The sequence below is a fragment of the Pristiophorus japonicus genome, unplaced genomic scaffold (assembly GCF_044704955.1).
Source record: "Pristiophorus japonicus isolate sPriJap1 unplaced genomic scaffold, sPriJap1.hap1 HAP1_SCAFFOLD_58, whole genome shotgun sequence".
NCBI classification, from domain to species: Eukaryota; Metazoa; Chordata; class Chondrichthyes; family Pristiophoridae; genus Pristiophorus; species Pristiophorus japonicus.
In genome coordinates, this window is record NW_027254488.1 from 4,542,018 (window position 1) to 4,614,106 (window position 72,089).

A 72,089-nucleotide genomic window follows, 5' to 3' on the forward strand; every position below is an offset into this window, starting at 1 on the left:
CATAGCTTAATTCCTGCCTCAATCCATGTCCATTTTTCCTCTCGGGAGCACTCGCCTTGCATTGTTTGAAGGTCTCGTGTCAGAGTCCTGAGTGCTTTCAATCTGCACATCTGTGTTGGTTCTTCTGGAGGAACGCCCTGTGAGGCGGCATCTTTAGCTGCCTGGTCAGCTAGGGCATTTCCCTGTGCTTCTGTGGTATTTTCCTTGGAATGGGCCTTACACTTCAGGATGGACACTTCCTGAGGTAATTGTATGGCCTCCAGTAAGTCTCGGACTTCTTTTCCATTTCGGATAGGTGTACCAGCAGCAGTGATGAATCCTCTTTTCCGCCAGAACATACCAAAGTCGTGAGCGACTCCAAAAGCATAACGCGAAGCTGTGTTGACATTAGCTGTCTGTCCTTCTGCTATTCGACATGCCTCTGACAGGGCCCGTAACTCGGCCTGTTGTGCTGACATTCCTGAGGGTAAACATCCTTTTGCCACTACCTCATATAAGATTGTAACTGCCCATCCTGCTTTTCTGGTACCATTGTCCACAAAGGAGGAACCATCTGTAAACAGGATGAGGTCTGGGTTGTGCAGAGGCTCCTCTGCTGCTAAGGCTGCTTCTTCTGTTTCTTTTAAAATCTCCACGCAGTCATGCTCTTCACATTCTCCCCCCTCTTGCTCCCTCGATTCTGACATCGGGAGCATAGTTGCGGGATTAACCGGGCTGGCTCGGACGATATGGAGATTAGGAGCTTCCAAAACTGCTGTCCAGTGGGTCCATCTTGCTGCTGTCACCTGAGACATTCTATTCATAGACAGCAAATCGTGTACGGTGTGGGGACACTTGACAATCAGCTTTTGGTCGAGGACTCGACCCGCAGTGGTCATTACCGCTCGACATGTAGCTTCCATAGCCCTTAGGCAACTTCCCCATCCGAGGGCTACCGCATCCAGTTTTGCCGAATAATAGCCAATAGGTCTTTGCTGATCCCCATGTTTTTGTGTCAGTATAGCTGTCATCTATCCTTCTTTCTCATGGACAAACAGGGTAAATGGCTTACCACTGTCGAGGATTCCAGAGCCGGTGCCGAACACAAAGCCTTTTTCAAACTCAGGAAGGCCTCTTGCTGTTCTTTTGTGATGGTGATGGCTTCTTTAGAGGCACGTTTCCCCTTTAAAATATCATTCAGTGGCTGAACAAGCTGTGTGAAGGAGTCAATCCAATTTCTGTTAAAGTTACACAATCCCAAAAAATACCTTAGTTGCTGAATAGTGGTGGGTTTTTTAGCAGCCCGAATGGCTGCAGTTCTATCCTGGGTAAGTTCTCTCTTTCCTTGTGAAATCTTTTGTCCCAGGTATACAATCTCTTCTTGGGATATTTGTGCTTTGTTGATGCTGGCTTTATGTCCTTTCAGCCGAAGGTGATCCAGCAAAGCTCGTAAATCTTGTTCATGCTGTTCTTCCGTGTTTGAAGCTCGCAGGATATCGTCTGCATATTGGGTGACTGTGGGTGACAGGGGAGGTAATTCTCGCAAATGGCTTTGTAAAGCCATGTGGAATACCGTAGGGCTGTTGTGAAAACCCTGCGGTAACCGGGTCCAAGTATACTGTTATCCTTGGACCGTGAAAGTAAACCACTGTTGAACCTCCGGTGCCAGAGGCGCCGACTAAAATCCGTTGGCCATATCTATAACCGAGAAACATTTATGTTCCGGTTTGAGGGCATTAAAAATGGTGGAGGGATCTGCGACCAAAGGAGCTTTTTGATCAATACACTGGTTAGCTTTCCTATAATCGACAGTCAAACGCCAAGTCTCATTAGATTTCTGTACCGGCCACACGGGGCTATTGGAGGAGCTACGCGTTTTAATAAGCACCCCTTGTTTCTCCAATTGCTGAATAACCGGTAAGATTCCCACGATGGCAGTTGGACTGATGGGATACTGTTTAATGCATGGAGGCTTGGTCCTTGTAAATGACGCAGGCTCCATCTGGAGTAGGCCACAATCGTTCTTATCTTTAGCCCATATCGGGTGTTCCTTCAATTCTTCTTTCTTCAAAGTTCTAATTGACCATGTCACCCGACCATCCTCGAAATGCAACGATGAATCGACTTGGATTAGAACGTCCATTCCCAAAAGGGGTTGATCTACTGGGCCTATCCAGACCGGGATGGTTAGTTCATGTGGACCCAGCCCGATAAGTACCGGTGTTGTCCTTTTAATTTCCATTTTATGGCCCCCAACTCCATAGGTTGTACGTGCCCTACCATCCAACGGCAAAAAGTCTCCATATTGTTGGGATAAGCATGTTAAATCTGCCCCTGTGTCTAAAAGACAGTCCACATCCTTATCGCCCACCCTCACAGTTATATATAGCCCATCTCCCCTTTGTTGTATTAGTGCGAGGAGGGGGGCCAGGGTGGGCTTTAATCATTTTTTGCTATCCCAAGTAACTCCTTCTGTTGTTGTATTGTCAGTCGCTTAAATGCTTCTATGAGGTCGTTATCTTGTGACAAGCCTGGCTTGTTGGCTGAATTGTATCCCTGGCTGCGTCCTCTTCCCCAGCCACGACCTTTCTGTTTGGCCCTGCAGGTCTTGGCCCAGTGACCTTCTTTCCCACAATAATGACATTTTCCAGGTAATTATCCTACTAACTGTTTATCGGAATCCTGGGATTTCCATCCCATAGCCTGTACAGCTCGGACTTTAGCTCCCATATCCCCATCTAATTGGTTACATCGATTCACCAATGCTACAAAGGTAGTTCCTCTACCTTCCCAGTCTGGTAACACCACCTTAAGCATTTTTGACAGTTCTGGCTTTAGACCTGCCACGAAAGCTGCTTTCAGGGGTCCAAAAGGGTTCATCCATTTCCTCATCCGTATTATTCATACCCAAATGTTCTAGCCACGTGCATCTAAACCGCTCGTCATACTCCAGGACATCCTCTGTTCCTTTCTGTTGGCAGGCTGCAATTTTTCCCCAGTCTGTCTTAGCTGGACTGAAGGCTTGCAGCCAGTGTTTAATCGCCTCCCATCCTGCGTCTAATTCTTGCTCATTCTGCCCCAAAGCTTCTTCTCCCTTGTCGTGCAATTTTCTTCCCTGTGTTTTTGGCACCATTACGGTCAAAATTTGCACTCCGTCCCAGGGATGAAGTTGATATATATTTCTTAAGTGGTCCAATTGGTCCCACGTTTGTACTCCCCCTTTATTTGGATTGGGCAATTCCTTGGACCATTTATCAATTTTCTCTGGGTCTGCCGGATCATGAACTAAGTATTCTTCGTACACCCTTTTCTTTGTTTTTTTGGTTCCGCTCTCATCCGCAGTCTCTTCTGATTTGACTACAACTCGTCTTTTTTTAAACGGGGCAAAGTGCACCCCTAATTCTTCATCCTCCGACCCTGTATCGTCGAAGGATTCAGAATTCGTATCTATTCCTCCACCGTGTCTTCGGGTTTGCGCTTTTAATTTATCCAAACATGGGTACCCTGGGAATTGATCAATACATTTTCCTTTTCCTATTACTGTCTCTTGACCTAATGATTTTTTCCATTCTTTAATTTCACCTTTAAGATCTTTAACTTCCACTTCCAGCTTTTCAAGTTCAAGCTTTTTCTGTCGCAGCTGTGCACAAACTGCTTGCAATTGATCCTTTGTACTGGTCAGTTCTCGATCATGTTGGGAACGCATTATAATTTCGTTCCGCTTTCGAATCTGGCCCATAACCGCTAGGGACCATCTCGTTCACTCTTTATTTTTCGTACGGGTTGTTTTTCCCCAGACGCTTTTAATCTCGTCCAAGGACCATTGTCCTTTGGAGGTTCCGTACTTTTGTGCGATCTAAATACAGGTTTTAGATAAGTTGAATTGTTGCTCTATGTATTCTTTCAATTGTTCGAGGATTTCATCTATCGAAACCTCAGGTGGTGCCTGCCTACCTTTAACAGTTGTAGGCAATTCTTTGCTCTTATCTCCTGTTGCCATCATTTCTTTACTGGGGTCTCGAGTCGTAGGCTTTCCAGCCGATCAATAGGTCGGTGATTAATTAACTAACACACCGCCGAAGTTTGGACGTCTATGGGACCTCGAGCCGACTACCAACCGGAGGGTTCGCAAACCGGATGCTTTCGGAATTGCGTAGAAGGAGAGGCGAAGTTAGACTTTTGACCGAGGACTTTTAAAAAGAGGTGTCCTTACCATCAATATTTAAGTCCGATGTCCAAAATTCAATTTCTTTAATCAGCAATCATGTTCGTGATGCCAAAATTGTTAGATCTCTTAATTTCCAATGAAATACGAATTCCGATTGTAGTTTTAACTTCTTCATTTTGGCAGACAGCAGTAACAAGTTCTTGGCTTTAAGCCAGGTCTTTGTTCTTCTGGGACCACATGGTCAAAATGGCTGTACTTATACCTGTATCAATTTACAGAAAAGAACTCGCCTTCTTTGAAATTATTGGCTCAATTAATAGTCTTTTAACCTTTTAATTGGCTCGCTACCCAAGGTCCTAAAATGTCAAGTTGATGGATGACTTAATGCAACATGCTGAACTGTACGTAGTCATTGGAGTCTGTGTTTTCTCAACTTGTCTAAATGCAGCCTGTTTGAATTCTCTATCAGGAGCATATCAATTTTAAGATTCTATAGAATTTTGGCTGCAAACTGCAAAAAAGAGTTACCAAATACAGGAGGTGGGGCCAAATTCATGCATTAAGGAACCCAGGCTATGCACCCATCGAAGAGATAATCGAATTACCCAATCAAGCACAATGGAAATCATGGTCAAGAAACTGGACAATCCTAAAACAATGCAAAACCAGTGGTCGCACATTCTCAGATCCTAATCGAGTTACTGCTGACAAAGGAGACATTTGAAAATCAATGGACAGAACAGTGTAAACAGAGCCAAAGAGATTTGATGGGAGATAACAGAGCCTTTTTTTGGGATATATCTATCCCCCAGTTTTACAAGGCAAGACCAGCAAGGAGCAGCACGCAGACTAGCAGAACACAGAAACTAGCAGAAGACAGGAGAGAAGCAGAGCACAGACTGGAACAAAGACACAGACACAAGCAACCGGAGTGAAGAAATGGAGTCGTGAAGGAACCTACAAGAACTCATCAAGAACTGACCGAGCACGAGGCCCACGAAACGGAAGGTTGTCAGCAACCAAATTGACAACCACCCTACAATCTACTTCTGAACGACCCAACGGGGGGATAAATTACCAAAAGGGACTAACTAAAACTATTCCGGACCAAAGAAAGTGGGTATTTACCCCATACATCCAAAATGCAACTTACCACATCAACGGACGCCTACTTCAACCGAAGACTACGCAGTCCGAAGTCCTCTCCTCCATCCAGGGTACGGCTCGCCTAGAAGGCCAAGTGCAGCGAACCCTGAAACTGCGATTCACCGGCAACTGTCTAAAGGGATTGTTGAGTATAGCCCCTGAACCCTCAGAGCTATAACTTAGTTAGTTAGTGGAATTGGGAGGGGGGAGACTGGGATAACTTGTGTAAATGTATTTGCATTCTCCTCTTTACTCCATTTAGAGTTTAAGCTGTATTCTTTTACCCACATGCTGTAATTTGACACTTTATTCAATGTGTTGTACCCTTCAGTGTGTATTGGTCTGTGTGTGTTATTAAAGGTGTGCCTTTTACTTCTTTTTAAACACAATAAAGCCATACCTGCTTCCTACCTTGAAACCGATTGTCTGTCCAAGTCTGTCACAGTCCCTTCATAATTCCAGTGTCTAGAACCAAGGGTGTGGGAGCGTTTCGGAACCGCTCATATGAGGTCAGAAAGGAAAGCTGACCCACTGCAAACCACCCCTTACATAATGGCGACCCAGATGGGACACTGGTACAAGGGACGTGATAAGAGAGAGACTGGTTTCAGGAAACGAAGCAAAATGGAAGAGGAGATTTCCTCATCTGTGTTTAAGAGGGTAAATGTGGCAAAGGAGTGGGTACTCTATCTATTGTATGCTGAGCGTCCAGAAGATGCTGCAGCTCAATGGACCGAGAGAAAGGACCATAAAAAGTCAACAGAGAAGGCCATTTGGCTAATTTGCCTTCAGCAACAGATCCGGCTTCTAGATGAGGAGAATGAGAAATTAAAGAGAATATTGAGACAGGCAGAAGAGAGGTTCAGCGCAAGGGCCACAGTCGGGGAAAGGCTGTGGACTGTGGTGGGACAGTTAAAGGAAAGTAGAGAGCTCACTAAAGAAAGGCACAAAATCCAACCGGACCTTTTACAGTGTCAGATTATTGAAGCCAAGTATAGCGAACCGGCGTTGCGGGAAAATAATTCCTGCCTCGCCAAGCAAGTTAAAGAGTACGGGGAGAGGGTGAGAGACATTCAGGTAGCCTATAAGGTAGCCAGTACCAGGGAATTTGAGGCAGGAGACCTTGGTCCCTGCCAGCAGCAGATCCAAACCTTGAACCTTGCTCTATCCCAGGCTAAAGGCATGGTGTGCCTGATAAACCCGGGTTTAGCCCAGGAACACCTGGTTGAGCAAGGAGAAACCCCTCAGTCACTGCCTGCAGCTCCCAGGAATGGCCCGGGGCAGCAGGGGTGTCAGCCAGAGTGCGGAGCAGGCAAGGATTGCGAAATACCAGGGCCAATGCACCCGGTCCGGCAGCAGAAGTTTGGCCCGCCTGATGCTAATGGGGCAGCAGGACCCCGAGAAAACAACTTCGTAGTTCCCCACGACACCCAAAAACTGAGGGCTATGATAGGCCACCTAATTAAGCTCACCCAACAGGGGGATCCCTCGGTACACTTCCTGGAAGTGGAACACACAGAGGATATTAACGGGTGCGATGATTCAGAGCAGGCTCAACTGTTGCTCTTCTCGCTCGACACCAAGCTGTGCCATTCCCTCTCTGCGGACAGCAGAAAGGGGCGAAAAACGTACGCTACGGTTAAGGAGGAGGTTCTAGAGGCCACAGGTATGAACGACGGAAGTCCTTTCTCACGAGTGGAGAAGACAGTGCAGCTCTATGGGGAGACTCCACAGGCTTTCGCCGACAGGTTGTGGCCAGTCTACGAAAGGGCCTGTAGTGCTGTTCTTGACCGGGCCCACCTGACCCCGAACGAGCTGGCTCACTGGCTCCGCAGCCTGGTGGCAAACAGCTTACCTGGAACAAAGGCAAAAGCCCAGGTCTGGTTCGATCCAAGAGATCCCAAAACCACCGAGGAGACAGTGGTCAGACAGTTGACACTGGCTTACCAGAACAGTAGAGGGACAGAGGAACCCTCCTCTAAAGGGAGGGTCCATGAGATTAAACGCAGCCAACGCAAGAGAGAGTGGCATCAGGAAGGTGGTTATCCTCCCCACAAAGGGGGCGAGTGTTTTGGGTGTGGGAAAAGTGGGCACTGGAGGAAGGACTGTAGGAACCCATGGAAAGAGACTAAGGGAAGGACCACTCCAGCCCCAGCCCGTAAGGCCGGGGCAGGAACACCCGACTGATATGAGACACTCGTAGCCGCTCTAAAGACACTCATAAACGGAGAGGGAGCAGTAACTATCACAACTGGTGCAGTAGCCGGTTCGGTAAAACCCTCTGCTCCAACCCACCCAGATGCATGACTAGAGCCAGCGCAGCCTGTGTACCTGTGTTCCCTCAAGTACGAGGCCTGGAAGAGACCGTGCGTTACGAGGAGGTGGAGAAAGTGAAAGGGACCTACCTGCTAGATACTGGTGCTTCCAGCACTCTTGTATATGCAGATAACCCAGCTACCTCACCTCTATCGAACGGGGTCCCGTACAGTCTAGTGGGGTTCACAGGCAATGAGCAAACTGGTTCGTTTTCCATCCCGCTCACCATTCAGTTGGGGACACTCAAAACCAAATGGAAGTGTGTCCTGATGAAATGGGAGCAGAAGGGAAAAGGGATCCTGGGGACTGATTTTATCATTGGCCACCAGATCCTAGTGGATCTCAGGAACCACTGTCTGTGGGGAGCCATAGTGACTGACAGGGAAGGTGAGGTGGCGGTGATCCCAGAAAAAGGGGCCAGGGTAACATTGTGTACCGTGAAGCCAAAGGAGGGTTACGACTTGGAATTACTGGTCAGTCACACCCCAGTGGAGTACCAGGCATATGTACGGGCACATCTTGCAGCATTTGCCACCCACAAACATGACTGTGGCAGGGTAACGGGGATGGAAGTTAGTATAGTAGGGGACCCCATGATCCGATCACAAAAGCAATATAACTTCCCCAGGAAGGCAGAGGCAGACCTGACAACGGCGCTGGGATCACTGATAGAGCAAGGGGTGTTAAGACCGATAGCTCCCCATGTGAACTCTCCACTGTGGCCGGTTAAGAAACCGGACAACTCATGGAGGGCCACCGTGAAATATCGAGTACTAAATAAGAATATCCCTGCCTGTGCACCCACTGTAGCAGCCATAGCGGATCTCATTGGGAGTATTCCAGCATCCGCGACCACTTTCACAGTGCTGGATATTTCAAATGGGTTCTGGTCCATTCCTTTAAAACGGGAGGACCAGTACAAGTTCGCCTTTACCTTTAAGTGCCAACAATACACGTGGAACTGTCTTCCCCAAGGCTTCCACAACAGCCCCAGCATTTTTCACCAATGTATGGCTAACTGTTTAAAGGGCTTTAGCAGACCCCAGCAGTTGGTGCATTATGTGGATGACCTGCTCCTGTTCACCGATCAGGGGGAGGAGCATGGCCCACTGCTGACCGAGCTGCTGGAGCTGCTGAAAGAAGAAGGGTTTAAAGTAAACCCGAATAAGGCACAGATCGGCCAGAAGGAAGTCAAATTCCTGGGGCTGACTGTGCGCGCTGGGGAAAGGGCCATAGACAAGGTTAGAAGGGAGACTGTACAGGAGTTACCAGCCCCCAACACAGTGACAGGGGTAAGGTCCTTTCTAGGGCTCAGCGGGTACTGCAGAGACTTCATTGAGGATTATGCAGCCACCGCAGCCCCTCTGCTCAGGCTCCTACACAAGGGGGTAGAGTGGGACTGGGATGAGGGTTGAGAGGCAGCATTTAATCAGCTCCAGAAGGACTTGCAGACCGTGCCAGCCTTAGGAGCGAGAGATGTAGGAAAGGAGTTTTTCCTGGAGGTGGCAGCCAGCGGGGACAGTTTGAGCTCAGTGCTGCTTCAAGAGCGGCACGGCCAGCTGAGACCGGTGGTTTACTCCTCCAGGATCCTCACAGATGTAGAGAAGGGGTACTCCAACTGTGAGAGACACCTCCAACCCACACATTGGGCAATGAAAATATCCTTGATCTTCACGGGAGGGTCTCCTCTAACACTCCTAACCCACCACACACCTACTCAGATGCTCCTAGATGGGAGGATTAAGGACGGGATGGTGAGCAGTGCCCGCATTGCTCGCTGGACCCTGCTCCTCTCCCAGATGGACCTCAGATTAGAAGGCCCCCGCGAGCCAAGGCTCGCAGCCAACCTAATCAACCCAGGGAATGCCCACAGGTGCTCCATAGAAGGGGTGTGGGAGGTGAACATTGGCCTTCGGGCGGGGTTACACACTACAGGCCGGGACATCTACGTGGACGGGTCCAGCACGGTATCTGCTGGCAAGCGACTCACTGGGTGCGGAGTCTATGACCCAAGGGCAGGTATTGCCCTGGCAATCAAGCTCCCCAGCACCATGCGCGCCCAGCATGCTGAACTGTCCGCCGTAATGTACGTGGTGACCCACCCCGAGGAATTCCCTACCCCGTACACGATTTGCTCGGACAGTATGTTCACCTGCAATTCATGTACTGAGTACCTGGCTATCTGGTCCCGTCGCGGATACATGTCCGCTGACGGAAGACCCCTGGCAATCAAGCCCCTGCTGGAGAAAATCATGACAGCGGTGGGGGAAGAAGGAAAGGTCGACATGCATAAGGTGAAGGCCCATTCAAAAACAGAACCCCGTGCAGAGGGAAACCAACAGGCTGACAAACTGGCCAAAGAAGTTGCCCGCACGGGAACGTTCTGGGACCCCTATGACACCGGCCGCATAGCAGCGGTAAAGAATAAGAACAGGGCAGCAGAGAGTACAGGGATAGCTTTGGCCCCGGACTTAAAAACAGTTCAGGCACAGGGCCCAGTCCTGAAAGCTGTCCTGAACGCGCTAGCTTGAGGAGAGAGAGTAGAAGGTCCGTACGGCACAGCAGCCATTACCGTTAAGGAAGGCCTGCTGGTTAAAGAGGGACAATGAGTCGTGCCACAGCAGCACCAGAGGGAATTCCTAAAACTGGCCCATGAGGGTCCAGGAGCGGGACACCCCGGGCCTGAGACCACCTGGCAACGGGTGGAACAGGCAGGATGGTGGCCGAGACTCAGGGAGGACGTCCGCGAGTTCTGTGCGAACTGCCTGGTGTGTGCTGCGAACAACCCTGACCCCCAGAAAAGGAAGGTGTCCCTAGGACACGTCAGGAGGGTAGAGGGACCATGGCAGTCAATCCAAATTGACTACATCAGGCCCCTATCCACCGCCCAGGGAGGCTACAAATACTGCCTAGTCCTGGTGGACGTGTTCTCAAAATGGGTTGAAGCCTTCCTCTGCCGAACAGCCAGCGCACTGGGGACAGCTAAGATTCTAGTGAGGGAAGTGTTCTCCCGGTGGGGACTCCCACAGTATGTGGAGTCGGACCAGAGGAGCCATTTCACCGGGCAGGTAATGCAGGCAACCCTTAAGGTGCTCGGCATTGAGGGGAAATGGCACATTGCCCACAATTTACAGTCATCTGGTATTGTGGAGCTTTTAAACTACACCATTAAAGAAAGGCTGCGGAAGGAAACGGGAGACTCACCCCAAAAGTGGTAGAGGTCTTACCATTGGTCCGAATGGGGATCCGAGCTCGCCAGTCAAAGAGCACCGGGTATTCCCCATACGAGCTCATGACTGGCCGGATCATGCGGACCCCCATCCATGTCCTAGCCCCGGTGCTCACAGAAGGTCAGCTCAGAGAGGCGAACTGGGACCGGTTTGTCAGGAACCTGTTTGAACACCTCAAACAGATTCACTGGCAGGCTGCTAGTAACATGGGCAGACAGCATCAGAGTAACCGATTGCTGCTAGAACCCAGCAAACACCACGATAGGGGACCAGGTCATGGTGAGGAACTATGCTCGGGTCGGGGTTTTTGAAGCATTATATATGGGGCCATACAGCATTGTGGACAAGGCAAGCCCGATGGTCTATGCCATGAAGCTGCCCCGCCGTACTAAGTGGTTCCACAGCATCCAGTGCAAGCTGTACAACCCAGGTTCAGCCAAGCACAGAGGGCAGCCGGGAGGGGTGAACCGTCCCCAGGACAGGGACCCTCCGTTGGCCGCCCCCGACGGTGGAGGGCCCACAGGGAATGTAACAGGCTCAGAAACCGTGCCTATAGGGACGGTGAATTGCAGTACTGGAGGGGCTATCTCACCCATCGTTTGGGATTCGGACGCACCCCCATTAACCCAAGCCCTGAGAAGGACCCTCCGTAAACCACGGCCTAAAATACCGTGGTCACCGGCAGCTGAACCTCAGCAATTCTACCCTAGGAGAAGGGCAGCCCGACAGGAAAGGCCGAAGGTCAGAAGTACAGAGGCCGCTCAGAGTAGGGACCACCAGCCAGCCGCCTCCAGCGGTGAGGGACTCACAGGAGCAGTAGCATCGAGCTGTCCCAGATACAAGGGTCTCCAGCTCACCGGCTGCGGGGAAACCCTAGCATCCAGGCGGCTATCAGGCCGCACAAGGCATGGGCCTGACAGGGACTAACCAGGCCACCCGGAGACGGGTGGCGGCTGTACATAGTTCTAATTTTTAGTCTAAGGTAGCTGACTGCACCATTTTGCATTTTAATGTTTAGTTTGTCTTGTGTGTCAGCCAGCCTGAGAGCAGTTCTCAAGGGCAGGATCTAGACATTACCGGGTGATGGACAAACCTCAGGAGACCAATTGATGTTGTTTAGTTTTAATCTCTGTTTTTTTCCCTTCTGTAATGTGGTTGTACGTTGCCTATATGCTGGTGAATATAATGTAACTGAAATGAAATGTAACTGTGCTGAAATGCAATTGTAGTGATTGAACCCCCTCCAAGCTGGGAGGGTATAAATGTAAAAAGTTTGTACCTGTGAAGGGAAAAATGTGCATCTATGATGTTGCATAAGTGTAATGCATTTTGGGTATTAGTTTAGCTAATTTACGGGGAAGATTATCTCTTGGGAGTCAGGAAGTTTGCTCAGCTCCAAGAATGATACCATAAGTGATATGGTATCACAGCGGGGAATGTAGAATTTACCAATATCTCGCAAAGATTCCAGGTACATTTCCCCTGTAGAGGAGAAGAATCCCTTTCTGGACTTTTAAAATCAAAGGAAAACTTTGGGACACAAATGAATTTTAAAGGGGCAGACGAGGCCTGCAGGGGATAAAAGGAGGTTCATTCATGGAGACCCCCCTCCCCCCTGCCCCCGGTGTTTGGACTCATAGGAAAGGGAATTTAATTTGGAACTATCTACCAGAAAGTTTGAAATCCTAAAGTGCACATGGAAGAAACTACGAACTTTAATCGAATTTGGAATTTTTAAAAGGTGCAACCCATGAAAATTCTGACAAGTTGTGCACTGTGAGAACAATGACCACTAGGTGGTGAACTTGTGGGAGACACTCCGAACCTGGACCTTCAGGTATAAAAGGGGAAGCTCCACCTACTTCCTTCACTTGAGTGCTAAGGAATAAAGGACAGGCCACAGACTGACCTTCTCTCAAGCATGGGCCTCGTGTGCATTTGTACTGTACAGTAAGGACGTATCACTTATGACTTCAGGAACCCGGTGCAACTTTTGTTAAAATTAACAGGACCGGTTATTTCACAGAAAAAATCTTCTCTAACATAATGTTTTTAGATCATGCACTGGTCGATTATTCTTCGGTGCAAAGTGGATGAACTGACTCTTCCCCACATTGAACCCCAGTAATCACAGTCAAGGGGGGATTTAATAGAGGTTTTCAGAATTATGGGGAAACTGTTTCCATGGGCAGGAGTGTCGGTAACCAGAGGATACAGACATAAGAAAATTGGTAAAAGGGAAAATCCGGGACGGGGGATGTGGGGTGAGGAGATGTATTTTTACCTCCTCCTAATCCTTACATGTTGATGATCTTATGACCTTCCACAGGAGAACAATCTCGGCCCTGAGCATGTGTGAGGAGAAAGCTCCAGAAAATTTCCCACCAGGTGAGCTTTCGCGTGTGAGGCGAACGTGTTAACCGCTGCACTGCGGAAACATCTCCACTTTCAGCACCCGGTCAGACGGAAATATGAAGCGAGCAGGTGAACTGCTGAATCCTACTTTTAAGGAGCTGGTCGTGGTGCCAAGCAAATGGGTTTTGCTCAATGACTATAATGAAGAAGTGGGATTTGAACCCACGCTTCCAGAAAAACTGCAAACTGAACACAGCACCTGAGACCGCTCGGCCATCCTGACTATTTAATGCTGTATGTGGCCATCTGCAGGTTGATTTTGAACTTTTGTGTCCTGTCACATGAAATAAATGAGGGCAGCAGGCGTATCTCTGCCTGACAGCGGGGAAACAGTGAGACAGACCTTGGAGCAAGGGTCTGGTTATTGCTAAACAGCAAATAAAATATTAATTTTGTAATTATCCAAAAGCAATGTGACCCCGACGTGAAATAATCAGGGGTTCAGTTTTGCCAGTATTTTCACAACTTAATGTTGCAATGTGAAACAATGCAGGAAATCAGTGGTGAAGATAAAATCCCACGTTGCTCATTTTCAGATTCAACACAGTGTAGAATTTACCAATATCTCACAAAGATTCCAGGTACCTTTCCACTGCAGAGGAGAAGAATCCCTTTCTGGACTTTTAAAATGGAAGGAAAACTTTGGGACACAAATTAATTTTAAAGGGGCAGACGAGGCCTGCAGGGGATAAAAGGGGTTGCATTCAAGGAGACCCCCCCCCCACACCCCAGTGGACTCATAGGAAAGGGAATTTAATTTGGAACTATCTACCAGAAAGGTTGAAATCCTAAAGTGCACATGGAAGAAACTACGAACTTTAATCGAATTTGGAATTTGGGATTATTAAAAGGTCTGCAAGAAAAGGGGTGGGGTCAATATCAAAAGGGCCAGTTTGGACATTGGAACTAATCAAATTGTCTGGGAACTGTATACCCTCGAAACTTGCCCCTTGAAAACATTAGCATTTAAACAATCAACGATGGAAGAAACATTTATCACTGCACCCGGAGGACCCAAATGTCACATACATATTCCAACAACTTTTCAACAGGCATAGAAATATCTGGCTCAGGCCAGACTAGCACAATGGAGAGCTCACCAACTTCGAAAAGCCTATTAACGCCAGATTAAAACCACTTAATCAAGTTTCAGTTAGCTTGCAGAAAAATCGAAACAAAGTTCTGAGCTAGATTTGATGGAAGATAAAGAAGCCTTTTTTAGTATAATTGAAGTCTGTTCTGGCAGTTAGGTGTGCTTCAAGAGACACTATTAAGTCAGCAGTCTCGTTGCATATGTTCTACACCCGCCTCAAACAGTGGGATCCCGAAACATGGGCGAAAGGAATCTCTAAAACCCAGAAGGACAGCACCACAACAGCAAACAGGCTGTCAAAACAACTGTTGGAAAGTTGCGGGCCATTGCGACCAACCCAACAGTCAACCGGAACCAACCCGACAAAACCGAAGATTTTTCCACTCTTCAAGCTGGTCCTACGCTACCAAGGGGTACAGACTACAGACCGTGGACAACTAAGGCGAACCCCAGGGACAACGAAGGCGAAACCTGGAGTTGGAACTGTCAAAAAGGGGATTGGTGAGCATAGCCCCTGAACCCCCCAGAGCTATAACTTCGTTAGTTGGAGGAATTGGGAGGAGGGAGGCTGGGATAACTTGTGTAAATGTATCTGCATTCTCCTTTTTGCCCCATTTAGAGTTTAAGCTGTATTCTTTTCCCCACAGGCTGTAATTTGACAATTTATTCAATGTGTTGTACCCCTCAGTGTGTACTGGTCTGTGTGTGTTATTAAAGGTGTGCCTTTTACTTCTTTTTAAACACAATAAAGCCATACCTGCTTCCTACCTTGAAACCGATTGTCTGTCTTAGTCTGTCACAGTCCCTTCATAATTCCAGGGTCTAGAACCAAGGGTGTGGGAGCAATTCGGAACCGCTCATATAAGGTCAGAAGGGAAAGCTGACCCCCTGCAAACCATCCCTTACAACAGTATGATTTGAAATAAAGTGAAATAATTTTACAGTGAAAAGATTTGGAAGTGTTACTTGTATTTGTGTCTTTAATTAAACTTTGTGGCATCTGACTCCCGTTCATGCCTCTGCTGAATAAGACAGGAGGGTTTGACGTTGACCAGACTGCACTGCCCCTGATATTTGTGAGCTCATCCTTTATATTCAGTGGTTTCTCGCCCTTTGATGGGCTGCAGTGTGGCGTATATCACGTTGGCCTCACACGCGAAAGGTCCCCGGTGGATCCGTTTTCTCTCACTGAAAGTTATCTATTTATTGAAGTGAAATAAAGAGCATTTAAGGAATAAGGGAACCCTTTTGCCAGGAGAATAAATAGCAAATAAAAACAGAAAATGCTGGAAATTTCAGCTGGCCAGACAGCATCAGCATTTTTACCAGGAGACTAAGCTCGCCTCCGATTGTTCATCCACAGCAAGTTTAAACATAATATAAAATCATGGAATGGTTACAGCACGGAAGTAGTCCGTTCGGCCTGTCGAGCCCGTGCCGACTCTCAGCTAGTCCCACTCCTCCGGCCTTTACCCGCACCATTGAGATATTGTACCTTCAGATACTTATCCAAATCCATTTTGAAAGATAAGATTAATTCTGCCTCCGCCACCCTTTCAGGCAGCGCATTCTGGATCCCAACCACTCGCTGCCAAATGGCCTCCTCCTGTTCCTATGTTCCTGTGTATAAAGTCTGGGAAATAGGAGATCAATTCCGGCCACTCTCACAGCCTTCCTAAATATAGCACCGTCATTCTATTCTCGTAAAACCAGCTCCTGAAGTATCGGCCAGCTGTGTTGCTTAGAGCTCTGGTTATGTTCCGAAGACAACATCTACCACCGTGTGTCTGTAGTGTAGTGGTTATCATCTTCCCCAAACACACCAAAGGTCCCCGGGTGAAATCACTTTGAAAACATTAAAATGGGCCGAATGGCCGACTCCTTTTCCTAATTCTTACGTTCTTATGAACTTATGTCCTTTCACTGGAGAACAATCTCTCCCCTGAAAAAGCTTGAGGAGAAAGTTCCAACATTATATTTCCACCCGGTGAGCTTTCCCGTGTGTGAGGCGAACGTGTTAAACGTTACACTGCGGACACATCTCTACTTGCAGCACCAGGTCAGACGGAAATGTTAAGCGAGCAGCTGAACTGCTGAATCCCAGTTTTAAGGACTTTGTCGTGTGTCAGAACAAATTCTTGGTGAGCCTCCATTTGCCGGCGAAGTTTGAACTTGCGGTTAGAACTTTTGCAAAGAATGACTTGCATTTTTACGTGGCCGTTCAACAACTCAGGATATCCTCAAGTGATTTAAAGTCAATGAAGTACCGATGGAGCCTTGTAATGTGGGGAAAGATCTGCCTCAATCACCCCACACGCATCTCAACTCTTTCAGAAGCAAGAGAGTGTGCAACCTGGGTCAATAACATAAAGTAATGGGCTCATTAACGATTAAAGCCCATTATTAATCCTCTCACACACCTCAATTATGTTTATGCAATGAATAGATGGAAACTTCAATAACTGAACTTTACTGAGTTAAGGAACTTTAATCACTGATGAAGTTTTAACCCCTGTCTGATTTTACACAAACTGTATTTTAGAAGAGTGAGTTGAGATGTTCATCGCTCATGATAAAAGGAACCTCGGGCTACTTTAAAAAAATGTATTCCACAGAAAAATATTCTCCAAAATAATGTTTCTGTCCGTGCTCAAACCGAGGATATTTCACATGTGCAGCGAAGGTGATAACCGTTACACGACGGAAACCTCTGCTTACACCTCGAAAAAAAGCATCCTGCAGCGCTGCCTCACTTCCCAGCAACAGATCAAAGCCGCAAACAAACCCATCGATTATTCCCACTTCCCCACCTCCACAGATACTGTCCGACCTGCTGAGTGTTTCCAGCATTTTCTGTTTTTACTGAATAAACAAACACGGGTATTTGTTCAAAATCAAACTGGAGGTGGCCACACACAGATTGAACAGAGCCAGAGAGACAGACAGGATCGGGATACACCGGGAAATGGGGCGAAACCAACTGGCGCCTGGCTGCAATCACCGACAGGGACATGGGATTTACATAATCCTGGCTAGCTCAGTAGATATTGCATGAGACTCTTAATCTCACTATTGTGGGATTGAGCCCCATGTTGGGCGAATCATTATCGTTAAATTTGATGTCGCTTTCTCGGGAAAACTTTATTAATTAACCAATCAGCTTGTTTTGCACAGTGAAAGTAATGTTAACTGAGGGAAAGTCGATAATTGAATAATTGGTTCTGTGCTTTGCATGTTAACTGTTAAACCATATCGCATTTTACACACTGTACTTCAGGCACCTGATTCAGAATGTTTATTGTAACATGAACGTGCCCCTGGGTAAACAGTGAGACAGGTTTTAGAGCAAGGGTCTGGTTATTGTGAAACAGCAAACACAATATCAATTCCGGAAGAACAACAGCTAAATTAACTGATTTGAACACGCAGCCTCCTGATCGGGAGTTAGACCCGTAACCTTTGCACCACGATGTCCAGATTCTACATGAGTCCCAGCGGATCGGAAGGTAGAAAATGTAACATCGCTAGTCAAGAAAGGAGGGAGAGAGAAAACCGGGAACTACAGGACAGTTAGTCTGACATCAGTCATCGGGAAAATGCTGTAATCCATTGTTAAGGAAGTGGTGTCAGGGCACTTTGAAAATTATAACATGATTCGACAGAGTCAACATGTTTTTATGTAAATGTCATGGTCAGGTACAGAAAATAATCAAATAAGACTAATGTTAAGCTGGCCTTCATATCTAGCAAACTAGATCACCAGCAAGTGATCAGGAAGGCCAATGTAATTTTCGCCTTTATTGCAAAAGTGATGGAGTATAAAAGCAGGGAAATCTTGCTACAGTTATACAGGGTATTGGTGAGGTCACACCTGGAATACTGCGTGCAGTTTTGTTTTCCATATTTACGAAAGGATATACTTGCTCTGGAGGCATTTGAGAGAAGGTTCACTCGGTTGATTCTGGAGATGAGGGGGTTGACTTATGAGGAAAGGTTGTGTAGATTGGGCCTCTACTCATTGGAATTCAGAAGAATAGGTGGTGATCTGATCAAAATGTATAAGATTATGAGGGGGCTTGACAAGGAGGATGCAGAGAGGATGTTTCCACTGGTGGGGGAGACTGGAACTAAGGGGCATAATCTTAGAATAAGGGGCCGCGAACTCACCCAGTTTGTAAAGTTACACCCGGAACAAGTGTCCCGCAAAGGGCAGGAGAAGCCAGAGAGTCTGTAAACTCAGTGTGTAACAGAAAGTAACGGGGTTATTAACGGTCAATACAGTAATTCATCATCATCATAGGCAGTCCCTCGAAATCGAGGAAGACTTGCTTCCACTCTAAAAGTGAGTTCTCAGGTGACTGAACCGTCCAATATGGGAATTACAGTCTCTGTCACAGGTGGGACAGACAGTGGTTGAAGGAAAGGGTGGGTGGGACTGGTTTCCCACACGCTCCTACCGCTGTCTGTGCATGTGTTCTGCAAGCTCTCGACGATGAGACTCGAGGTGCTCAGCGCCCTCCAGATGCTCTTCCTCCACTGAGGGTGGTCTTTATCCAGGGACTCCCAGGTGTTGGTGGGGACGTTGCATTTTATGAAGTGGCTTTGATGGTCCTTGAAACGTTTCCCCTGTTCACCTGGGGCTCGCTTGCCGTGTCGGAGTTCCGAGTAGAGCGCTTGCTTTTGGAGTCTTGTGTCAGGCATGCGAACAATGTGGCCCGTCCAACGGAGCTGGTCGAGTGTGGTCAGTGCTTCGATGCTGGGGATGTTAGCCTGATTGAGGACGCTAACGTTGGTGCGTCTGTCCTCCCAGGGGATTTGCAGGATTTTGCAGAAACATCATTGGTGGTATTTCTCCAGCGACTTGAGGTGTCCACTGTATAAGGTCCATGTCTCTGAGTCATACAGGAGGACAGGTATCACTACAGCCCGTTAGACCATGAGCTTAGTGGCAGATTTGAGGGCCTGATCTTCGAACACTCTCTTCCTCAGGCGGCCGAAGGCTGCACTGGCGCACTGGAGGCAGTGTTGAACCTCGTCACCGATGCCTGCCCTCGCTGATAAAAGGCTCCCGAGGTATGCAATTATTCATCCTCTCACAGACCTCAATTATTTTCATGCGATAAACTGATTGAGAATAGAAAGAGGATTAGTGCTCAGGATCTTAACCACTCGACCACCAAGGGAAAATTTCGATAATTTTGATGACCTCACACTTTCCGACATTGTATTCCATCTGCCAAACCTTAGCCCATTCATTTAACCTATCTAAATCTCTTTGCAGCCTCTCTGTGTCCTCTACACAACCCGCTTTCCCACTAATCTTTGTGTCATCTGCAAATTTTGTTGCACTACACTCTGTCCCCTCTTCCAGGTCATCTATGTATATTGTAAAGAGTTGTGGTCCCAGCACCGAGCCCTGTGGCACACCACTAACCACCGATTTCCAACTCGAATAGGGCCCATTTATCCCATCTCTCTGCTTTCTGTTAGCCAGCCAATTCTCTATCCATGCTAATACATTTGCACTGACTCCGCGTACCTTTATCTTCTGCAGTAACCTTTTGTGTGGTACCTTATCGAATGCCTTTTGGAAATCTAAATACACCACATCCATCGGTACACCTCTATCCAACATGCTCGTTATATACTCAAAGAATTCCAGTAAATTAGTTAAACATGATTTCCCCTTCATGAATCCATGCTGCGTCTGCTTGATTGCACTATTCCTATCTTGATGTCCCGCTATTTCTTCCTTCATGATAGTTTCAAGCATTTTCCCTACTACAGATGTTAAACTAACCAGCCTATATGTACCTGCCTTTTGTCTGCCCCATTTTTTAAACAGAGGCATTACATTAGCTGCTTTCCAATCCGCTGGTACCTCCCCAGAGTCCAGAGAATTTTGGTAGATTATAACGAATGCATCTGCTATAACTTCCGCCATCTCTTTTAATACCCTGGCATTTCATCAGGACCAGGGGACTTGTCTACCTTGAGTCGCATTAGTGATAGTGATTGTTTCAAGGTCCTCTCTTCCCACATTCCTGTGACCAGCAATTTCTGGCATGGTTTCTGTGTCTTCCATTGTGAAGACCGAAGCAAAATAATTGTTTAAGGTCTCAGCCATTTCCACAGTTCCCATTTTTAAATCTCCCTTCTCATCTTCTAAGGGACCAACATTTACTTTAGTCACTCTTTTCCGTTTTATATATCGGTAAAAGCTTTAACTATCCATTTTTATGCTTTGCACAAATTTACCTTCGTAATCTATCTTTCCTTTCTTTATTGCTTTCTTAGTCATTCTTTGCTGTCGTTTAAAATTTTCCCAATCTTCTATTTTCCCATTAACCTTGGCCACCTTATACGCATTGGTTTTTAATTTGATACTCTCCTTTATTTCCTTGGTTATCCACGGCTGGTTATCCCTTCTCTTACTGCCCTTCTTTTTCACTGGAATATATTTTTGTTGAGCACTTTGAAAGAGCCCCTTAAAAGTCCTCCACTGTTCCTCAATTGTGCCACAGTTTAGTCTGTGTTTCCAGTCTACTTTAGCCAACTCTGCCCTCATCCCACTGTAGTCCCCTTTGTTTAAGCATAGTACGCTCGTTTGAGACACTACTTCCTCACCCTCAATCTGTATTACAAATTCAACCATACTGTGATCACTTATTCCGAGAGGATCTTTTACTAGCTTGAATCATTAATTTTCTCTTTACATGTGATGAACTTTTATCCCTATCTCGTTTACACACTGTATTTTAGGAGAATGGTTTAAAATTTTAAGTGCTTATTGTCATGTATTCAACCAACATTGTAACCCATGTATAATCTGACCTCAGTTGTACACTGTGAGAACAATGACCACTAGGTGGTGAACTTGTGGGAGACACTTCTAACCTGGACCTTCAGGTATAAAAGGGGAAGCTCCACCCATTTTCATCACTTGAGTGCTAAGGAATAAAGGACAGGCCACAGACTGACCTTCTCTCAAGCATGGGCCTCGTGTGCATTTCTACTGTATAGTAAGGATGTATCAATGGCGACGAGAAACTGGGATTTAAACCACGTGAGCATGGCCGCTAGCAGAATAGACGAGAGATACTGTGTTAAGGAATGGTTGGGACAGAGAATCAACATTGTTGAAGCAGCACAAGTTCTACAGGTAGACAAGGGCAATCGGGCATGCCCCAACATGTAGTCGAACCCAGAGGGGGAGTTCGACAGAGATAATGGCAAGCAGAACGGCGATTCACACCATTGCAAGGGACAATGTGGCCAGTAATGGAGCCATCAACACCTGTTAATAGCACACTCAAGGACAGTCACAGGGGTAGTCAAGGACGATTGATGAGCAAGGGATCTTTTGTTTCCAACAAAAGCTCATGTTGGAGGCATGGAGGCACAAACTCAGCCGGAGATTGCAGAGATGAACAAAATACCTTCAGAAATTGCAGAAATGAACGCTGGGGGAAATCGCTGGAAGCTGAAGTTCAGTGAGTTCATGTGGAGCACGTATACAGTTCACACACCAGGACGCCACCGATAATGATGAAAGTGCTCCTCAGTGGCATCCCAGTATCAATGGAGCTAGACACGGGGGCTAGCCAGTCCTTGATGGGTATCAAATAGTTTGAAAAGTTGTGGGCGTCCAAGGCGAGTCGGGCCAAAATTATCACCGATTGACGCACAGCTACGGACATTCACCAAGGAGATCATTCCGGTGCTTGGCAGCACCACGATAATCATGACCCACAAAGATTCGGAGAACAGGCTGCCACTCTGGGTTGTCCCGGGGGACGGTCCCGCACTACTGGGGAGGAGTTGGCTTGCTGTCATGAACTGTAAATGGGGCAATGTTTAATGCTATTTCCTCTGTGGAGCGAGTTTCATACTCACAGATCCTGCACAAATTTGACTCATTATTTCAACCCGGCATTGGCACTTTCATGGGGGCCAAGGTAGTGATTCACATAAACCCGGAAGCCAGGCCAGGACACCACAAGGCCAGAGCGGTGCCGTACGTGATGCGGGAAAAGATAGAAGGTGAATTGAACCGCCTGCTGAGGGAAGGTATCATTTTGCCAGTCGAATTCAGTGACTGGGCGAGCCTGATTGTACCGGTGTTCAAGGCGGATGGGTCGGTCAGGATATGTGGTGATTACAAGGCCACCATCAATCGGGTGTCACTCGAAGACCAGTACCCGCTACCGAGAGCGGAGGACCTCTTTGCGATGCTATCCGGTGGCAAACTTTTGTCAAAATTGGACGTGACCTCAGCTTACATGACCCAGGAGCTGGCGAGAGAGTTGAAGAAGCTGACCACCATCACGACACACAAGGGGTTGTTTGAGTACAACAGATGTCCGTTCGGGATTCGCTCGGCCGCCGCGATCGTCCAACGAAATATGGAAAGCCTCCTCAAGTCGATTCCAGGGACGATGGTTTTTCAGGACGACATCCTCATCACGGGTTACGATACTGAAGAACACCTCCACAACCTGGAGGAGCTGCTTCGCAGACTGGACCGGGTAGGGCTGCGACTGAAAAAGGCGAAGTGCGTCTTCCTAGCTCCAGAGTTAGAATTCCTGAAGATGACGGTAGGAGTAGACGGGATGAGCCCTACTGCGTCCAAGACGGAAGCGATCCAGAGAGCACCAAGACCCCGTAACACGAAGGAGCTGCGTTTGTTCCTGGGGCTCCCGAACTATTTGGTAACTTTCTTCCCAAATTGAGCAGGCTACTAGAGCCGCTACACGTGCTCCTAAGCAAAGGTCTCGAATGGGTCTGGGGGGACAGCCAGGAAAGTGCTTTTAATAGAGCACACAATTTGTTATGTTCCAAAAATCTGTTAACGCGATATGACCCATGTAAGAAACTTGTGTTAACGTGCGATGCGTCGTCCTATGGTGTCGGGTGTGTGTTGCAGCATGTCAATGCCAAGGGTCATTTACAGCCAGTAGCTTATGCCTCCAGAGGTCTGTCCCAGGCAGAAAGGGGCTACGGGATGATAGAAAAGGAGGCGCTAGCATGTGTATATGCGGTAAAGAAAATGCACCAGTACCTGTTTGGCAGGGAATTTGAGCTGGAGACAGATCACAAACCCCTAACGTCCCTTTTGGCCGACAACAAGGCCATAAATGCAAACGCATCGGTCCGCAGACAGAGGTGGGCACACACGTCAGCCACCTATGACGACACAATTCGGCACAGACCGGGCACTGAAAACTGCGCCGATGCACTCAGCAGGCTCCCACTAGCCGCCACTGAGGGGGCTACCGAGCATGCCGCTGAGATGGTCATGGCTGTTGAAGCTTTCGCAAGTGAAGGCTCACCCGTGACAGCCCTTCAGATTAAAGTCTGGACAAATAGAGACCCGCTATTGTCGCTAGTCAAGAAATGTGTCCTGAATGGGGACTGGGCAGCCACGTACAGGGCATGCCCTGAGGAATTTAAACCATTTCACAGGGGCAGGGATGAACTCTCGATTCAGGCCGATTTCCCACTGTGGGGAAACCGCGTAGTCATGCCCCAGATGGGCAGAGAGGTGTTCATCAGAGAACTCCACAATGAGTAACCGGGCATTGTCATGGTGAAGGCAATTGCCAGGTTACACGTTTGGTGGCCAGGGATAGACGCAGATCTGGAAGTTTGTGTTCGCAGGTGCAACACGTGTGCCCAGCTGGGCAATGAGCCCAGGGAAGCCCCCCTTAGCCCCTGGCCATGGCCCGCCAAGACTTGGTCACGCATCCATGATGACTACGCAGGTCTTTTCATCGGAAAAATGTTTTTGGTTGTAGTAGACGCCCACTCCAAATGGATCGAGGATGACATTTTAAATTCAAGCACATCCTCTGCCACGGTAGAAAGTCTACGGGCAATGTTCGCCGCCCACGGTCTACCGGTCATCTTGGTCAGCGACAATGGCCCGTGCTTCACAAGCACTGAATTCCAGGACTTCATGGCAGGCAATGGAATTAACCATGTCAGAAAGGCACCGTTCAAGCCAGCCTCAAACGGCCAGGCAGAACGAAAAGTGCAGATAATCAAATAGGGGATGCTCAAATGCCGTTATCCCTTATACACCCCACCATGAAAGAAATTGTTGAGAGCAGGCGCCAATCACAATATAACGACCATGACAGGAATGCGAGGACACGATATACTGGTGTAAACGACCCTGTTGTTGTCCACAACTACACTGCAGGGCCTAAATGGCTCGCAGGCACTGTGATTGTCAAAGAGGGCAATAGGATTCTGGTAGTTAAACTTACCAATGGACAAATCTGCCGCAAACACGTGGATCAAACAAAAAGGCGGTTCAGCAACCCCATAGAAGAAGCAGAGGAAGAACATGATATAGAGTTCACTCCAGCACAGGTGACCGAACACCGGAACCAAAGGGAGGAGAGCCCAGTCACTGTGGGCGGTCCGGATAGGCCTGAGGCACCGCAAACAGCAGACACACAGGCCAGCGCCCAACAACCGGAGCCCCAACTCAGGTGCTCTACAAGAGAGCGTAAACCACCAGAGAGACTCAACCTGTGATCCCAAAAAGACTTTGGGGTCATGTATTCAACCAGCATTGTAACCCATTTTTAAATTCAAAACCTGATAAAATTGACGACATGCAGCCAACGTGCAAAAGTAAGGATTCTTTTAATCACCGTTAATTAGCCGATAACCTTCTTCAGAATGAAATAAATATTAATATAATTACTGAGGAACAGTGGTATCCTCAATCATTCATTTTCTCTTTACATGTGATGAAGTTTTATCCCTATCTCATTTACATGCTGTATGAGAATGGTTTAAAATTGTAAGTGTTTATGACTCAGTTGTAAAACCATTGATTGTGTGTCTGTCTATTCTTGACAGGAGGAGCACTTGAGACCGAAGTTCCAGTTCTACATATGTATCAATAGATTCAATTTCCACCAGTTTCTTTAAACGCAATAACATTATTTATTTCTAATGGGCTGGATGGAGGAACATGATCCATGTAAAAAATTGTTATCGTTTTACTTGAACTGAATGCTCATAAAATATTGGAGTGGGAACTAATTGGATAACAGCACTGCTGGCAACATTTGCGGAATCGATTCATGCAGCCAAAACACACAATGACAACCTGGGATTGTGCGGCACCGAATACTCGGGGAAAAACAGTTAAACACTTCGTCCCTGGGTGGGCTTGAACCACCAACCTTTCGGTTAACAGCCGAACGCGCTAACCCATTGCGCCACAGAGACTGATGGAAGAATAAAGTGCAAGACATCCAAAACCAGAGTGTCAGTCAGTTAAAGCTTCAGATTGCTCTGACCGGGATGGAACTTGTCCACTCTCAGTTGTACTTTTCCCAAATAAAGGGTGGGACATTCATTGTGGATGTGTGGAAGCAGTCTGGTCCCGCACACTGCAGACACTTCCATGTCACCGCCAACCAGCTCTCCCACAACCGGTGTGATCTGCCTTCCAGCCTTCCGGTGCCTTGTCGATGACGAAGTATTCTGATTGTCCCGAAGCCGGTATTAGGTTTGAATTCCTTTTCAGCTCCTGACTGCGGATATTCCTGTGATTAAACCCGAACAAAATGCTGACAGGGACAGTTGGATTCATCATATCTTCGCTTGGTGAAATTTCAAAGATTGAAAGTGACGTACATCAACCCCAAACCTCGTCACTTCCTCGCTAACCACGACACGCTGCTCCCGTGAGATGGAAGCCCAGTTGCTGTTTCAAGCTTGAATACAGGTACAAGCAGAACTCATTCAAAGAAAGTCCAAGTCCCTGAGGCACCTGATTATTTGCACCGAACTCATTCGCAAAGAGTTGAGGTTCATGTTTGGTGATCTGGGCACATCTTTCCCCAAACTACAACACTTCAAACATAACTCAATGGCTGTAAAGCGCTTTGGGGCGTCATGAGTTCCTGAACGGCGCTGCAGATATGCAAGTCCTTCTTTGCAAAAGTTCGATGCAATTTCAAAATGTGCGAGCAATATCAGGGCTCCTCTGGGACCCCTCGTAAATTTCAATGAACAACTCACCGAAGCACGAAGGGACATCTTTGTTATTGGAATCGGTCACGACGGCCTTCTCTACAGGCTGCTCTCTGCGGACACCACGGTCACCCTGCAGAAGGCAATTAACGTGAGCCGGGCGTTCATGATCTCGGCCTGTGATTCCAAGTGGATGTCTCAGCCCCAGGACTCTAACCCAGCAAGTACTGTGAACCGAAAGTTGCCTTTTAGAGGCAGGGCTGCTGCTAGCAGTCTCTCTCAGGGAAGAGAGAACAGAACCCCGAGTCCCACAATCCTGAGTCCGCCACATGGGGCCAACCGGCCAACCCCATGCTGGCGCTGTGGAGGAAATCACAGGGCCCACCAGTGCCGCTATAAAGACTATACTTGCAAAGGCTGTAACATGAAGGGCCACCTCCAGCGAATATGCAAGAGAAATCGTACTCACCGAGTCGATGAAGAGTTGGCCGATCATCCGGAGTCCAGCGACAATGAGGTGTACGGAGTGTTTACCTGCACCACCGAGAGTTCCCCGTTGAAAATGGAAGTTGAAATCAACTATGTTCCAGTCACGATGGAGGTGGACACAGGGGCGAGCCAGTCACTGATGAATCAGGCAGCGTTTGAGAAACTCTGGGACAATCCAATCGAACGACCTAAAATGATCCCGATCGAAGTGAAACTGCTCACCTACACAAACGATACATCCCAGTCGTTGGCAGCGTGGATGTCCAGGTGTCCCATGGCGGCGGGATGCACAGGTTACCTTTGTGGATCATTGCTGGTGATGGTCCAAAGCTATTAGGAAGAAGGTGGATGAAAAAGGTCACTTGGAGCTGGGAATAACTCCAATCTCCAGCGATCGACATCCCCCATGACCCCGAAGTTGGATCCAGCACAACACCTGAAAAAACAACCACCCAACTCGACTGTGAGGTAACGACACAGACCGCTCAACCCAACGGCGAGATGATCCAGCCCAAACGACCAGACCTCACCTTCCAGGCTCCAATGGCAGGACTCCAGAGGAAGAAAATTCACGCAGAAGGTAACTTCCCGCCTTCCATGGCAGAACCTGGGGAGAAAAGGATCACTGCAGCCTACCTCATGGAGAGAAAGAAGATGGCGTCCAAACCACGAGGTGAAGGGCCTGAAGTCAAGATGGTGGGAGCCAGACCACAAGGGAGCAACACGTGATGCCGAACGGCGAACCGGATTGGGGTAAAGATTGCAAGACCCTCTAAAAGGAGACCGGCAACCCATCACAATTAAAGGGACAGTTCCACTTTTTATACAGCGATGATGGTGATACATATGTAAAAGATGTAACTGACAATTTCAAGTTTGTAAATGTAACTAATCATGATAAGTCGGGCGATTGCGATCAGAACCAATCTATTGTGAGCGTAAACGAAGTGATGACGTGCGATGCTAGGATTTACAAGCATGCCGACAAAACCAAGGGCAACCTCCCGTCAGCACCCAGGTCCAGCGACCATGTAGCCTGCCCCTCCGGGACCAATGTGATACCCCAGGGAGTGTGGCCACACACAGAGGGAGCATACCAGCTGCAGGGCCAGTGATCAGCGGACGGCAAAGGCACCACTACCGGTACCCTGCCCCCGTTCGGCTCCACCTCTCTGGCCACCAGGGCCAGTACTGGGAGCGAGCGGATAGCACCCTCCTGCCCTCCCAACGGGACCTGGGATGAGCAGGCTCCCACTATCGCTGAAGAGCAGCAGGGAAACACCGCAGCCTTCAAAGGAGGACAGGGAGGCCACACACTCCTGTGGCTCTGCCTACCACTAGGCAACGGCAAAGGCTCTGAGACTCAGCCAGGTGAGCGATCTGAGCCCACCCAGCTGGCAGGGGACACAGCGCCACCATCAGACAACCTGGACACAGTCTGGTTACTCTGGAACTAGTGTCCTCACCCACCTGCACCTACACAACCCAGGGGCAAGACTGTGACACCACGTATGTACCTTACCTGTAAAATGTACTTGTTCCACTACTGCAGAACCCAAACAGTGATGTAACTAATCCGATGTTTTTTTGTTCTTTCTGTCTGTACAGGTCTGCACATGCAGGTGTTGAGCCACACACATGGTCTATGTATGGCGGGGGGGGGGGGGAGGGTGCGGGGGGGGGAATGGATGTTTGTAGCCATGGACACACATGGATCACACCCAGAACCCACTCAACCCCCACTGCAACCTCCAACCATCCACTGCTGAACATTTCCCAATGTCGTGGTAATAAGGAATTGGGGGTCCACAGGGAGAGAACCAAGCCAAAGCATAGACAAAGTGCAAGGGCTTTGGGCACTCAAGTCTCGGGCCAGAGCACACAATGCAAAGGCCAGTGGCACAAGACTAAGTGGAGAGTGATGTTGTGTGTGTTTAGTATAAGTATACTCCCTGTACGCTCAATGTACAGTTACATAATACGACTGGATGTACCTTCACATTGTATATACGATGCCTGTACCACCAGAGGGTGCAACTGGTGGAGACCTCGGGATCACCTGTACACGACAGGTAACCAGGTATAAAACGGAGCTCACCATAATGTACCCTCACTCAGGAACTGCAATTAATGGACTAAGGTCACCACAGTTCAAGTACAATACCTTGCCTCATGGAGTCATTACTTGAGTGCTTACAGACACAATAGAAAGAGATTAAACATTAAATGGTAGGACATTGAGAATTGTAGAGGAACAAAGCGACCTGGGAGTGCATGTCCACAGATCCCTTAAGGTAGCAGGCAAGGTGGACTAGCTGGTTAAGAAGACATACAGAATGCTGGCCTTCTTTAGCCGAGGCCTAGAATAAGAGAGCAGGTGGATTATGCTTGAATATAAAACACTGGTTAGGCCACAGCTGGAGTACTGCGTGCAGTTCTCGTCACCACTTTACAGGAAGAAGACTGTGATTGCACTGGAGACTTACAGAGGAGATTTCGAGGATGTTATCGGGAGTGGAGAATATTAGCTATGAGGACAGATTGGATAGGCTGGGATTGTTTTTCTTGGAACAAAATGGGCTGAGGGGAGGCATCATTGAAGTGTATACAATTATGAGGGGCCTTCATATAGTGGACAGAATGGGCCCATTTCCCTTAGCAGAGGGGTCAACAACCATGGGGCATAAATTTTAAGTCATTGGTAGAAAGTGTAGGGGGGATTTGAGGGGAAATTTCTTCATGCAGAGGGTTGTGTGGGTCTGGAACTCACTGCCTGAAAGGGTGGGAGAGGCAGAAACGCTCACCACATTTAAAAAGTGCTTGGTTGTGCACCTGAAGTGCCGTAACCTGCAGGGTTATGGACCGAGAGCTGGAAAATGGGATTAGGCTGGAGAGCCTGTTATTGGCCGGCACGGTCACGATGGGCCGAAATGGCCTCCTTCCGTGCTGTAAACTTCTGATTATATAATTCGATGAAAAATAATCACCAAATGTGGGCTCGCACCTCTGACCCTGAGATTTAGAATCTCATGATCTGCTGACTGATTTAGCTGGGCTTCTGCAAAATGCACCTTTTTGTCGTTGATTACAGCTCCGCCCCAGATGTTTAAACCTGCTGTCGAGGAACTGCCAGGATCTTGTTGAATGGTGGACCAGGCTCGAGGGGCCGAATGGCCTCCTCTGGCCCCTAATCTTACATGCTTATGATCTTATGACATTTCACAGGAGAACAAACTCGCCCCTGAGCATGCATGAGGAGAAAGCTCCAGAAAATAATCCCGCCTGGTGAGCTTTCGCGTGTGAGGCGAACGTGTTAACCGTTACACTGCGGAAACATCTCCACTTTTAGCACCAGGTCAGACGGAAGTGTTAAGCGAGCAGGTGGACTGCTGAATCCCACTTTTTAGGCGTTGGTCGTGGTGTCAAACAATGAGTTTCACTTCATGATTGAAAACAGGAAGTGTCAGAAGTGTGATGTGAACCCACACCTCCAGAGGAGACTGCGACCGAAACACAGAACCTTGGACCGCTCGGCCATCCTGACTATTTAGGGCAATATGTGGCCAACTGCAGGTTTATTTTGAACTTTTGTGTCCTGTCACATGAAATAAATGAGGGCAGCAGGCGTATCTCTGCCTGGCACCGGGGAAACAGTGAGACAGACCTTGGAACAAGGGTCTGGATATTGCCAAACAGCAAAGAAAATATTAATTCCCGAATGACCCTGAAAAACAGTGACATCGACGTGATCTGGGGTCAGACACGCTACCGTTGCGCCACGAGGTCGATACAGCACATCGGAAATGTTTGACTCTATGAAGGTTTCACAATACAAGGGGCTTTAAAATCCCCGCCCGTTCCCACCGGGTGTCAGAAGCAGCGCTCACCTGCCAGTCACTGTATGTTTTTTTGTTCAACTTTTGTGTTGCTTTCACGGGATTGCATCATTAATTAACCCGTCACCTTCTTTTGCACAATGAAAGAAATGCTAACTGAGGGACAGTCGATACTTCAACCATTTGTTCCTGTGCTTTGCATAGAAAGATAGAAACAAATAAAACAGGTGCAGGATTAGGCCATTCGGCCCTTCGAGCCTGCACCACCATTCAATATGATCATGACTGATCATTCACCTCAGTACCCCTTTCCTGCTTTCTCTCCATACCTTTGATACCTTTAGCCGTAATGTCCACATTTAACTCCCTTTTGAATATATCTAATGAATTGGCCTCAACAACCTTCTGTGCTCGAGAATTCCACAGGTTCAGAATTCTCTGAGTGAAGAAGTTTCTCCTCATCTCGGTCCTAAATGGCTTACCCCTTGTCCTTAGACTGTAACCTCTGGTTCTGGACTTCCCCAACATCGGGAACATACTTCCTCCCTCTCGCCTGTCCAATCCCATCAGACCTGTATATGTTCTCTGCGATCCCTTCTCATTCTTCTAAATTCCAGTGAAGAAAAGTCTAGTTGATCCAGTCTTTCTTTACATGTCAGTCCTGCCCTCCCGAGAATCAGTCTGGTGAACCTTCGCTGCACTCCCTCAATAGCAAGAATGTCCTTCCTCAGATTAGGAAACCAAAACTGTACACAATATTCCAGGTGAGGCCTCACCAAGGCCTGCGTCCGCGCACATACAGAGGCTGAATTACAGGACATAGTCGACGCATTTACTGAGGCGTATGAAAGCATGGGCCTTACGCTAAACATCCGAAAGACAAAGGTCCTCCACCAGCCTGTCCTCACCGCACAGCACTACCCCCCAGTCATCAAGATCCACGGCGCGGCCCTGGACACCATGGATCACTTCCCATATCTCAGGAGCCTCCTATCAACAAGAGCAGGCATCGACGACGAGGTTCAACACGGCCTCCATGCGCCAGTGCAGCCTTCGGCCGCTTGAGGAAAAGAGTGTTTGAAGACCAGGCCCTCAAAACTGTCACCAGGCTCATGGTCTACAGGGCTGTAGTAATACCTGCCCTCCTGTAAGGCTCAGAGACATGGACCATGTGCAGTCGACACCTCAAGTTGCTGAAGAAATATCACCAACGATGTCTCCGCAAGATCCTACAAATCCCCTGGGTGGACAGTCGCACCAACATCAACGGCCTTATTCAGGCTAACATCCTCAGCTTTGAAGCACTGACCACACTCGATCAGCTCTGCTGGGCAGGCCACATAGACCACATGCAAGACACGAGACTCCCAAAGCAAGTGCTCTACTCGGAACTTCTTCATGGCAAACGAGCCAAAGTGGGCAGCAGAAACACTACAAGGACACACTCAAAGCCTCCCTGATAAAGTGCAACATCCCCACTGACACCCAGGAGTCCCTGACCCAAGACCACACTAAGTGGAGGAAGTGCATCCGAGAGGGCTCTGAGCACCTCGAGTCTCAACACCGAGTGCATGCAGAAATCAAGTGCAGACAGCAGAAAGAGCGTTCGGCAAACCTGTCCCACCCATCCCTTCCCTCAACAACTATCTGTCCCACCTGTAATAGGGTCTGTGGCTCTAGTATTGGACTGTTCAGCTGCCAAAGAACTCACTTTACGAGTGGAAGCAAGTCTTCCTCGATTCCGAGGGACTGCCAATGTAGATTCCAAAATTCATGGAAACCCCCCAGTGTTTGGACTGACTGAAAAGGAAATTCGATTTAGGCCTATTAAACATAAAGTTTGGGATTCTAAAAAGCATATGGAAGAAATCTACTATTCTTAACCAAGTTTGGGATTTTAAAATGCATGTTTGGGCCTGTGGGGAAAAGCTGCAGTGACAGAGGGGTGGGATTTAGAGTTTGGATATTGTAGCTAATCAGTTTGTCTGGGGGAGCTCTTTAACCATAGTCAGGCCCCCGGAAAACATTAGCATTTAAACAATCGACCACGGAAGGAACATTATCCACCTTACCCACAGTACCCAAATATCACATCCATATTCCAACACCTTTTCAACATGTATAGAAATATCTGGCTCAGCTCAGACTTCCCGAAGCCAAAGCAGTGCTATTACAATGGACAAGAGTTCATCAGTTCATAAATAAGGAGTATCACCATCCCAAAGTCTATCAACACCAGATTAAAACATTTAATCAAGCCTCAGTTAGCTAGTCCGCCAAAACTTATACAAAGAAGACCACTTAAATCAATGCGCAGCAAAACTTAAACAAAAGAAACGTTACATTTGGCACGAAGATTAAGCAGCCTCTCAGAGTATAACTGGGAGCCTATCGTACCAAGAGCAACCTATTTTTCTGACCATTACTTTGCAACAACAAGATCAAGATCGAGAGCACACGGCAAGAAAACACAGGAAGAGACATCACGACATCGGAGAAAAGAACTTCAAAAAACCAATCAGTGGAACATCAATACCAACTGACTTGGTAACAGGCATCAACCGGACCACCGCGACCGACGGACCCAACCATGAAAATCAACCACTAGAAAACCGGGGTCCACGCAAGTGTTCCACTCTACAATTTTTGCCTCGACTGTCCAGCAGGTAAAAATTACCGAAACAACTTAAAACCCGATTGATGACAAAGGATACCGGCTTCGGGACAGTCAGAATACTTCGTCACAGACAAGGCACCGGCAGGCTGGAAGGTAGATCACACCGGTTGTGGGAGAGCTGGTTGGCGGTGACATGGAAGTGTCTGCAGTGTGCGGGACCAGACTGCTTCCACACATCCACAATGAATGTCCCACCCTTTTTTTGGGAACAGTACAACTGAGAGTGGACAAGTTCCATCCCGGTCAGAGCAATCTGAAGCTTTAACTGACTGACACCGCAGTTTGGGATTGTAATGTCTGTAAGCATGTAATGCTTGTAGCTCCACACTGTGGATGTGGACGTATTGTGTACTGCAACTGTATCGTTAATCATGAAACAGAACAGGCTCTTTCCGGAGAGTTCCGAGAGAGCAGCCTGCATTTTCGGAAGCTGTGTGTGCTGTGCTCTGTGAAGATATCACAGCGATGTCTTGCAATATGTGCATCTATCAGTCTCTGTGGTGCAATGGATACGTGCGTTCAGCTATTAACTGCAAGGTTGGTGGATCGTAGCCCATTCAGGGACAAAGCCTTTAATTGTTTTTCACTGAGTATTCTGTGCCGTGCAGTTCCAGGTTGTCATTGTGCGTTTTGGCTGCATGAATATATTCCGCAACCATTGCCAGCTGTGCTGTTATCAAGTTATACCAACTGTTACTTGGACTTTCGCGTGGTTGTTCGTTGTCTCGTCGCCAATTGATACACTCATAATAAAGAATTTAACTGAGTACTGTGAACAATGAGTAAGTGTGACATTAGCTCCTTTAATAAAACTCCAGAGTGCTTTTATACTGTGCTGCCAAGGGATGCTGGAATCCCTTGGGACTCCAACAGGTAGGCCCTCTGGTGGTGGTGTGATACAGATCGCCAAGGGTTAAATACATAACACAAGGTGTGTACAGAAATCAACCATCAAAAGCCCTGTCATTAACCACAGGGGTTTCCTGCAATTTTCTGATCGCAAAGCGCTGTCAGTCCTTGTCCTTAAAATTGCATATGTGGGAATTGGGAGTTTAATGACTTTGAAAGGAGAACATTGTTGTTTGGTGCAGTTCCGTTCAGAGAAATGTTTGTGAAAGGAACGTTTTGCAGAGAGAGGGATTGAGCATTTCAGCTTGTTGCTGAACACTTCTCTCTGGGCACTGAGCTAAGCAGCAGTTTCCGTAGTGTAGCGGTTATCATGTTTACCTCACACGCGAAAAGTCTCTGTTTCGAGCCTGTGCGGAAACATTATTTGTGAAGCAAAAACTTGTCTGCAATAAAATTGAACAAAAGCTGTCCGGGATACATTGTCGCATGAGCAATGAACATTTTAAAACTAATCTACTCAAATACAGAGTGTGTAAAATCAGATCGGGGATAAAACTTCATCAAGCGTTAAAGTTTCACTAATTATTAAAGTTCAGTTATTGAAATTTCGATTGTCCCTTTTCGCATTTCTTTCATTCTGCGAAACAACACTATCGGTTTATACCATCAGATCTAAGTTCCATTTGAAACCCACAAACAACTCATTAATTATTCGGTCTTCCCCAGTTCCAGAGCTCAGAGGGTTATTGTCCATCCCTGGGATGCAAACTACCTCAGACCCGGGGCAAAGCTCCTCGTGCACCGAGCACAGGCTCAAGAAAACCCCGGGGGAGAGGATATCCCGATCACTGGGCCTTCCAGCAACACTGAACAAGCGCCCGGTCTGAAACTTTCCCGAGTAATAACTTGTAACTGAAGCATCCAACAGGCAGGATGGCCGAGCGGTCTAAGGCGCTGCGTTCAGGTCACAGTCTCCTCTGGTGGTGTGGATTCAAATCCCACTCCTGACATTCAGTGTTTTTAATTAGAAACTCAGTTGTTTTGACACCATTCTGAAGTGCTTTGGGACATCCATCGAACTTCATAAAATTACTCCACTTCAATTCCAAACGGTGATATCAAAGTTACTTCCCAAACCAGGAAACGATCCCGTGTGGCTGCAGCGAAAGGAATGGTTTGGTGAAGCATTGAAAGGTGCTCTCAAAATAATAGAAGATTATGGGTACATTACTGATGTTTTTCCGTGAAAGCAACATAAATTTTAAGGAACAGTAATCGAAGAACATGGGGCTCAAACCCACGACCCTGAGATTAAGAGTCTCATGCTTTACCGACTGAGCTAGCCGGGCTTCTCAACATCTACCCTGTCAATCCCCTTCAGAATATTGTCCGTTTCAACGAGATCACCTCCCATTCTTCGAAACTCCAGAGAGTATCGGCATATTCTACACAATCTCTCATCATAGGACAGCCCTCTCATCCCAGGAATCAATCTGTTGAACCTCTGTTGCACCATCTCCAAGGCAAGTATATCTTTCCTTAGATAAGTACTATGGGCGAATATCCTGTTTTTCTGCTGATTCTACGGTTGTATAAAAAGTTATTATAATTCAACAGTCGCTGGGCAAACATATTTGTATTTCCTTCAGTGTGCAATACATGTCGGTGCATTAATGCTGATTGAAACAATTATTCAGTATTTCACCGACTTGAATTATTTTTAATCAACTTGCTCTGTAACAATGCTTTCCCTGATCGAAAATCAAACACTGACCACAGCAATGAGAACACCAAACCCTAACCACTAGACTGCCAGGGAGCACTGTTTGCAGTTGCCCCATAGTACCGAATATATAGCCCACAGTACAAGAGTAAGGAAGTCTTGCTACAATTGTACAGGGCCCTGGTGAGACCACACCTGGAGTACTGCACAGAGTTTTGGTCTCCTTATCTGAGGAAGGACACACTTGCCGGGGAGGTGGTACAACAGAGGTTCACCAGATTGATTCCTGGGATGAGAGGACTGTATTAAGTTGAGAGATTGTGTAGAATGGGCCGATACTCTCCGGATTTTAGAAGAATGAGAGGTGATCTCATTGAAACACACAATATTCTGAAGGGGATTGACAGAGTAGATGCTGAAAGGTTGCTTCCCCCGGGATGGAGTATCTAGAACCTGGGGGCACAGTCTCAGGTTAAGGGGTCGGCCATTTAAGACATAGATGAAGAGGAATTTCTTCACTCAGGGGGTTATGAATCTGTGGAATTCTCTGCCCCACAGGCCTGTGGATGCTGAGTCTCTGAATATATTCAAGGCTGCGTTCGATAGATTTTTGGAGTCTCAGGGAATCAAGGGATCGGGAGATCGAGCGGGAAAGTGGAGTTGAGATCGACGATCAGTCATGATCACATTGAATGGTGGAGCAGGCTTGAGGGGCCGTATGGCCTACTACTGCTCTGATTTCTTATGTTGTTATCTGTGCTGACTCTGTGAAAGAAGGTTCCAATTAGTCCCATTCCCCAGCACCCTGCAAATGTTTATTTTTCAACTATCTTTCCCTTTGGAAAGTTAATATTAAATCTGCTTCCAAAACCCTGTCAGGCAGAAAAATATTCACATTAATTTTATACAGCCCCATTTTAGACATTACTTTCCCTGCTTTGCATGTCATGCGTGGGCAAATGCACGGCAGATGAAGTATGATGTGGATAAATGTGAGGTTATCCACTTTGGTGGTAAAAACAGAGAGACAGACTATTATCTGAATGGTGACAGATTAGGAAAAGGGGGGGTGCAATGAGACCTGGGTGTCATGGTACATCAGTCATTGAAGGTTGGCATGCAGGTACAGCAGGCGGTTAAGAAAGCAAATGGCCTGTTGGCCTTCATAGCGAGGGGATTTAAGTACAGGGGCAGGGAGGTGTTACTACAGATGTACAGGGCCTTGGTGAGGCCGAACCTGGAGTATTGTGTACAGTTTTGGTCTCCTAACTTGAGGAAGGACATTCTTGCTATTGCGTGAGTACAGTGAAGGTTCACCAGACTGATTCCCGGGATGGCGGGACTGACATATCAAGAAAGACTGGATCAACTGGATTGTATTCACTGGAGTTCAGAAGAATGAGAGGGGATCTCAGAAACATTTAAAATCCTGACGGGGTTCGAGAGGTTAGATGCAGGAAGAATGTTTCCAATGTTGAGGAAGTCCAGAACGAGGGGTCACAGTCTAAGGATAAGGGGTAAGCCATTTCGGACCGAGATGAGGAGAAACTTCTTCACCCAGACAGTGGTGAACCTGTGAAATTCTCTACCACAGAAAGTTGTTGAGGCCAATTCACTAAATATATTCAAAAACGAGTTTGATGTAGTCCATACTACTAGGGGGATCAAGGGGTATGGCGAGAAAGCAGAAATGGGGTACTGAAGTTGCATGTTCAGTCATGAACTCATTGAATGGCGGTGCAGGTTCAAAGGGCCGAATGGCCTACTCCTGCACCTATTTTCTATGTTTCTATTTTTCTGTGAATTATTATCTTGTCTCATTTTACACACTGCATTTTAGGACATTGCTTTAAAATGTTTGGTGCCTGCGACACCAGATATTGCTAGATTTAGTCACACACCATCCTGACTTGGAAATATATCGGTCGTTCCTTCATCGTCACTGGGTTAAAAGTCTCGAACTCCCTCCCTAACAGCTCTGTGGGAGCATCTTCTCCACACGGACTGCAGCGGTTCAAGATGGTGGCTCACCACCACCTTCTCAAGGGCAATTAGGGTTCGACAATAAATTCTGGCCTTGCCAGTGACACCCAGATCCTGTGAACTAATATAATGAAACACTATTTTAGGAGTCTGGTTCAAAATATTCTTTGCTGACGACACCAGGAATCTGGGGCAACTTTTGTCAAATTGGGCTCAAAACTGGAGCGGTAATTCCTACCGTGCACAGAAAATAGAATCAGTATTAAAGATAAAATCACATGGTGCTCATTTTCAGAATCAACGCAGTAAGATTTGAAATAAAGTGAAAGAATTTCATAGTGAAAGGATTTGGAAATTAAATGTGACTTGTATTTCGCTCTTTAATTCAACTTTGTGGCGTCTGTCTGCCATTCATGTCTCTGTTGAATAAGGAAGGAGGGGTTTGACATTGACCAGACTGCACTCTTCCTGATATTTGTGGGCTCATTGTTTATAATGAGATGTTTCTTAACTATTGGTCAGTGCCCACTTTAGCTCAGCCGTTGATTCGGAGTACCAACTTTGTGAAAAGTTTGAATTTGTCTTAATGCACTTGCTGCCTGGTGTTTTTGTTGTCATTTTCAATCCCCTTCTTTCGCACTGACGCAAATTGTAACCGTGTTTTTTAATTAGCAGTGCGAGATTTTTGCAGGGCATATTTAAATGCTTCACAAAAACTTTCCAATCACTTCAGTTACCAGGGTTCGATTCCCAGTTAGGGAAGTAATTTTGCTACCACTAAGTGAAGTAATTTAATTAAATTACACAGATGACCCAAAGCACTTCAGAGTGGTGTCAAAACAAATGCGTTGATAATTAGAAATAAGGAATGTCAGAAGTTGGACTTGAGTTTCGGGGATGGAGTATCAATAACCCTCTGTGCACTGGAACTGGGAAGGGTGAATAATGAATGAGTTGTTTCCGGGTTTGAAATGCGGCTTAGATCTGCTGGTATTAACCGATAGCATTGTTGAGCAGAATGAAAGAAATGCTAACATGATCACTGAGGGACAGTCGATACTTCAACAACTTCATTTTAATAATTTGTGAAACTTTAATCATTGAGGAAGTTTTATTCCCTTTCTGATTTTACACACTCTGTATTTTAGGAGACTGGTTTTAAATGTTCATTGCTCATCATGGAAGCAGAGAAGTTTACAGGACGGAAGGAGGGAATGAACAATTAAAATCAGTTTTTGTTACAAAAATAACATTTTCATTTGGTTTTCAAACCAGGGATTTTTCGCGGGTGAGGCGAACATGATAACCGCTACACTACGGAAACTGCTGCTTAGTGCAGTACCCAGAGAGAAGTGTTCAGCGACAAGCTGAAATGCTGAATCCGTTTCTGCAAAAAATTCCTTTCACAAACATTTCTCTGACCGAAACTGCACAAAACAAGAATGTTCCTTTCAAATGTGCCAATTATTTTCGTTATGCTTTTATTTTGCTTTCATGGGATAAAATAATTAATGATTCGATAATCTTCTTTTACACAATGAAAGAAATGCTAACTGAGAGAAAGTCAATCCGTCAATAATTTGTTCTGTGCTCTGCATGTTTGTAATGTCGCCAAGTTTGTTGATGATACAAAGATAGGTGGGAAAGCAAGTTGTGAGGAGGACGCAAACAATCTGCAAAGCGATATTGATAGGCTCAGTGGGTGGGCAGAAATTTGTCAGATGGAGTATAATGTGGGAAATATGAGGTTATCCACTGTGGTAGCAATAATAAAAAAGCAAATAATTATTTAAATGAGGAGAGATTACGAAATGCTGCGGTGCAGAGGGACCTGGGGGTCCTTGTACATGAAACACAAAAGGTTAGTATGCAGGTACAGCAAGTAATTAGAAAGGCAAATTGAATGTTAGTCTTAATTACAAGGGGGATGGAGTATAAAAGCAGGGAAATCCTGCTACAACTGTACAATTGTGAGACCACCAAGTGCAGAAACTCGAAAGGAATATAAGAAGTGCAGGGGTGCAATTAAAAAATATATCAGGAAAGCAAAGAGAGAGCATGAAAAAATGTTGACAAGTAAAATCAGGAAAAACACAAACACAAAGACATTAAGTGTAAGAGGATAACTCGGGATAGATTGGAGCCTATTAGAGACCACAAAGGAAATCTGTGTGTGGAGGCAGAAGACGTGGCTATGATTCTTAATCGATACTTTGCCTCTTTTTCACAAAAGAGAGGGGCTGTTGATGTAGCACTTCAAAGACCGGACCTTGTCCGGGTGAAATGTGCCCGCACTGTCTCAGTTGCTTTTCTACCGAGAGCACCTCTGGTTCTTCTAATGAGTCGAGTCGAGTCGGTCTTAATTCAACATCAGCTCTTTATTTCTCCAGCATATGCACGATGTTTTATAAATATATTAAGAGCAAGAGGATCCAGATCGACTACATCGGACTCCTACCGGCCGCCCAGGGGGGCTATAAATACTGCCTCGTCCTGGTGGATGTGTTTACCAAGTGGGTGGAAGCCTTCCCTTGCCGAACAGCTACCACGGTGGGGACTGCAAAAATCTTGGTGAGGGAGGTGTTCTCTCGGTGGGGTCTACCTCAAATCGTGGAGTCCGACCGGGGAAGCCACTTCACCGGCCAGGTGATGCAGGCCACCCTAAAGTTGCTGGGGATAAGAGCCAAATGGTATGTCGCCTACAACCCTCAGTCCTCAGGCCCCATAGAACACCTGAACCGGACCCTAAAGGAGAGGCTGCTCAAGGAGAAGGGAGACTCACCTAACAAGTGGGTGGAGGTCTTACATTTGGTCCTCATGGGAATCCGGGCCAGTCAGTCAAATAGCACAGGGTACTCACCCCATGAGCTGATGACATGCCGGATCATGAGAACCCCAGTGCATGTGTTGGCGCCGGTTCTCACCGAAGGGCAGCTCCGAGAGGTGAACCGGGACGGGTTTGTCAGGAACCTGTTTGAACACCTCAAACAGATTCACTGGCAGGCTGCTAGTAACATGGGCAGACAGCATCAGAGTAATCAATTGCTGCTAGAGCCAAGCAAACACCACGAATGGGAGATAGGGGACCAAGTCATGGTAAAGAACTATGCTCGGCTCGGGGTTTTTGAAGCATTATATATGGGACCATACAGCAGAGTCGACAAGGCTAGCCCTATGGTCTATGCGGTTCGACTGCCTCGCCGGGTGAAGTAGTATCACATTAATCAGTGTAAATTGTTTGACCCCAAAAGAGGTAAAAAACAGAGGGGACGAGCAAGGGAAGGGAATCAGGCACTGGGGGAAGAACAGGCCCCGGTATTTTGGAGGCTCCGGAGGAGGCAGCGGGTCCCGAAGCTCTACAGCCGGGGCTGGTTCACTGCTCCAGTAAGGCTATCCCACCACTGGGTAGAGGGTCCCAGCCCACTAACAGAAGTAGGGAGAAAGGCTCTACCATTAGCAAGGTTCAAGGGGAAGCTGAATCTCCCATGGTGGATCAGCTGGGGCTAGCCCAAGAGGTGGAGGAGATGGCATTGCATCCCATAACGGGGGACTCTGCACCGACAGTAAGGAGGAGTGACAGAGTGCCACAGCCCAGGGCGCCGTGGTCCCCAGTTTACTTAGCCTCCAGCCCCAGACCGATAAGGCGAAAGACAACAGGGAGGGTGCTCTGTTGCGCTAGCAAGGGTCTCCCACCGATTATCCGGGGCTCGGGAAGGCCTTGGAGGGCAGCACAAGACTCATTGGGCCTAAGTTTCCACAAGAAAAAAAACGGGCGCCCCTCCTAGCTGGGCGCCCGTTTTTCGCGCCTAAAACGGCGCCTAAAAAGATCCTCGGTATTCACCACCGACTTACAGGTCCTCTGGCCCTCGGCGCAGCCAGCACGAGCTGTGGGGGGGCGGGATGGAGCCAGGTCCCGGCGCTGAAAACAGTGCCGGGACCTCTGCACATGCGCGCTACAGTGGGCACGCAAGTGCTGTAGCTCCAGGCACCGAACTGTGTGGGAGGGGCCCGAAGCACGCAGCCCCTAGCCCTGGCTGAATGGCCTCACTGGGGCTGCGTGAATAAGACTCCTCCCACGGCCAGCTCCTGTTCCCCCCCCCGACAAGACCCGACACCCGCTGCCCCCCCCCCGCCGACCAGACCCGACCCGATACCAACTCCCCCACCCCGCCCCCACAGACCAGACCCGACAGCCGCTCCACCCCCCGCCCCAACCCGAGACCCGCGCCCCCCCCCGACTGACCCGACCCGACCCGCGCTCCTGTTCCCCGACCCGAACCGCCCCCCCCCCCCCGCCACTGGACCCGACTCCCGACTCCCGGACTGGATCCGATGCGACCTGACCTCTCCCTTCCCCACCGCCCCCCTCCTCTCCCCCCACTCCCTCCCTCCCCTCTCTCTCTCCCTCCCTCCCCTCTCTCTCTCTCTCTCCCCCTCCTCTCCCCCCACTCCCTCTCTCCCCTCTCTCCCTCCCTCCCTCCCCTCTCTCTCTCCCTCCCTCCCCCTTTCTCTCTCTCTCTCCCTCCCTCCCCCCTTCTCTCTCTCTCTCCCTCCCTCCCTCTCTCTCTCTCTCTCTCCCCCTCCCACCCCCCTCTCTCTCCCTCCCTCCCCTCTCTCTCTCTCCCTCCCTCGCTCCCCTCCTCTCCCTCCCTCCCTCCCCCCGCTCTCTCTCTCTCCCTCCCTCTCTCTCTCTCTCTCTCTCTCTCTTCCACTCAGCGACACGAACGGCTGCAGAATTCTCCCTGGCTGAAGCACTTTCACACAGGTAGGAAGATGGTTTATTTAATCTTTTCTTGGTTTATAAATGTTTATTCAGGTTGGATTTATTTGTATAATATTTGTAGAAGTATAAATAAGGATTTATTGTCGAATTTAATGAGTTCCCTTCCGCCCCCCTCGTTCTGGACGCCTAATTTGTAACCTGCGCCTGATTTATTAATGTGTAGAACAGATTTTTTCAGTTCTACAACAATCTTCACTGGCTCCATTCTACTTTAGTTTGGAGTACATTTTCACTGTGCAAACTTTCAAATAAGGCGTCATTGGCCGGACATGCCCCCTTTTGAAGAAAAAATTCTGTTCTAAACGAGAACTGCTCTACCTGACCAGAACTGCAGAAAAAAAATGTGGAGATTTGCGATTTCTAAAATAGTCCATTCTCCACCAGATGCTACTAAAAATTAGGCGCGTATCATGTGGAAACTTTCGCCCAGCGGAGGGCATCCTGGTCCCCAGGGTACGGTCAGCCGAGTGGTCGACGACGCCTGCACAGTGACAGGATATAGCCTGGCCACCCGGGGACGGGTGGCGCTGTATATATTTTTCCTTCCTGTTTTGTTACTTTGTGTTGTGTGTATATGTATTTAGGTAAGGCAGTGACGGTTGGGTAGAGCATTTTTGTGTTTGGAACATGTTAAGTGGGCCGAGCCTGGAGACGTCTCTCAAGGCAAGGCCACTTTCTTCTTGCCTTTTAGATGTCAACACCTTCCTACTGGACGTTAGTGATGTTGGTATCGCTAAGGATCTGCACCGGGCACCGAGGGGACACCGATGACTCCCTAGTTTTCGGATGCTCTGGGGGCAGAGCGCCGACAGTGACCACAGGAGAAGGGACTCCGGCGGCGGATGGCCGGGTCACCTACTCCCACGAGGGGAAATGGCCTGGGTGGTTGAGATCGAACTCCACCAAGTACTCCAACCATAAGGACTTTACCTACGGAGAGGCCTCCATCCCCTGCCCGGAGATCACTGTGGCCACTTCCAGAGTGAGAGTGACAGAAGGCAGGAAGGTATGCCTAACTTGTCAAGGGGACACACCTCTGGGACGGTGGTGGTGGCTCAGAAAGCTCAAGTGGGACATGCGAGACCGACACTCGGACTGGGAACGTCTGGATAATGATACCGACCGAACCATCATGGGGTCATCTGGCGGGGTAACGGTGTGCTGGGAGAAATGGTGGGCGTACGACCAAGGAATTTATTTGTGTATGTGGGGATCCACTCGCGTGTGTTCAGAGGGGGTCTCCATTGCTTTTTATAGGTGGTGGCAGGATGTCGGGGATGGGGTGGTGTGGGATCGCAGCGGGGAGGCGTGTGTGATCCCCAATCCCCGGGTACCAGTAAATGCCACCGAACTTGTAGTTCGGGAAAGAAAACCCCCACCCACGGCCAAGCCCACCGTCCCACACCAGGGGGCCGGGGAATGGTTTAGTGTTGGTCCCTACCGAGAAACTATTTTATCAGGGGGTACACTACGCAGTGGCATCAGTGGTGCTAAATCTGACAGAATCCGCCTACCTACGTGGTGTCCCCGGGAAACCTAGCTGTTATACCAGGCTCTGCTGCGCGAGATGTTCCGGAAGTTCTATGAACTGGACTTCGGGGATGTCAAAGTGACAGACTTCTATAAACAGTGGTATAGGGCCGAACCGGGCAGGCAGAGGCGTGGCACTTTAAATGACATTCTTACGGGGTTTAACACCGGGGCGTCCGCCATAAACAGTTTGGATAACATGCAGCTGGCCCTCCAGATAAATGGGTTCAAGAATCAGCTAAGCAAAGTCCTGGGGGACGAGAATACCCGTAGTGGGATCCGCGCTCCACGAAGAGGTGGCAATGACAGTTCACTTAAAGGAGATTATCTCTCAATTGGAGGCGCAGGCCAGGGCTGTAAACGCCTTGATTCGGGAGGATAGAAACGCCTCCGATCAAGCCGCCCAAAATGAGGTGTGCGTGCTCTATGGGGCCTGGTTGCTGGGAGAGGGACAGAGTAACCTCGAGGATCTGAGACAGGGACAGGTCCCCTCCTGGATCAGCAACCAGCACTTAGCAGCACTGCATCCTTATGATAAAATTTTGAGTCCTTGCCAACTTCGTGTAGCGTCGGAAGCCGACCCGGTACCGGTGGACTGTGGAAAGTCAAACCATACCATCATGGGTGTGGTGGTCAGGATGACCGTGATGGGGGTGTCCCCACGGCCAGCACCCCTGTACCGAGTGGAGAATGTGGGAGTCATTCGTGGAGGGGTGCATGTTCGATTCCAAGAGGTCCCACCTTATGTCACAATGTGGGAGCACACTGTGACAGGTACAGACCTCTCGGGTTGTCGGAGCAGGGGAGCACAGGTAATCCTGTGCCCCCAGCACTTGAACGCTTTTGCAAGGCCACAATGTGGGTTCAGCACTGCTGGGGCAGAGCCTATCAATTGCACAATGGAGGTAATGGCCCCTAACCACGTGCCTCCACAGGTAGCATATGTAGGCGGTGGGACATATTGTGTCACCACAAGTGCCCAACGGTATGAACATGGACCGGGAAGGTGGTGTCCAATACTGTACAGCAGCTTTTGCTTTAAACCCAGGGCAGAGGTTCAATTGGCACACACCAGAATCACACCCATCCCTGAACCTTCCACGATTCACCTCACGGTACAAAACAACCTCAGCCACCTACAACAATATGTCGCCCAGTTTGGCTATCCCATTGCCCCACTACCTGAGAAACTTACAGCCCTCCTCCAGGCAGTGGATTTGTCTCAAAAAAATTTTTACACCATGGAGCAGAAAACTGAAATTCTAGCAGGGGAGATTGCCCAGATTAAACCCTCACCATGGTGGGATTTGGGAATACGGGCAGACATACCTGCATGGATCCGGGTGGGATCACATGCCTTAGTAATCGGCCAACTCCTGATTGTAGCTTATCTGCTAGTTACAAGCTGTAAGCTCAGGAGAAAAAGAAAAAGAACGCAGTTTCTCAGGCTACTACACAGCCAGGAGAGCTGTTGCTAAACACTCAAGGTGTGTAAACAAAGCTTGACCGCGACACTTCGGCGGTTTTGTTATTTCCAGGGATGACTGCGTTTTTCATACATGGCTCCTGGGGAGTTTGCAGGGCAGGTTTCTTTGTTTTACGTTTGAGACTGAAATGAGACTCAATGTACAATTATTGCTGTCACCTTAAGTACATATATGTATGTTGCTGTCGTGTATTGTAACCTGTTGGATTTCTGTGTTTAGTACCGCGTTAAAAGGAATTACGATCTATATCGACGGGATCAGTTTAGAGTTAAACTGGGGAAAGTTGGGCAATTTGGGAGACCTAGGGTTTTCTCACCACCCTGGACTTTGACACACTCGAGTGGTGTCTGACTGTGTCAGATTGGGGATTATGTAGGGGAGGATGAAAACCCCCACATTTTACCCAGAAGGAAAAGGGCTGTGGGATCAGTCTGTGCTGTGAATTGAAACCGATGGAAGGAAAACTTTGGGACACAACTGAATGGACACCCCCCCCCCACCCCGCAGTGTTTGGACCCATAGGAAAGGGAATTTAATTTGGAACTATCTACCAGAAAGTTTGAAATCCTAAAGTGCACATGGAAGAAACTACGAACTTTAATCGAATTTTGGATTTTTTAAAAGGTGTATGTTGGGTCTGCAAGAAAAGGGGTGGAGTCAATATCAAAAGGGCCAGTTTGGACATTGGACCTAATCAAATTGTCTGGGTACTGTATACCCTCGAAACCTGCCCCTTGAAAACATCAGCATTTAAACAATGCCACATAGATATTCCAACACCTTTTTCATCAGGCATAGAAATATCTGGCTCAGGCCAGACTAGCACAATGGCTACAAGAGGCCAATGCAATCAACACCCACTCAAACCTTGAGTAGGTTAAGATCAGTGGGAAAAAAAAAACTCAATCTAAAACTGCTGCATTTTTCAAAATCAAAAGTCCACCAATGAGAAGAATAGACTTCAGCAGGAGAGGCGGACTGGATAATCTGGCTTTAAAAAAGGGGTTTCTGACGTAGTGAGGAAAGAAGTGATGATTTTCCCTGCCCTCGTGATTCAACAGCCACAACCACAAACCTCTCGACACTGAAGGAAAACCAGTGCCCGAAGACACCGAAGATAGAAGAAACAAACCACCAGACTGCGGAAGTCACAGTAGTGAGTATAACCTCTGGTCCCCAGAACTCCCAACTCAGTTAGGCCAGGAAAGGTGGGAGGTTGGGCATTGTACTGCAAAACTGGTGTAAAGATTTTCGTTTGGTCCGTTTAGTGGGATTTAGGGGGATTGTTTTGTTGGTGTATGTTGCTGTTTGTTGCAGAAGCCCAGAGAGAGACACCCAAGGTACAACAACCCTGTGAAAACCCTTTACAGCTGTTCAATCCCACCCTTTCCCTTTCCCTTTGCTCTCCTTGAACCTTTGTTGGTTTCTCTCTGTTCCATCACCATTCTCGGTGTTACTGCGTCGGTTAGTGCATAAAATGGTCATGTGACCAAATGCTCTCAGAACTCAACAGGAGCCCGATAATTTCAGCCGAACGTCACGCACTGCTTGTAGCGCACGATTGTGTGTGTGAGAGCGGTTATATCTTCAGATTCTCAGTGGGATTACTTATGGAGTGCACAGCTCGCAGTCTGGACTGCAAACCGCTCATATTTCCGCTCATATTGCTCTGTCAATATCCACCGTGAGGCTCGTTAATAGCAAACGTAATATTCCTGAAAGCAAAGAGCTGTTTCCAAACCGAAAAACGTGCAGACCAAATGCACTATTTCTTCTTCACACTTCAGACTGCACTTCCTCAGCGGGGACAATGCTAGAAATACACAGCCATCAACAATTGAATAATCGGTGTTTGTGACACAGTAGGAGGCCATTCTGTCCAGCACATATCTGCCAGCGGTTTGTTAGAGTAATCGAACACTACTCCCTCTGCTCTGCTCTCTCCCTCCATAGTCTTGTGTCTTCATCTGAGTCAAATATTGCTCACTTTTGCCTCAGAAGTTGCAGTGGTGTCTGCCTCAAGTACTTCCTGGAGACAAGCATTCCCCTTCCCCAAAAATTCCTCCTGTACAAACATCATTTATTATCTCCTCTTACTCTCTTAATGTTTGTATAAACAGTGGAACAGTGTTTCCAGATTATACAACATATGAACATAAGAAATAGGAGCAGGAGTAGGCCATACGGCCCTCGAGCCTGCTCCGCCATTTAATAAGATCATGGCTGATCCGATCATGGACTCAGCTCTACTTCCCCGCCAGCTCCCCATAAGCCCTTATCCCATTATCGTTTAAGAAACGATTTCTGTCTTAAATTTATTCAATGACCCAGCTTCCACAGCTCTCTGAGGCAGTGAATTGCACAGATTTACAATTCTCTGAGAGAAGAAATGTTTCCCCATCTGCGTTTTAAATGGGTGGCCCCTTATTCTAAGATCATGCCCTCTAGTTCTAGTCTCCCCCATCAGTGGAAACATCCTCTCTGCATCCATCTTGTCAAGTCCCCTCAAAATCTTATACGTTTCAATAAGATCACCTCTCATTCTTCTGAACTCCAATGAGTAAAGGCCCAACCTACTCAACCTTTCCTCATTAGTCAACATAGAAACATAGAAACATAGAAAATAGATGCAGGTGTAGGCCATTCGCCCCTTCGAACTTGCACCACCATTCAATATGATCATGGCTGATCATTCACCTCTGTACCCCTTTCCTGTTTTCTCTCCATACCCCTTGATCCGTTTAGCCATGAGGGCCATATCTAACTCCCACTTGAATATATCGAATGAACTTGTATCAACAACTATCTGCAGTAGGGAATTCCACAGGTTCACAACTCTCTGAGTGAGGACATTTTTCTTCATCTCTGTCCTAAATAGCTTACCCCTTATCCTTAGACTATGTCCCCTGGTTCTGGACTTTCCCAACATTGGGAACATTCTTCTTGCATTTAACCTGTCCCGTCCTGTCAACCCGCTCCTCTCCGGAATCAACCTAGTGAACCTTCTCCGAACTGCCTCCAAAGCAAGTATATCCTTTCGTAAATATGGAAACCAAAACTGCACGCAATATCCCAGGTGTGGCCTCGCCAATACCCTGTATAATTGTTGCAAGGCTTTCCTGCTTTTATACTCCATCCCCTTTGTAATAATGGCCAAGATTGCATTGGTCTTCCTGACCACTTGCTGTATCTGCATACTATTCTTTTGTGTTTCATGCACAAGTACCCCCAGGTCCCGCTGCATTGCAACATTTTGCAACCTTTCTCCATTTAAATAATAGCTTGCTCTTTGATTTTTCAGCCAAAGTGCATGACCTCACACTTTCCGACATTATACTCCATCTGCCAAATGTTTGCCCACTCACTTAGCCTGGGGCAACTGCGGGAACCAGACCGCTTCCAGGCATCCACAATGAAGCACGCTTTATTTTGGAAACGTAAAGCTGAGAGTGGACAAGTTCCAACCTGGTCAGAGCAATCTGAAGCTTTCATCATTGACACCCTGGTTAAAGATGTCTTGTAACATGTGCTTGCATTAGTCTCTGTGGCACAATGGGCTAGTGTGTTCGTCTGTTAACTGTTCGAGCCCACCCTTGGAAAAAGCCTTTAACTGTTAATTTTCCCTCTGAGGATTCAGTGCCCCACAGTTCCAGGTTGTCAATGTGCATTTTGGCTGCGCGAATATATTCTGCAAACATTGCCAGCTGCACTGTTATCCGGTGAGTTCCCACTCCAATACATTTGGGAGCATTCAGTTTGAGTAAAACGATTAAAAAAATAGACTGATCATGTTCCTGCAGCAAACACATTGGAAATAAATGTCGTCATTGGGTTTGAAGATACTGTTGGAAATTGATTCTATGGATACATATATAGAACTGGAACATGCCATCGCACCATGTGACACGATATTTAATTTCTGGCTATTGTACAGATGGTATTAGGGGAAACAATTCAGAATACGCTGGATAATTTTAATGGTATTTTACCTGCATCTAATAATGAATATTTGTTGAAGAGAAATGCACCATCACCGTTTTGTCATTTGATCTCTCCTGCCTTCCACCCTGCCCTCCCCCATTTCCCTGCCTCTGCACTTGCTTAAAACTTGTTGCAACTCGAACATTTCCCAGTTCTGGAAGGGAACTTGGGACTTCCAGCGGGAGTTTAAAGACTCTGTTGTGGATATTTTTCTCCGTCTGACTTCTGCCGTTTGGAACGGTGAAATGTTTGTTAAAGAGAGTCAGTGCAGAAGATTCACCATTTCACCTTATTCCTGAACACTGCCTTCTTACCTGAGGACAAAACGTTTCAAACATTGCATTCCAGATCGTAACATCTCGCTGAGTAAAAATATATCTCCTCTCCCCACATCCCCCGCCCTGGATTTTTCCTTTTAACAATTATCTTATGTCTGTGTCCTCTGGTTACCGACACTCCTGCCCGTGGAAACAGTTTCCCCATAATTCTGAAAACCTCTATTAAATTTCCCCTCAACTGTGATTACTGGGGTTCTATGTGGAAAGGGTCAGTTCATCCACTTTGCACCGAAGAATGATCGGCCGGGGCATGATCTAAAAACATTGGGCCCAAGTTTCCACATGATTCGCGCCTGATTTTTAGGAGCAACTGGTGGAGAATGGACTATTTTAGACATCGCAATTCTCCACATTTTTTTTTCTGCAGTTCTAGTCAGGTAGAACAGTTCTAGTTTAGAACAGAATTTTTTCTTCAAAAGGGGGCGTGTCCGGCCACTCACGCCTGATTTGAAAGTTTCCACAGTGAAAATGTACTCCAAACTAAAGTAGAATGGAGCCAGTGAAGAATTTTGTAGAACTGAAAAAATCTGTTCTACACATTAAAAAATCAGGCGCAGGTTACAAATTAGGCGTTCAGAACGAGGTGGGGGGGAAGGGAACTCAGTAAATTTGACAATAAATCCTTATTTATACTTCTACAATTATTATACAAATAAATCCAACCTGAATAAACATTTATAAGCCAAGAAAAGATTAAATAAACCATCTTCCTACCTGTGTGAAAGTGCTTCAGCCAGGGATAATTCTGCAGCTGTTCGTGCCGCTGAGCGGGAAGGGGAGAGCGAGAGAGAGGGGGGGAGGGAGGGAGAGAGAGGGGAGGGAGGGAGAGAGGGGAGGGGGAGGGAGGGAGAGAGGGGAGGGGGAGGGGGAGGGAGGGAGAGAGGGGGAGGGAGGGAGAGAGGGGGAGGGAGGGAGAGAGTGGAGCGGGAGGGAGGGAGAGAGGGGAGGGGGAGAGAGGGAGAGAGGGGAGGGGGAGGGAGGGAGAGAGGGGGAGGGAGGGAGAGAGGGGGAGGGGGAGGGAGGGAGAGAGGGGAGGGGGAGGGAGGGAGAGAGGGGAGGGGGAGGGAGGGAGAGAGGGGAGGGGGAGGGAGGGAGAGAGGGGAGAGGGAGGGAGAGAGGGGAGGGGGAGAGAGAGAGAGGGGAGGGGAGGAGGGAGCGGGTGTCGGGTCGTGGGGGGAGGGAGCGGGCCTCGGGTCGGGGAGCGGGCCTCGGGTCGGGACGGGGGGGGAGAGCGGGTCTCGGGTCTCTGTCGGGGCGGGGGGGAGCGGGTCTCGGGTCTCGGGTCGGGGGGCGGGGGAGAGCGGGTGTCGGGTCATGGGAGGGGCGGGAGAGCGGGTGTCGGGTCGGGTCGGGGCGGGCGGGGCGGGGGGAGAGCGGGTCTCGGGTCTCGGGTCTCTGTCGGGGCGGGGGGGAGCGGGTGTCGGGGCGGGGGGGGGGGGGAGAGAGCGGGTGTCGGGTCTGGTCGGCGGGGGGTGCGGGGGGAGCGGGTCTCGGGTCTCAGTCGGGGCGGGGGGGAGCGGGTGTCGGGGCGGGGGGGGGGAGAGCGGGTGTCGGGTCGGGTCGGGGGGGGAGCGTGTCTCGGGTCTCTGTCGGGGCGGGGGGGAGCGGGTGTCGGGTCGGGCGGGGGCGGGGGGGAGAGTCGGTGTCGGGTCTGGTCGGCGGGGGGGAGGGGGGTGGGAAGCCTTATTCACGCAGCTCCAGTGAGGCCATTCAGCAAGGGCTTGGGGCTTCGTGCTTCGGGCCCCTCCCACACAGTTCGGCGCCTGGAGCTCCTGAACATGCGTGCCCACTGTAGCGCGCATGTGCAGAGGTCCCGACACTGTTTTCAGCGCAGGGAACTGGCTCCGCCCCCCTGCAGCTCGTGCTGCGCTGCGCCCGTTTTTTTTCTTGTGGAAACTTGGGCCCTTAATGTTAGAGAATATTTTTTCTGTGTAGTAGCCGGTCCTGTTAATTTTAACAAAAATTGCATCGGATTCCTGGAGTCATAAGCACTTAAAATTTAAACCATTCTCCTAAAATACAGTGTGTAAATGAGATAGGGATAAAAGTTCATCACATGGAAAGAGAAAATAAATGATTGAAGCCACCACTGTCCCTCAGTAACCACATTATAATTTCTTTCATTCTGCAAAAAAAAGTTATCAGTCAATTGATGGTGATTAAATGAATTCTTATTTTTCACATTAGCTGCATGTCATCAATTATATACGGTTTAATTTGATAATCGTGTTGTAAATATTATCTCTCTGACCAAGAATCGAACCTGTGTTGCAATGGTGTAAGGGGTGGATTCAGCAAATCATTTGAATATGATCTCAAAGTGGCGTGAATTTATGATCACGGTTACAATTTGTTTTGGTGTGAATCAAGTGGATTGAAAATGACAATAATGTCACCAACTATAACGATGCAGCAATAAAACAATTTATAATTTGCTTATGGTCTGGCGGTAAGGGCTTGGTGATTTCACCGCTCTGTCCTGGGTTTGATTCCCAACCTGGGAAGTTGCACTTTCAATTCAAAACCTTACAAAAACAAGAATTCATCTATTATGCAAATCATGTATAACAAATAAGAATTATTGATTTAAATATTATTATGTTCGATGAAATTATTAGAATCTATGAAATTCTTTTGTAAAACTTCAACAATTTATTTTGCCCTGAGCATGTGAGGAATTTTTATCCCAATCTCTTTGGGGTTAATTTTGGTACAAATGATGAACCAGGGCACTGGGTGAGGCAAAGGTTTCTGTAGTGTAGCGGTAATCACGTTTGCCTCACACATGAAATGTCCCCGGCTCGGCCTTTTGGCTAAGATCATGCGTAACTGACCTGACAGGGGAGTAACCACCATAACCCCAAGGTGGTTCTCCCTGGATCAGGAAGGTATATGCTTCCTTTTTTGGAAATAGGAGGTGTGTGGGGGGCCAGACCCATCCACCTCCATGGCACGAACCTGGTATTGCAGTACTTCCAGGAACGGTGCAGTGGCTCTAGGCCTTTTGGGTAAGAGCATTGGCGCAGAGTGATCCTTGACGTGTGCAAGGTGACCTCTGGCGTTTGTGATTTGACAAAGAATTGGAACGATTGGCTGCGAATTTCAAAAAAAAAAAAAAATTCGAATATATTTGCTGTAAAATAAATTGAACAGAAGTAGCCCCAGGCTCCCTGTCTTATGAGCAATGAACATTTTAAATTTCCGAAAAAACAGAGTGTGTAAATTCAGATCGGGAATAACATTTCATCCTGCAATTATTAAAGTTCAGATATTGAATTTTCGACTGTCCTTCAGTCACATTCCGAACTCGAGCTCCCTCTGTGAGCGCCTAACCACTAAACGAGCAGGACACACGTTATAGAGTTTAATTCTGGACTTAATATTTTCTTTGCTGTTTCACAATAACCAGATCTATGCTCCAAAACCCATCTCACTGTTTCCCGATGTCAGGCAGAGAAACACATGGGACTGAATCAGTGACTTTGCTTTTTCGACCCTGTCTTCTGAAGCGCCGCACGGTCCCACTCCGACAGTCAATGAGCTGTTGGGACGTTAGTGTATCCAGGCTGTGGGTGGCCACCCCGAGCGCAGCAGAGGGGTTTCTATATTAGATCTGGGTGGGGACAATATTTCCCCTTCTGTCTTCCTCTTGTCTGTATCCCTCTGCTTTGGTTTCTGTAGTTATTCCTCCGGCCTCATTTTATGTGTTTAAAGCGGAACAAAAGATTAAGTGACGACACTCTGGAACAATTTCGTGAAGTGAAATAAAGAGCAATTAAAGAATAAGGGAGAAGCCACTGTCGCCCTTTTGACAGGAGAATAAACTCGCCCATGGCTGTTCATCCACAACAAGTTTAAACATAATCTTCCTGCACGGGATCCTTTCGCGTGGAAAGCAAACGTGATAACGGCTCCACTGCGGAAACCGCTCTGACCAGAAGTACAGCAGAGGGCAGCTGACCAGTGAATGCCTTCTGTGCTGATCGGGAATGTGCTGGCTCACCTTAAACAACTTCTGTCCCTCACTGACAACTGTCAATCCTTCTCCTCCGCTGCCCTTTACACAAACATGTCACTGATCCCCACCCACCACCCCACATCACCATCGTGCTATCTTCCATGTTAGCACAGTGGGGCCGCGGAGACACCTACTCTCTCCCCGCGGTTAGTGAACTCAGTCAGTCTGTAAAATTAAAGGGGAACAAGTGTCCCGCAAAGGGCACGGGAAGGAAGAGAGTCTGTAACCTGGGTTTAATTGTTTGTCAAAGGCTACCCGTCCTGTTGTGTATTTCCAGCAGTTTCCTACTTTCACAGGAGGAGATACCGGGGCTGGACTTTGCTCCTCAAATACAATGAGGTCGGGATAAAAGTTCCTCACGTACTCAGGGCAAAATAATTGATTGAATTTCTACAATGGATTAATGAATGATGTTTAAATCAATGAATCTTTTTTTCCACATGCGATGCATGTAACTCTTTCTCATAAGGTTTTAATTTTGATGGAAGTGCAATTTCCCTGGCCGGAAATCGACCCAGGGCCGCGGTGGTGAGAGCGCCGAATCCTAATCACTGGACCACCAGGGAATGCTGCATTGCTGCATCGCTGCATCGTAATGCTTGGTGTCATTATTGTCCTTTTCTTTAAACATAATAACTTAATTTATTTCTAGTCGGCTGGAAGTCAGAACATGATCCAAAAATTTAATTGTTTTACTTCAGCTGAATGCTCAGTAAAGTAATGGAGTGGGATCTCACTGGATAACAGCAGAGCTGGCAATGTTTGCAGAATATATTCGTGCAGCCAAAACGCACAATGACAACCTGGATCTGTGCGGCACCGAATCCTCGGGGAAAAAACAGTTAAAGGATTCACCCCTGGGTGGGCTCAAACCACCAACCTTTCGGATAAAAACCGAATGCACTAACCCATTGCATCACAGAGACTGATGGAAAAACACGTTGCAAGACATGCAAAACCAGGGTGCAAATCAGTTAAAGCTTTGGATTGCTCTGACCGGGATGGAATTTGTCCACTCTCAGTTGTACTTTTCCAAATAAAGGGTGGGCGATTCATTGTGGATGTGTGGAAGCAGTCTGGTCCCGCACACTGCAGACACTTCCATGTCACCGCCAACCAGCTCTCCTGCAACAGGGGTATCTGACAATTCAGAAGGATAGACAAGAAGGGAAAGGAGGTGGGGTAGCTCTGTTAATAAAGGATGATGTCAGCGAGAATGTCAGTGAGAGATGATATTGACTCGAATGAACAAAGTGTTGAATCATTGTGGGTGGAGATTAGAGATAGTGAGGGGAAAAAGTCACTGGTGGGCGTAGTTTATAGGCCCCCAAATAATAACTTCACGGTGGGGCGGACAATAAACAAGGGAATAATGGATGAATGTGAAAAAGGAACGGCAGTAATCATGGGGGATTTTAACCGACATATCGATTGGTCAAATCAAATCGCACGGGGTAGCCTGGAGGAGGAATTCATAGAATGCATACAGGATTGTTTCTTAGAACATTATGTTACCGAACCTACAAGGGAGCAAGATATCTTCGATTTGGTTCTGTGTAATGAGACAGGAATAATAAACGACCTCTCAGTAAAAGATGCTCTCGGAATGAGTGATCACAGTATGGTTGAATTTGTAATACAGATTGAGGGTGAGGAAGTAGTGTCTCAAACAAGCATACTATGCTTAAACAAAGGGGACTACAGTGGGATAAGGGTCAAATTAGCTAAAGTAGACTGGGAACATAGACTAAACGGTGGCACAATTGAGGAAGAGTGGAGGCCTTTTAAGGAGCTCTTTCATAGTGCTCAACAAAAATATATTCCAGTGACAAAGAAGGGCGCTAAGAGAAGGGAGAGCCAGCCGTGGATAATCAAGGAAATAAAGGCGAGTATCAAATTAAAAACCAATGCGTATAAGGTGGCCAAGGTTAGTGGGAAACTAGAAGATTGGGAAAATTTTAAACGACAGCAAAGTATGACTAAGAAAGCAATAAAGAAAGGAAAGATAGATAACGAAAGTAAACTTGCGCAAAACATAAAAACAGATAGTAAAAACATTTACCAATATATAAAAAGGGAACGAGTGACTAAAGGAAATGTTGGTCCTATAGAAGATGAGAAGGGGGATTTAGGAATGGGAAATGTGGAAATGGCTGAGACCTTAAACAATTATTTTGCTTCGGTCTTCACAGTGGAAGACACAAAAACCATGCCAAAAATTGCTGGTCACGGGAATGTGGGAAGGGAGGACCTTGAGACAATCACTATCACTAGGGAGGTGGTGCTGGACAGGCTAATGGGACTCAAGGTAGACAAATCCCCTGGTCCTGATGAAATGCTTCCCAGGGTATTCAAAGAGATGGCGGAAGTTATAGCAGATGCATTCGTTATAATCTACCAAAATTCTCTGGTCTCTGGGGAGGTACCAGCGGATTGGAAAGCAGCTAATGTAATGCCTCTGTTTACAAAAGGGGGCAGACAAAAGGCAGGTAACTATAGGCCAGTTAGATTAACATCTGTAGTGGGGAAAATGCTTGAAGCTATCATGAAGGAAGAAATAGCGGGACGTCGAGATAGGAATAGTGCAATCAAGCAGACGCAACATGGATTCATGAAGGGGAAATCATGTTTAACTAATTTACTGGAATTCTTTGAGGATATAACGAGCATGGTGGATAGAGGTGTACCGTTGGATGTGGTGTATTTAGATTTCCAAAAGGCATTCGATTAGGTGCCACACAAAAGTTTACTGCAGAAGATAAAGGTACGCGGAGTCAGCGGAAATGTATTAGCATGGATAAAGAATTGGCTGCCTAACAGAAAGCAGAGAGTCGGGATAAATGGGTCTTTTTCAGGTTGGAAATCGGTGGTTAGTGATGTGCCACAGGGGTCGGTGCTGGGACCACAATTGTTTACAATATACACAGATAACCTGGAGGAGGGGACAGAGTGTAGTGTAACAAAATTTGCAGATGACACAAAGATTAGTGGGGTAGCGGGTTGTGCAGAGGACACAGAGAGGCTGCAAAGAGATTTAGATAGGTTAAGCGAATGGGCTAAGGTTTGGCAGATGGAATACAATGTTGGAAAATGTGAGGTCATCCACCTTGGAAAACAAAATAGCAAAAGGGAATATTATTTGAATGGGAGAAATTACAACATGCTGTGGTGCAGAGGGACCTGGGGGTCCTTGTGCATGAATCCCAAAAAGTTAGTTTGCAGGTGCAGCAGGTAATCAGGAAGGCGAATGCAATGTTGGCCTTCATTGCAAGAGAAATGGAGTACAAAAGCAGGGAGGTCCTGCTGTAACTGTACAGGGTATTGGTGAGGCCGCACCTGGAGTACTGTTTGCAATTTTGGTCACCTTACTTAAGGAAGGATACACAAGCCTTGGAGGGGGTACAGAAACGATTCACCTGGCTGATTCCGGAGATGAGGGGGTTACCTTATGATGATAGATTGAGTAGACTGGTTCTTTACTCGTTGGAGTTCAGAAAGATGAGGGGTGATCTTATAGAAATATTTAAAATAATGAAAGGGATAGACAAGATAGAGGCAGAGAGGTTGTTTCCACTGGTCAGGGAGACTAGAATTCGGGGGCACAGCTTCAAAATACGGGGGTGCCAATTTAAAACCGAGTTGAGAAGGAATTTCTTCAGCCAGAGGGTTTTGAATCTGTGGAATTCTCTGCCCAGAGAAGCAGTTGAGGCTAGCTCATTGAATTATTCATAACACAGATAGATAGATTTTTAACCAATAAGGGAATTCAGGGTTATGGGGAGCGGGCGGGTAAGTGGAACTGAGTCTACGGCCAGATCAGCCATGATCTTTTTAAATGGGGGAGCAGGCTCGAGGGGCTAGATGGCCTACTCCTGTTCCTAATTTTTATGTTCTTATGTTCTTATCCTTTTTTAAATATGGAAACCAAAACTGTATTAAGTACTCCAGGTGTGGCCTCACCAATACCCTGTATAACTGTAGCAGGACTTCCCAGCTTTTTTATACCATCCCCTTTGCAATAAAGGCCAAGATTCCATTGGCTTTCCTGATCACTTGCTTTACCTGCAGATTAACCTTTTGTGTTTCTTGCACAAATACCCCAAGACCCCGCTGTACTGCAGCACTTTGCATTCTCTCTCCATTTCAATAATAACCTGCTCTTTGGTTTTTTCTGCCAAAGTGCATGACCTTACACTTTCCAACATTATACTCCATCTGTCAAATTTTTACCCACTCACTTCGCTCGTTTATGTCTTTTTGCAGATTTTTTGTGTCCTCCTCACACATTGCTTTTCCTCCCATCTTTGTATCATCAGCAAACTTGGCTATGTTACACTCGGTCCCTTCTTCCAAGTCGTTAATATAGATTGTAAATAGTTGGCGTCCCAGCACTGATCCCTGCGGCACACCACCAGTTACTGATTGCCAACACGAGATTAAACCATTTATCCCGACTCTCTGTTTTCTGTTTGGTAGCCAATCCTCTATCCATGCTATTATATTACGCCCAACACCATGAACTTTTATCTTGTGCAGTATCATTTTATGTGGCACCTTTTCAAATGCTTTCTGGAAGTCCAAATACACAACATCCACTGGTTCCCCTTTATCCACCCTGTTCATTACATCCTCAAAGAACTCAAGCAAATTTGTCAAACATGACTTGCCCTTCATAAATCCATGCTGACTCTGCCTGACCGAATTTTGCTTTACCAAATGTCCTGTTATTGCTTCTTTAATAATGGACTCCAACATTTTCCCAACCATAGATGTTAGGCTAACTCGTCTATACTCTCCTGCTTTTTGTTTGCCTCCTTTTTTAAATAGGGGCGTTAAATTTGCAGTTTTCCAGTCTGTTGGGACATCCCCAGAATCCAGGGAATTTTGGTAAATTACACCCAATGCATCCACAATCCCTGTCGCTAATTCTCTTAAGACCCTAGGATGCAATTCATCAGGTCCAGGGGATTTGTCTGCCTTTAGTCCCATTATCTTACTGAGTACCACCTCCTTAGTGATTGTGATTGTGTTAAGTTCCTCCCCGCTATAGCTCCTTGACTTTCCACTGTTGGAATATTGTTCGTGTCCTCTGCCGTAAAGATTGATACAAAATGTATGCCTTTACTGGCCGAGTCATAGAATATAAGAGCAGGGAGGTTATGCTTCAATTCTATAATACTTTGTTTCGGCCACAGCTGGAGTACTGCATGCAGGAGATTTACAAGGATGCTGCGTGGAATGGAGAATCTTAATTATGAGGACAGATTGGATAGGCTGTGTTTCTTCTCATTGGAACAGAGAATGTTGAGAGGAGACCTCATTGAGGTGTACAAAATATTGAGGATCCTGGACAGAGTGGACAGTAAGGGCCTATTTCCACTGGTGGAGGGGTCTATTACGAGGGGGCATAGTTTTAATTTGGTTGGTGGAAGGTTAAGAGGGGATTTGAGGTGGGCGGTGGACTTCTTTCTGCAGAGGGTTGTGTGGATCTGGAACTTGCTGCCTGGAAGAGTGGTGGATGCAAAAACCCTCACCACTTTTAAGAGATGGTTGGATGGGCACTTAAAGTGCCGTAACCTGCAGGGTTACGGACCTAGAGCTGGTAATTGGGATTAGACTGGATGACCTTTTGTTGGACGGCACAGGTATAATGGTAAGTACTGCGTGGAATAGAATACGGCCAGGGTGATCTCCTGGAGTAGTTTTGATCGCCTGGATCGGTCAGAGAGGAATTTTCCCAGATTTATTCTGCATAAATTGGCCTGGGTTTTTATCTGGTTTTTGCCTATCCCAGGAGATCACACGGCTCCGGTTGGGATGGAGTGTAGAATGTTTCAGTGCAAGGGGTGTCGCAGTTGTGTGCGGTGGACTGGTTGGGCTGGGTGCTCTTTGCCTTTCCGTCATCATTCATAGGTTTATATGCAACCTTTCGGGCTGCTGACCAAGGGCTATGCAGCTCTTTGTCAGCCGGCGTGGACACGATGGGCCGAAATGACCTCCTTCTGCGCTGTAAATTTCTATGTTTCTATCTTTCTAAAACATTGGTGGGAGTTGTCTATTGGCATCCAAACAGTAATGGTAATGTAGGGGACGGCATCAAAGAGGAAATTAGAGGAGCATGTAACAAGGTTACTGTGGTGTATGCAGCACTCAAATCACTGACTCTGCACAGTCTGGTGTTGTAGTAACTGCTGTGACCTTAGTCGTTTATTGTGTAACTCCAGAGTGCCTCACAGGTGTGGTGGGCAGCCTTTTATACTCTGTCTTGCAGGTACTTTCGGGTCTCCCACCACAGCGCCCTATGTGGCACATCATTGTAACTACACATAAAATGTACCAGGACAATACATAACATCTCACTCCCCACCCCAGCAGTTCCACAAGCACATTGCATGTAAACTTGGCCTTGTTCATCCTGGTTGATATGTGTCTGTCAGTCCATGACCATCCATTTCCCTCTTCTCCCCCCATGTAGAGATGATGCTTGCGAACCGGTGCATGTATGTGGTATTTGCAGACCTTACATGGGTAATGAAGTACACAAGCATAATCTCCAGCAGAAAGCAGGTATTCCTAGACAGTACATTTGTGCAGTACCTATGGATACTTTGAAGAGTTACATCAAAAGTTTGCAGGTACACTGAACAGTTATTTAATCCCCGCTCCACTGGGTGACGTATGGTGGCGGCATACTGCCCCTTTTTGCCCGAGGTAGTGGGCTGAGCTGAGACAGGTTATCGCAACTAGTGCGTTGCCTCTGTTCTCAGAAAGTAGTCGCCTTTGCGGCTCATCTGAATCACATGAAATCGGAAATCGCATTAATCCATTAGTCATGTTAGTCACAGATCCATTAACCCTTTTACTTGAGCATTGTGATACTAACTCTTTTTGTCGATCATATCAATCATTTTAAACACAGTAGTCATTTCAGCATCAAAATATTAACTCTTGTCATAAATCACGTCATCATACAAATCACATTAATCATTTTGACTCACTCTTGCTCTTACAAAAGTCTCTTGGTGGGGACCGCCAATGGTGTAAGGACCTTTTAAGGCTCCCGGGTACATTTCCCTTTTAAGACGCCATCTTGTTTTTCCACGATGTTTCCACAGTGGGGGCCGCCATTTTCGGTGCTGTGCTGGTCCTGCCTCTCTCTCTGCACAACTCTGCTGCCACGAGGCTCGCCGCCATCTTAACTTCTTCAGCAAGGTCATTACTATATCATCACCAGTTCTAGGTTGCTGGTCCAGTACTCTGTGACGAGCTCGGCACAGTGAGTCTTTATCTTCCTGACGAAATGCAGCGCACACTTGTTTACATTTGGTGTCAGAAGTGGGATATCAACAGACGACTACCGAAAACTTGCGAATTAAGAGCCAGACTAGCCTTGGACGAGACGGGAGGAAAGTGGCCCCTGGAGCGAGTATAATTTTAATACCGCTCCAGTTTCCTTCGGTTTCAAAAGTCTGAGGAAAGTTTGGCCACTCGCTGGTTCTGAGGTAGCGTCTGAACGAGATCCAGGACAATCTGGTGAATACCTTTTAAACTTAGAATAGGGAAGGATAGGGAATTTGCACGGCGACGCGGAAGGATAAGTAGGGCTTAGAATAGGTAAATCTGGAACCTAGAAAAAATTAAGTAAGGCTTACCGTGCGGCGACGCGGAGGGATAGACAATCGCGTGGCGACGCAAACAGGAAAACCGCGCGGCGACACGGAAGGATAGATAATCGCGCGAACTGCGCGGAGACGCAGAGGTTAGGAGTTAGGTAAATTAAGCCGCGGGGCAACGCGACACTGTGTAAATTTAAAATTGTACTTATTCCAGGTATGGCGTCGATCTTGTATATCACTTGGTCTGCCTCGGCTCTGGGTAAGATAACTTAAACCACCGCGGGGTGACGCGGGGACAATCAGGATTAATTAGACCCGAATCCAACGCGGGGCGACGCGAGGGATCGGGATTAATTAGGACATCCTACGCGGGGCGATGCAAGGATGGGTAATCATTTAGATAGAACCACGAATACCGGTAGTCCACTACAAAAGTTATGTGAGGAATTCCCTGAAAAAGCGAGACAATTATACTGTTATCTGCAACTTTGAACAAATCACTAGGAGATGATCAATGGCCACTAGGGGGCACCAAATGCTTGGAGGTAGCAAAATGGGTGCAGGGATTAATTTGGAAGAGGGGACCGGGGAAAGGGGATAGGGATCTAATACCCGCATGGATGAATTATTGTCAAAAGCTAAAAGATGCATCAATTCTGTCGAGTTGGCAGGAAAACACCACTAAATTAGGAATTTCATTGACAGAAGGAGGACATATTAAACCCGTAGACGTCTGAAAGAAAGAGTGCGCGCATGAGAAACGTACTAGGAGTTCCACTGGGACCTCTGAGAAAGGTATTGACCGACTACGTAGTCAAATGGTTGGCCTTGCATTGACCGAGGCTGACGAGGAAATTGATGAATGGTCACTGAGTCAGCGCCCAACGGCGCCTCCCGCAGCCCCTGGCCCCTTCCCGTCCACCTCCACCTTACACTCCGGCGGTAGGAGGTAAAGATAAAGATAACCCCACACCAACGAAACGACAAGCCCAGACGGACCCTTCATCCTCTGATAGTGACTCAGATCCCCAGTTCACGAGCCATGATGCTGAGAGGACCAGATCTCACACCCGGAAAGGCAGATCTCCATCTCGAAAGCACAGGCAGTCGCGTGAATCCACTAGTCAGAATACCAGTCGTGAAAGGCAAAACAAACCCTCCCGCCGATCGGGATGTGGTGGTGCTGCGCAGTCAGACGGCTCCGAGCCACCCTCCGACCCAGAAACGTCTTCCGAGGTTGACGACCCCATCCCAAAGCCCCGGCAACAATCCCCAGTCCGACCAATGCCAAACCTTGATGCACAACAAGCTGCAGACCACACCACCATAGATATCTATGTGCCTTGGAAACCAAACGAAATTCTGGCCATTCTGGCCACCATGCCAGATCGAAAGAGAGAACCTGTCAAGTTTATAGATCATCTTCGAACTACCGTCGCAGTTTATAATGCAGAGTCAAGGGACCTGTGGGCCCTGGTACAGCAGACCCTGAGCCCAACTGAGCATGCCCGATTTCTAACTCACCTAAGACGGGCAACCCATGACGCGTTGGTGGCTGCACACCCTAAAAATGCCCAGGACCACCTAAATACTGTTTTTACAGCTCTCGGCACGACCCTTCAAAAGCCCATCAGTATGGCCGCAGTATTAGAAACTAAACCCAAACGAGACGAAACTGCCGACGAATTCATGGAAAGATTCATTGAAATATACTGAGGTCAATCAGGAGATAATGCCTTCAGGGTGGTAGAGGATTCACCTCAATTCTGCGCTATCCTACTTCAGTGCCTGCCCCATTCGATTGCTCACGTTATCCGGACCAATAATATGAATTGGGCAGATAACAGTAAAGCCCAGATGGAAAGGGCGGCAAAATATTATTGGCAGGAAAAGAAAGAAGAGGGGGGAGGTGCGCCCCCAACCTGGGTCAAGACTGAATACGTGACTAGAAAGGGAGAGCATCCTCAAGGGGAAAGACCGACACCCGACCCGAGAGAATATCAAATGGAACCACAGTACTGTGTAAGGGGTTGGGTAGATAACCGGGGATATGGGTATACCCAACACCCCAACGGCACCAGCCCTGCAAAGTATGGACCATCACATGGTCCTCCCCGATCAGGAAGAGGAAGCGGTCGGGGCTGGGGAAGGAGAGGGCAATGCTTCAATTGTGGGCAAGAAGGACATTGGAAGGGAGAGTGCCCCTTCGATCGGCACGAAAGAGGAAGAGGAGGAAGAGGAGGGGGGCAAGGTGGGAGAGGACGGGGATCTTATACTAACTTCTCCCAGAACAACCCCTTTGGCCAACCGTCCCCCGATTATTCATATTGACCACGTAGCTTGATTGTACAGGGAACCTCCCCGGATGACGAACCGATGATATCGTCAAAAATTCGGAATGAGTGGCAACCCTTCTTGATCGATACGGGAGCCTCTATGTCTTCTGTACAGTCGAAGCTTAAACTCCCCGCCTCCACTGAGACACAGGGACTGTCAGGGTTCCTGGGACAAGTCTCTACATTCCCGGTGTCACAACCAGTTAAAGTAGGATACCAGGAAGAATCTGTGGAACATCGATTTGTTATCACAACCAATCTGGACTGTAACTTGATGGCTAGTGACCTCCTCTGCAAATTCCATTTGCATTTGGAGTGCGGAGATGATGGGATTATTGTAAAACAGGGAACCCTTAAGCGACAGTATTATACCATTAGGACCCCTCAATGGTGGCCTCTGGACCTGCCACAGGCACCTTATCACGTGACCCTAGCATACGATCCCAGCATCAAGTATCAGGATCTCCAGAACCTTTATCAGGATCACGAAGGGGAAGAGAAGGAAATTCTCTTAAGGGCTAGAGTGACTGGACCGGAAGGGAAGGCAGATTTTCTGGAAATGGATAAGAATCTGTGGAGACAGCCCCCGACGGTGGCACCACATGTTACTCGTGAAGTATTACCTCCCCAACACACTAAAAGATTTAGGAATTATGGTGCGCCAAGCTTTAGACGAGGCTGACCCTACCAGCCCGGATTTGCAGATTGTAAAACATGGCCAAACAGTCCAATTCCACAGGGAACCCGAGAAGGTCCTAACGACTCTGCAGCATCATACTGGCTCGAACACACCCGACTATGTGGATCCTCATGTATGGGCAGAGGACCCCTCCCAAGTGGGTTATACTCCCATTGATCCGATTGAGATCCCGGTGCAGGGCAACATGGATTGGCCCTCTATCCGACAGTACCCACTGAAACTACAGGCAATACCAAGTATCCGCCAATTGATCAAGGGACTAGTGGAACAGGGGATTTTGGTCCAATGCCAGTCCCCGTGTAATACCCCTATACTGGCAGTCCCTAAGCCAGGCAAGCCAAACGAATACCGTTTAGTCCAAGACCTTCGAACTATCAATGCTATCGTCCAGCCCCTGCATGCTCTGGTTCCCAACCCAGCGCAGATACTGTCATTAATCCCAGCAAACGCCAAGATCTTCGCAATAATAGACCTCCAACACGCCTTCTTCGCTTTGCCGCTAGCCCAGGCGAGTCAGTACCTATTCGCCTTCACTTACCAGGGACAGCAATATACATGGACTAGACTTCCCCAAGGGTTCATCCACTCCCCGACCTTATTCTCAAGCTGCCTGCAGAGACAGTTACATTCCCTCACGCTGACTAAGGGATCCACTTTGATTCAGTATGTGGACGATTTACTGGTAGCCAGCGCAGATGAACCAAGTAATCAGGAGGATGCTCATCAGTTACTGAATTGCTTGTCCTCCCTGGGATACATAGTTTCCCCATCAAAGGTAAAAATTGGCCAGTCTCAAGTCAAGTTCCTTGGGATCATTTTATCAGGCACCCACCGAGCCTTGGAGGCTAGCCGAGTCGAACCGATTTGCCAGTTTCCAGTCCCTAGCACGGCTAAACAATTGCGACAGTGGTTGGGGATGATCAATTACTGTAGATCCTGGATCCCTAATGTTGCCCTGATGACTAAGCACCTCACACTGTACACAAACAAGGAAGGCAGCTTTAAAATAAAAACCGCCGACATCCAAGCCTTTAAGGAACTAAAGATAGCCCTGCTGCAAGCTCCAGCTTTGGGCCGGCCCCTCGATGACCGGCCCTTTCAACTGTATTGTACGATCCTGAAAGACTGTGCTACAGCTGTATTAACTCAGAAACATGGGGATAAGCATAGGCCTGTTGCCGACTACTCTTCCAAAATAGACCCCGTTGCCTTGGGGCACCCTGTATGTACTCAAATATTAACCGCCATCTACAGTAGCATTAAATCCGCCGCCAACCTTACCCTCCAGCAGGATATTGTTGTATACACCTCTCACTCCGTAGCTGCCCTCATGGGTCAGCTGCAGACTCAACACCTTACCATGGCCAGGCAAAGTAGGTATGACATCCACCTACTAAATAATCCTAAGCTGACCTTTCGGCACTGTACTGCCATTAATCCGGCCTGTTTTCTTACCGAGCCACCCCAAGATGAGGAAGAACCCAGTCATGACTGTTTATCTTTAATTCAAGAGGCCACCTCGGTTAGGGAAGATTTAGTTGATGTACCAATGGAGGACCCCGACTGTATTATGTATGTTGACGGAAGCTCTTCCATTGACCCAGAAGGCGGACGAATTTCGGGATACGCCATAGTAAACCAGGAGAATCAGGTCTTGGAATCTGCCGCCTTTGAAACCGCCTATTCCGCCCAACAAGCTGAACTATTTGCCCTCACCCGAGCCTGTATCTTGGCTAAACACTTTAAGGTCAATATCTATACCGACTCGAGGTATGCCTTTGTGGCAGCCCATGATTTCGGACAATTATGGAAAAATAGGGGTTTCCTAACCTCACAGGGAATGCGATATCGCAAAGGCAACTCATATCTGACTTTTTGCAAGCCCTCATGCTCCCCAGGCGCATTGCCATTGTTAAATGTACCGCCCACACCACCGGAAAACCCCCGGTTGATATAGGGACCCACTGTGATGACAAAGAGGCCAAACTGGCCTCTCGTGGACAACAAATGGTAGTGCCCAGAATGATGAGTCAAACTAAAAGTCCTGCAAAGGATAAGGTAGCCTCGGAAAAACCAATGCCAACCATCCAAGATGTAATTAAAGCACAGGAAGACGATCCTGAAAAAGATAAACTGTTGTGAAAAAATTATGGATGTACTTATGACAATGTTTCTAAACTCTAGACCACTCCCGCGGAACAGACTTGCATGTCTGACGAGTTGGCCCTATGGTTAATTCAATGTATGCATTTTGCTGCTCATTGTGGAGCAAGGACAACAAGTGACACACCTTTGGCCACTTGGTGGCACCCTAGAATCCAGGCGCTCGCCCAGAACATCAGTAGTCGCTGCCTGGTTTGCCAACAGCAGAATCCAGGGAAGGGACTTTCCTGTGATTGGGGTATGAGGCCCCTACCCGAAGGTCCCTTTGAGACATTGCAGTTGGACTACATTGAGTTGCAAAGAGTTCAGTCTTACAAACATGTGTTAGTAATAGTAGATGTGTTTAGCAAATGGATCGAAGCCTGCACTACCCTGGACAATAAGGCTCAAACTGTTGTTGAAGTGTTAATGAGGGAAATTGTTCCGAGATATGGTATCCCAGCTCGACTGAGTTCCGATAATGGCCCTCACTTTATTGGCCAAGTTAACAAAGAATTCTGTTCCCAGATGCGCATTAACCAGCAGCTGCATTGTGCCTACCGACCCCAAGCTGCGGGACTAATTGAACGTGCTAATCAAACTCTTAAAACCAAGCTTACAAAACTGGTAGCATTAACCAGACTCAATTGGCTCAAACTACTTCCTATAGCCCTATTCCAGATCCGAACTACTCCCACCGGTAAGGCTGGACTGAGCCCCGCTGAGGTCATTTATTCTTAGTCCTGAACAATACCTCTGGGATCGGGAGGCCAACCGGGAACATATGTTTAACCCGAAATGACATCCAGTAGCAAGGGACAGATCGTAGGGTACAGCAATTGCCCACACAGTCTCAACATCACAACAGGTGCACGAGTCACTATCCTCTCTCACCTTCCGATTAAAACAGGTGGATGTCTGTGGGCCCAGTCTTGGGACCCCAACACAATATATCAGAAGGCAGCGTATAACGCCACGTATTTTGTGTGCGGGCATAGGGCATATCCCTGGTTGCCTAGGCGATGGACAGGGTCCTGCTATCTGGGATATGTGGTGCCATTTGTGCGGCAAACACGTACCTTGGCAGATGCACATGCCTCCAGCCGACACAGGCGAGCCCTCATCCCGCCGAAAGGTTCTTTGGGGTCATGATGTTCCCATTCGGGATAGGACGCACCCATGGATGAAATACAGAACGTAGAGAGGGTATTGGAACTGATAGCTAAATTTACCGCTGAAGCTCTGGAGGACATTACAGCTAAAATGTTAGCAATGCGGACCGTAGCATTACAAAACTGAATGGCCCTTAATTACCTGTTAGCTGAGAAAGGGGGAACATGTGCCCTAATAGGATCTGAATGTTGCACTTACATTCACGATAGTTCAGAAAACATAACCAATCTCGCTGATCACATAAGATGGGAGGTGAAGAAGTTATCCACGCCAGCAGGAGGATCTAGCTGGTTTGATTGGCTATTAGGTGGATCCTGGGGATCCTATCTAATGCATGGGGCAATTATTCTCATCGAAGTAATAATTACCTGTTGCTTGATTGTTGGTTGCTTTAACCTTTGTTGTAAAGTCATGATGGCAAGGTTAGCAAACGCTCTTGTGGCCACCGGCTCCCGGGTTATGATCCAGCAAACTAAAGAACTACTCGAGAAGGAGGATCAGGAAAGATAGTGTGAATGGCTGAATTGAATACTCATGGAATAATTCTAAAGGTTATCATAGAATGATAAAAGGGGGGAATGAGAATGTTGGAAAATGTATACAGACTTTGAAGTTGAGAATGTGGGAAAATGTATACAGACATTGAAGTTGAGAATGTTGGAAAATGTATACAGACAGTGAAATTGAACAAAGGATTCATGGAGGAATAGTCTTAAGAATGTCAGACAGCAAATGTTACAACATTGGCACAAATAACAGACTGGCTCAAGGTCTTGCAAAGTCACACCAGTAAACTTGAAACAATAAAGGGTGAGAAAGGCTCTTTGTGTAAAAAAAGCCCATACAGATGTCGGCTCATGAGTGGACAAAGGGAAGGAGGGATCATAAGGGGAAAGGCTGAACTGAATGTCACTCTAATTGTATCATGTACTGAAAATGTATAACTGTTGCGACCCTACATTGTAACAGGACTTGTCCATAGGAAGTGGGTGCACTCTAGAGGGAGAGCATTGCTTCTTTATGATAAGTCCCGGCCGGTCAAACAATTAATAAAATCTGCTTTGTTATAGGCGGCAACGGTGTTCGACTCAGTGAATTTGATGAACCAGATTGAGGGAAAAGAATCCGTATTTACACTACCAGTGCACTAGTAAGAGTAGGAATCACAGGATCGCTCAGATGAATACGTGGCTTGAGGAGTGGTGCAGAATGGAGGGATTCAAATTCCTGGGACATTGGAACCGGTTCTGGGGAAGGTGGGACCAGTACAAACCGGACAGTCTGCACCTGGGCAGGACCGGAACCAATGTCCTCGGTGGAGCGTTTGTCAGTGCTGTTGAGGAGGGGTTTAACGACTGAAAAAAGGGCCACATTGCAGCAAAATTCTAAAAGGGCAAAATGTGTTAAAAAGACAACCCTCAAGGCTCTGTGCCTCAATGCGAGCAGTATTCGTAATTAGGTGGACAAATTAACTGCACAGGCAGCAATTAATGAATATGATATAATTGGCATCATGGAGACAGGGCTCCAGGGTGACCAAGGCTGGGAACGCAACATCCAGGGGTATTCAACATTCAGTAAGGATAGACAAAAAGGAAAAGGAGGTGGCGTAGTGATGCGAGTAAGGAAGGACATTAGCTTGGATGATGTGGAATCTGTACGCGTGGAGCTGCGGAATACCAAAGGGCAGAAAACACTAGTGGGAGTTGTGTGCAGACCACCAAACAGTAGTAGTGAGGTTGGGGACAGCATAAAACAAGAAATTAGGGATGCGTGCAATAAATGCGTGCAGTTATCATGGGCAACATTAATCTCCACATAGATTGGGCTAACCAAACTGTAGCAATACAATGGAGGAGGATTTTCTGGAGTGTATTAGGGATGGTTTTCTGGACCAATATGTTGAGGAACCAACTAGAAGGCTGGCCATCCTAGAATGGGTGATGTGTAATGAAAAAGGACGAATGAGCAATCTTGTTGTGCGAGGCCCCTTGGGGAAGAGTGACTATAATATGGTAGAATTCCTTATTAAGATGAAGAGTGACACAGTTAATTCAGAGACTAGGGACCTGACCTTAAGGAAAGGTAACTTCGATGGCATGAGACGTGAATTGGCAAGAATAGACTGGCAAATAATACTTAAGGGGTTGACGGTGGATAGGCAAAGGCAAACATTTAAAGATCACATGGATGAACTTCAACAATTGTACATCCCTGTCTGGAGTAAAAATAAAACGAGGAAGGTGGCTCAACCGTGGCTAACAAGGAAAATTAAGGATATTGTTAAATCCAAGGAAGAGGCATATAAATTGGCCAGAAAAAGCAGCAAGCCTGAGAAATTTAGAATTCAGCAGAGGAGAACAAAGGGTTTAATTATGAGGGGGGAAATAGAGTATGAGAGTAAGCTTGCCGGGAACATAAAAACTGACTGCAAATGCTTCTATAGATATGTGAAGAGAAAAAGAATCGTGAAGACAAACGTAGGTCCCTTGCAGTCAGATTCAGGTGAATTAATAATGGGGAAGAAAGAAATGGCAGACCAGTTGAACAAATGCTTTGGTTCTGTCTTCACGAAGGAAGACGCAAATAACCTTCTGGAAGTACAATGGGACCGAGGGTCAAGTGAAAAGGAGGAAATGAAGGATATCCTTATTATGTGGGAAATTGTGTTAGGGAAATTGATGGAATTGAAGGCCGATAAATCCCTGGAGCCTGATAGTCTGCATCCCAGAGTACTTAAGGAAGTGGCCCTAGAAATAGTGGATGTATTGTTGATCATTTTCCAAAAGTCTATCGACTCTGGATCAGTTCCTATGGACTGGAGGATAGCTAATGTAACACCACTTTTTAAAAAAGGAGGGAGAGAGAAAATGGATAATTATAGATCGGTTAGCCTGATATCAGCAGTGGGGAAAATGTTGGAATCAATTACTAAAGATGAAAAGCAGTGACAGGATCGGTCCAAGTCAACATGGATTTCTGAAAGGGAAATCATGCTTGACAAATCTTCTGGACATTTTTGAGTGGACAAGGGAGAACCAGTGGATATGGTGGACTTGGACTTTCAAAAGGCTTTTGACAAGGTCCCACACAAGAGATTGGTGTGCAAAATTAAAGCACATGGTATTGGGCGTAATGTACTGACATGGAAAGAGAACTGGTTGGCAGACAGGAAGCAGAGTCGGGATTAATGGATCCTTTTCAGAATGGCAGGCAGTGACTAATGGGGTGCCACAGGGCTCAGTGCTGGGACCCCAGCTCTTTACAATATACATTAATGATTTAGATGAAGGAATTGAGAGTAAAATCTCCAAGTTTGCAGATGACACGAAACTGGGTGGCGGTGTGAGCTGTGAGGAGGACGCTAAGAAGCTGCAGGTTGACTTGGACAGGTTACGTGAGTGGCCAAATGCATGGCAGATGCAGTATAATGTGGCTAAATGTGAGATTATCCACTTTGGGGGCAAAAACACGATGGCAGAATGTTATATGAATGGCGGCAGATTAGGAAAAGGGGAGGTGCAACAAGACCTGGGTGTCATGGTACATCAGTCATTGAAAGTTGGCATGCAGGTAGAGCAGGCGGTGAAGAAGGCAAATGGCATGTTGGCCTTCATAGATAGAGAATTTGAGTATAGGAGCAGGGAGGTCTTACTGCAGTTCTACAGGGCCTTGGTGAGGCCTCACCTGGAATATTGTGTTCAGTTTTAGTCTCCTAATCTGAGGCAGGACGTTCTTGCTATTGAGGGAGTGCGGCGAAGGTTCACCAGACTGATTCCCAGGACGGCTGGACTGACATATAAGGAGAGACTGGATTGACTGGGCCTTTATTCACTGGAGTTTAGAAGGATGAGAGGGCACCTCAGAAACATATAAAATTCTGACGGGACTGGAGAGATTAGAAACAGGAAGAATGTTCCCGATGTTAGGGAAGTCCAGAACCAGGGGACATAGTCGAAGGATAAGGGGTGAACCATTTAGGACTGAGATGAGGAGAAACTTCTTCACTCAAAGTGTTGCTAACCTGTGGAATTCCCGACCGCAGAGAGTTGTTGATGCCAGTTCGTTGAATAAACTCAAT

At 47.3% G+C, this 72,089-nt stretch overlaps 2 non-coding genes and 1 pseudogene across 2 annotated transcripts; 1 reads left to right on the forward strand and 2 right to left on the reverse strand.

Moving 5' to 3' along the window:
* Positions 1–25,523: 25,523 nt before the first annotated feature.
* On the reverse strand, positions 25,524–25,597 carry trnan-guu (transfer RNA asparagine (anticodon GUU)). The gene has a single exon. It is a non-coding gene; the product is annotated as a tRNA-Asn (tRNA).
* A 9,877-nt stretch (positions 25,598–35,474) lies between these two features.
* On the reverse strand, positions 35,475–35,550 carry trnak-cuu (transfer RNA lysine (anticodon CUU)). The gene has a single exon. It is a non-coding gene; the product is annotated as a tRNA-Lys (tRNA).
* Positions 35,551–52,816: 17,266 nt separating this feature from the next.
* Positions 52,817–53,018, forward strand: LOC139254836 (U2 spliceosomal RNA; annotated as a pseudogene).
* Positions 53,019–72,089: the final 19,071 nt, after the last annotated feature.